Source organism: Macaca mulatta, chromosome 11 (assembly GCF_049350105.2).
Source record: "Macaca mulatta isolate MMU2019108-1 chromosome 11, T2T-MMU8v2.0, whole genome shotgun sequence".
Taxonomy (NCBI): domain Eukaryota; kingdom Metazoa; phylum Chordata; class Mammalia; order Primates; family Cercopithecidae; genus Macaca; species Macaca mulatta.
The window spans coordinates 85,488,546-85,560,634 of record NC_133416.1 but is presented as its reverse complement, the minus strand read 5'-3'; the positions used below and the strand labels follow the sequence as shown (position 1 = coordinate 85,560,634).

Sequence of the window (72,089 nt, the reverse complement as noted above, 5' to 3'; positions counted from 1 at the left end):
TTCCCAAGAAGGTAAAGAATAATTCCAAAGTCACAGAGAAACAGATGGAAAATATGAAAAAGATTAAGAGTCATGAGGGATACAATGAGATATGTCTTCCAGTACAAAGAGGGGAATTTTAAAGGAGAGAAGCAAAATTTTTAAAGAAATAATATCTGAGAACTTCTAGAACTAATAAGAGATCTGATTCTTCAGGTTCTGGGATGCTCAACAAATCCAAAGCTGGATAAATAAAAACTAACCCCAACCTAAACTCTTAACAATAAAAATTCAGAAACAAGAACGTGGGGGAAGATTTTCAAAGCAATTATGGGAAAAACTGTAATATGCACATAGAAATAAAGATGGGACCGATGAGACTTTCCACAGCAACAAAGGAAGCCAAAAGACAGTAGAACAGTATCTTCGAACTTCTGAAAATAAGTAACTGTCAACCTAGAATTGGGTACACAGATAAACTATCATTCAAGAACTAGGGCAAAGTAATGACATTTTAAGATAAAGGTGGATAGTTTATCACAAATAGAACCTCACTAAAAGAACTTGTTTTGAGAAGTAATCAAATCCAAAAAGAAATATTTCAGAATCTAACATTTTATTTTATGATAAATACGGGTAAAGTAAAACATCGAGAATAAAAACATGTAATTGTTACAATAATAATGTCTAACTTTGGGAGTATTATAAGTTGAACTGTGTCTCCCCTGATTTGTATGTGGAAGTCCCAATCCTTCTGTGCACCTTATTTGGAGATAGGATCATTACAGAAATAATCAAGTTAAAATGAGGTCAGCAGGGTGGGCCCCGATCCAATATGACTGGAATCTTTATAAAAAAGGGAAATTTAGACCTAGAGATACACACAAAGGGAAGAGGATGCAAAGAAACACAGTCATCTACAAGCCAAGGAGAGAGGACTGGAACAGAGGGTCTCCTTGGAAGAAACCAATTGTGCTGATACCTTGATTCTGGACTCCAAAACTCTAAAAAGACAATACATTTCTGTTATTTAAGCCACCTAGATGGGGTTTAAAAAAAAAAAAAACCATTAGAATGACAATTTTGAAATTAATGACACGTAGGACTGGGAGGTTCTAAAATTTTCTAAGGTCCTTTTGTTGTTCCAGAATACATAAATTGATTAATATAGTATTTTAACGTAAGCAGGCATGTAAAAATTCTGACCAAAGAATGATGAGAATAAGGAGTGTACTTTTAAATCAATTGAGGGGAAAAAGAAAATTTATACCTAAAACATAAATTGAAAAAAATGCAAAAAGAAAATGAGGAGGAAACACCAAAGAAAAACAGAAAAAGTACACAGTGAAGTGGTAAACATAAATGCAAATAATAACATACTATTTATTTAAAAAAGTAAATGAACTAAATTCAACTGTTGAAAGGAAAAGATACATTGAATAATAAAATACAATCTGGCAGTACCATTTACAAAAAAGAAAAGATACATCTAAAATTTAACGGCATATTCACAAGAAAACAGAGATCTACAATGCCTGATAAGCAGTTTGGAAAAAGAATTATGAGAAAATTAAAGAAGTAGGGCCAAGTGCGCTGGCTCATCTGTGTAATCCCAGCACTTTGGGAGGCCAAGATGGGAGGATTGCTTGAGGCCGAAGCTTCAAGACCAGCCTGGGCAACATAGTGACAACCCTGTTCCCACACAAAAAAATTAATAAGTTAGCCAAGCATGGCTGCCCCTATGTGTAGTGCCTGCTACTCCAGAGGCTGAGGCAGGAGGATCACAGGAGCCCAGGGGTTCAAGGTAACAATAAGCCATGTCCTGTCACTTGCACTGCAGCCTGGGCAACAGAGTCTCTTTAAAAAATTATAAGAGAAGGTATGAGTAAAATATCTTTTGGGTATGTCTTTCAAATGCATTGCATATTTTTACAAATTACTTTGTAACTCTTTTAAGATTTTAAGAGATTCCACACTCCCTGTGCCAGTAAATGGTATTTTTATAACAGGGAGAATATATTTATTCTGATACTTATAATTAGGGAAAAAATATTATTTTTTTCTTTTAATATCTGAAAACCTATTGGATTTTTAAGTAAGACATTTACTTTTCTTAATAAAAACTGATGGTTCATAGAGACAAAAATCTACTTTCTTTCTTTTTTTTTTTTTTTTTTTTTTGAGACAGAGTCTCGCTCTGTCGTCCGGGCTGGAGTGCAGTGGCTGGATCTCAGCTCACTGCAAGCTCCGCCTCCCAGGTTTACACCATTCTCCTGCCTCAGCCTCCGGAGTAGCTGGGACTACAGGCGCCCGCCACCTCGCCCGGCTAGTTTTTTTTGTTTTTTTTGTTTTTTTTTTTTTTTTTGCATTTTTTAGTAAAGACGGGGTTTCACCGTGTTAGCCAGGATGGTCTCGATCTCCTGACATCATGATCCGCCCGTCTCAGCCTCCCAAAGTGCTGGGATTACAGGCTTGAGCCACCGCACCCGGCCAAAAATCTACTTTCTTAATAGCTCATTTTCTGCTGTAAGAATAAGTGAATATTATACTGTTGTTACAATAGGAGATCACTTTTTAGGCGACTTGGATATTAATCAAATTATTATTATGGTACTTGCCTAGAGACTTAAAAATAAAAAAAAATCCACTAGGAATATCTAATATACATATTTTCACATTTTTTGATAACCCATGTTCTAGTTCAGCTGAAAATTAATATAGTAAATACCTATAACTTTGACAGATAGAAAAATTACTATTTATAACTCGTTTCACTAGCAAAGAATCAGTCACTTCAAATGAGTGAAAAGATAATTTTTAAAACAGAAAATAATATTTTTAGATTTGCTAGAAAAGCATTCACTATTGACTGATTTTTTTTTTTTTTTTTTTTTTTTTTTTTTTGAGACAGAGTCTTGCTCCGTCGCCCGGGCTGGAGTGCAGTGGCCGGATCTCAGCTCACTGCAAGCTCCGTCTCCCGGGTTCACGCCATTCTCCTGCCTCAGCCTCCAGAGTAGCTGGGACTACAGGCGCCCGCCACCTCGCCCGGCTAGTTTTTTGTATTTTTTAGTAGAGACGGGGTTTCACTGTGTTAGCCAGGATGGTCTCAATCTCCTGACCTCGTGATCCGCCCGTCTCGGCCTCCCAAAGTGCTGGGATTACAGGCTTGAGCCACCACGACCGGCCTTGACTGATATTTTTAGGGATATAGTGTATCTCAAAAATTTAATTAAAACTAGAAAAACATATTTTTTCTATATTTTTATATATAATGTATACAAATGTAAATAGAAGTGCTACAATAAATGAAGAAATTGTGGGAATGTCTGTCTCATATTTTTTCAAATTAGACTTCACTATTATGTTATACTAAAAATAAAATATTAAGGTAAAGATTAATAATATCTCAACAGAACATCAATTTTTCTTACTTGTGTGATTTAATTCAGGATTTGGCAAGATAGACACTTTAAACCTCATAATTTTAGGTTGTGTTTGGGAAAGGAGGAAGTGAGGCTATTCTGTTCATTTTAAGATGTTTAGCAGTATCTCTGACCTTTATCTATGATGAGGTTTGGCTGTGCCCCCACCCAAGCCTCAGCTTGAATTAGAGCTTTCATAACTCCCCCATATTGTGGCAGGGATCCACTGGAAGATAATTGAATCATGGGGGCAGTTTCCTTGATACTGTTCTTGTGTTAGTGAATAAACCTCATGAAGTCTGATGGTTTTATAAGAGGAAACACCTTTCACTTGGCTCTCATTCTCTCTTCCATGCCCCCATGTAAGATTAATCGTTCACCTTCTGTCATGATTGTGAGGCCTCCCTAGTCACATGGAACTGTGAGTTCACTAAACCTCTTTTTCTTTATAAATTACCCAGCCTCAGGTATGTCTTTATCAGCAGCATGAAAATGGACAAATACAGTAAATTCTTACCGGTAGAGTGGGGTGATGCTGTGAGATACCCGAAAATGTGGAATCAACTTTGGAACTGGGTAACAGGCACTGAGGTTGGAACGGTTTGGAGGGGTCAGAAAAAGACAGGAAAATGTGGGAAAGTTTGGAACTTCCTAGAGACTTGAATGGCTTTGACCAAAATGCTGATATTGATATGAACAATGAAATCCAGGCTGAAGTAGTCTCAGATGGAGATGAGGAACTTACTGGGAAGTGGAGTAAATGTGACTCTTGCTATGTTTTAGCAAAGAGACTGGCAGCATTTTGCCCCTGCCCTAGAGATTTGTAGAACTTTGAACTTGAGGGAACTGATTTAGGGTTTCTGGTAGAATAAATCTCTAAGCAGCAAAGCTTTCAAAAGGTGACTTGGGTGCTGTTAAAAGCATTCAGTTTTAATAGGGAAACAGAGTCATAAAACTTTGGAAAATTTGCAGCCAGACTACGTGATAGAAAAGAAAAACCCACTTCTTAATTTTTCTGAGGAGAAATTCAAGCTCGCTGTAGAAATTTGCATAAGTAACGAGCAGCCAAATGTTAATCACCAAGACAATCGGATAAATGTCTCCAGGGCATGTCAGAGACCTTTATGGCAGCCCCTCCCATCACAGGCCTGGAGGCCTAGGAGGAAAAAATGGTTTTGTGGGCTGGGCCCTGGGCCTCCCTGCTGTGCACAGCCTAGGGATTTGGTGCCCTGCATCCCCGATTCTCTAGCCATGGCTAACAGTGGCCAAGGTATAGCCAAGTCTGTGGCCAAGGTATAGCTAAGTCAGAGGGTGCAAGTCTTAAGCCTTGGCAGTTTCCACATGGTGTTGAGCCTATGAGTGCATAGAAGAATTGAGGTTTGGGAACCTCCACCTAGATTTCAGAAGATTTGTGGAAATGTCTGAAAGGCAGAAGATCGCTGCAGAGATTGTGCCCTGTTAGAACCTCAGTTAGAACCTGCCTTAACAGAACCTCTGTTAGGGCAGTGCTAAAGGGAAATGTGGGGTTGAAGTTCCCACACAAAGTCCCCATTGGGGCACTGCCTAGTGGAGCTGTGAGAAGGTCACTGTCCTTGAGATCCCAGAATGGTAGATCCACTGATAGCTTGCACCATGCACCTGAAAAAGCCACAGACATTCAATAACAGCCCACGAAAGCAGCCAGGAAAGGGGCTATACCTTGCAAAGCGACAGGGGAAGAGCTGTCATCATGGAAACCCGCCTCTTGCATCAGTGTGACCTGGAGGTGAGACATGAAGTCAAAGGAGATCATTTTGGAGTTTTAAGATTTGACTGCCCCACTGGATTTTGGACTTGCATGGTGCCTTTAGCCCCTTTGTTTTGGCCAATTTTTCCATTTGGAATGGGGGTATTTATCCAATGCCTGTACCCCCATTGTATCGAGGAAGTAACTAACTTGCTTTTGATTTTACAGGCTCCTAGTGGGAAGGGGCTTGCCTTGCCTTAAAGGAGACTTCGGACTGTGGACTTTTGAGATAATGCTGAAATGAGTTAAGACTTTAGGGGACTGCTGAGAAGGCATGATTGGTTTTGAAATGTGAGAACATGAGATTTGGGAGGGCCCAGAGCACAGTGATATGGTTTGGCTCTGTCCCAACCCAAATACCATCTTGAATTGTAGCTTCCATAATTCCCACATGTTGCGGGAGGGACCAGGTGGGAGACAATTGAACCATGGGGGCAGATTCCTCCATACTGTTCTCCTGATAGTGAATAAGTCTCATGAGTCTGATGGTTTTATAAGGGGAAACCTCTTTCACTTGGCTCTCATTTTCTCTTCCTTGCCACCATATAAAATGTGACTTTCACCTTCCACCATGACTGTGAGGCCTCCCCAGCCACATGGAACTGTGAATCTATTAAACCTCTTTTTCTTTACAAATTACCCAGTCTTGGGTATGTCTTTATCAGCAGCATGAAAATGAAGTAATATAATCTACTAGATGCCAAAAACACCTCCTCTTCCAACCCCACATACTTCAAATTGTGATAATCAGAAATATCTATAGACATTGCCAAATGTCCCTTCTGGGGCAAAATCACCCTTGGTTGAGAATCACTGACATAATTTTAGTGTTTCTTGCTAATTTTTTTTTCTTAGTGACACTTCTCCAATAGTCTCAGTTTTATTTATTTTAGATTATACATATGTCCAGCATATAGCACAGAAAACTTAGTCTAAGACAATCATTGACACTTGAATGGAAGCAGTGATGCCTATATAAAGCATGTCTTTTACAAGGTATTTTTAAAGTAGATTAAAACATTTTCAGTTCTTTAATATTTCTTCTTAAAAAGATCATTGGCATTCTTTTTGGCTGGTTATATGTATTAATTAGAGATTTTGGTTGCAAAGACAATCTTCATGCAAGTTTAATTTAAAGAAAAAGCAGTTTGAGGATATCTCATGTAACCTAAGGGCAAGATAGCAGCTGGGCTATGTTGATAAGCTAGGATATTGTGAGGACCAGAAATAGTCTCTTATTTCTGTTTACATGTTTGCCTTATTTTCTTATTTTAAACTTTTTATTATGAAAAATTTCAATTATACACAAAATTGAAAGCAATAGTATAATTAGCACTAATTTACAGATAACTTAGTCTCATCAATTACAATATTCTGCCATTCTTGCTTCACCTCTTACTTCTTTCCATATCATACTCTACTTCATGTTGTGGAGGCAATAAAAGCAAAATCCAGATTGTAACTTTTTTTTTTTTTTAAATAACAGAGTTTTGCTCTTGTTGCCCAGGCTAGAGTGCAGTGGTGCCATCTCAGCTCACTGTAACCTCTGCCTCCTGGGTTCAAGGGATTCTCCTGCTCAACCTCCCAAGGAGCTGGGACTACAGGTCCACGCCACCATGCCCAGCTAATTTTTTTGTGTCGGTCAGGCTGGTCTCGAACTCCTGACCTCAGGTGATCCACCTGTCTTGGCCTCCCAAAATGCTGGGATTATAGGCATGAGCTACCATGCCCAGCCTATAACATTTTATTAGTAAATATTTCTGTATGTACTGCTAAAAGATACATGCCCTTTTGTAACATAATCACAAAACCATCATTAAATGTAAATTCAAAATAAAAATAATTTATTAAGATTATCAACTACTCCATCAGTGTTCAACTATCCTTGACTGTCTCATAAGTTTCTTTTAATAGTTTTAGAGTACAAACAAGTTCAACACTTAATGTTTTGTTGATGTGTCACTTAAATCTGTTTTAATCTATTAAAATTATCTCATTTTTTTCTAGTCCCTTTGTTTGTTAAAATAAGGTTATTCTCTAAATATTTCTAAATTATAGATTTGACTGACTGTATTATCTTACCATTTGATGTTCCTCTCTCCTTCGTGTATCTTTTACTTTGGGATTTAGATCTAGATGCTAATACATGTTCAAGTTTTTGGCGAGAATATGTCATCTGTTGCACTGTATAGTTCTTATTGCATCACATCAGAAGGTTTAAAAAATGCCAGACATTCCCTTTTTTGTGAAGTTAAACTAAGTGTCCCCAACTACTCTATTCTTTATTAAATATCCAATTGTCCCAAATTATGTATTTAGCACTGTGTAGGTTTTACGTGTGTGAGTGTACCATATTGACAACTAGTTTTAATTAAAATCACAGTATATTTAGTGAACCCTTTGTCAATGTTTCTCTTTTTTGAAAAAACATACTTTTATTTGTATTTTTAATTTGTGTGGGTGCAGAATAGGTGGATATATTTATGGAGTACATAAGCTGTTTTTATATAGGCAATGTAATGTAAAATAAGCACATTGTGGAGAAGGAGGTATCCATCTCCTCATGCATTTAACCCATTGAGTTACAAACAATACAATTATACTATTTTAAAATATATAATTAAGTTATCATTGACTATCATCTGTTGTGCTATCAAATAGATCTTATTCGTTCTATTGTTTTCTTTCTCTATTTTTGAATGGATTTGAAACCATGTTAGAGCAAAAGCAGCATCACTGGACTTAGTGGATAACTTCCCAAATATTATTTGAAGAAGCAAAAATGCATTCAGATGTTTAATTGCTAGTAAATTTGTTTAAAACAAAAATGTCATGGCCTTATAATCACACTGTCAATCCAGTGACAAAACTAATAATAACTAACCTCTGGATGTGACTAGAGCTTTAGACCTTACTAAGCAGTTTTACATCCATAATTTCATTCAGTTCTCAACACAGATGAGAAGTGATGTTGGCAACGTATCTTTTACATCCAGGATGGATGTGGAATAGTGCTCCTACCTGAGAGAGTCCATCTGTTGTTGTCCAGAGAAAAAGAGATTATGGTTAATAACGTGATTATTTATTTCATGAATGCAGTGTTACTATCACAGATTGCTTACTCAATTTTAATACTCACTTTAAAATATAAGAATAAAAGTGGCAAAATTAGACTGAGTCTTCACGGATGATATTAATATAGGCAAAAATATATCAGAAGGCACAGGTTGGAAATGACTACAGGAATCATCCACATCATATTATGGAGGAGGAAACTCAGACCAAAAGTAAGAAATATAACAAAGAGACCACCATCTGTGGGTGTTATTTTGATTTGTATTGATTTATAAATAAAATTCTAATTTTCTAAAATAACTCTAATTCCAATTCATAATTCTAATTTATAAATAAGATTCTTATTTGTGCACAAAAATTTAGCTTTATTCAATATACTGCACTAAACTGAGAAATTAAAAATTCAAAATTAGATCTCTGTGAGAAAATGTTGACAGAAGGCCTGTCACTGAGATGTATGCACTAATTCCTTGCCAGGCTGTTTCAAAGACAGGAAAGAAGTAAAAAAAAAAAAAAAAAAAAAAATCAAACATATGGATGCCATGAACAGAGGAAAGATTACTTAACTTCATCATATTAACTATATCAACACTGGTTTGATAAATATTTAAGGGTTTTGCACATTCAAGGGTCTAAACTTGTACTGCAGAAGGGATAGCTATGAATTAGAAAAAATCATTGGTTAAGCATGTTGGTTAACAAGAAATGTGATAAACAGTTGTTAAAAACATTAGTTGAGCGGCAACTAGGCTGAGGCAGCCCCAGTGCCCTGGGTTCCTTGTAAGCAAACAGAAATACAACTCAGTGTAACAAAAGAAGACATGCATACAGCCAACAGACACATGAAAAAATGCTCGTCATCACTGGCCATCAGAGAAATGCAAATCAAAACCACAGTGAGATACCATCTCACACCAGTTAGAATGGCAATCATTAAAAAGTCAGGAAACAACAGGTGCTGGAGAGGATGTGGAGAAATAGGAACACTTTTACACTGTTGGTGGGATTGTAAACTAGTTCAACCATATGGAAAACCGTATGGCGATTCCTCAAGGATCTAGAACTAGAAATACCATATGACTCAGCCATCCCATTACTGGGTATATACCCAAAGGATTATAAATCATGCTGCTATAAAGACACATGCACACGTATGTTCACTGTAGCACTATTCACAATAGCAAAGACTTGAAATCAACCCAAATGTCCATCAGTGACAGACTCGATTAAGAAAATGTGGCACATATACACCATGGAATACTATGCAGCCATAAAAAAAGGATGATTTTGTGTCCTTTGTAGGGACATGGATGCAGCTGGAAACCATCATTCTTAGCAAACTATCACAAGAACAGAAAACCAAACACCGCATGTTCTCACTCATAGGTAGGAACTGAACAATGAGATCACTTGGACTCAGGAAGGGGAACATCACACACCGGGGCCTATTATGGGGAGCAGTGAGGCGGGAGGGATTGCATTGGGAGTTATACCTGATGTAAATGATGAGTTGATGGGTGCAGCACACCAACATGGCACAAGTATACATATGTAACAAACTTGCACGTTGTGCACATGTACCCTAAAACTTAAAGTATAAAAATAAAAAAAATTAAAAATTAAAAAAAAAAAGGAATGATAAAGCAAATTGGCAAAATGTTAACAACTGGTAAATCTAAGTCAAGAGCATACCAGAGTTCTCTGTATTATACTTGCAATTTCTCTATAGGTTTAAAATTATTTCCCAATAAGAAAAATTTTATGTGCTTAAAAAAAAAAAAGAAAGGCACAACAAAACTTAACATTAACAATCTGGACCAGTCAACTCACTTCTAACTAAGGACTTTCTACTGGAATGATCTAAATAAGGCTATTTGCAACACTTTCATTAATCAAAAAAAAAAATTTTTTTTTTTTACCTTGCTTCAGTGTTCGTCTTATAAAAACCTTCCAACCCATTCCGTACCCTGCCTCCTTGCTGGAACCCCAAACCACCTGTAGTCTTGAGGCTGCCCCATTTACAAATCAACGTCTGCTCAGATCTACTCTTTACAACTTTATGGTATCTAAATTTATCTTTCAACACAATGAAAATAAACAATGGGGATAAAAGGATAAATGTTGGAAGTGCTGTTAAAATGTTACAGAAAATTAATTCCAACCCCAGGTAGTTAGAAAAACTTCATGAAAGAGGTAGCAATTTTAAAGGAAGAACAGGACTCAGACATTCTAGGCAGAGAAAACAGCAGGGACATAGCACAGAGATTTTTGAAAAAACTTTAGGTCATCGAGAGAGAAAAATGCATATCCTGGTTTGAGGAAAGAGTAACACAGAGGGATAATAGTACCAAAAGATAAAAGCTCAGTGGGGTGAAGTCAGGAAAGCTTTGAATTTCATGCTAGGAAATGGGGCTTTATTTGATTGACAATGGTGCATTATCAAAGAATTTTTAGCAGAGACATGCATGTTTACTACAATGATGTAGAATGATTTTTCTAGGAGCTGTATTAAAGATACACTGAAAGGGAAAGACAATGGAGATGTTTGTGGAGAGAACCAGCCAACCTCCAAATTAGGAAACAAAAGTAGGGACATACAGACCTACAAGAGAGTTGAGGAAATGAATTAACTAGGCCCTGGCTCCATAGCGGCTGATACTGCTTGTTACATCAATTTGTTGTTTCCTCTTTTCAGCTAATCAATGTTTTGTGTTTACATTTCAATTTAGATTTCTAAATAATGTAATTTTAAAATGCCAAAAATTATATCAATTGAATAATAACATAGATGTATACTTTTTTTTTTTTTTTTTTTTTGCTTCCTGCCATAAAGTAGTGCCAAACGATGCCTGGCAAACATAAGTATTTTTAATTTGTTTTGAAGGTCAAGTGTAGACTGCAAACATCATATAAACAAAGGAGATAGTGGCACTTACTTGCCTTTGTTTTAGGTTTTAGTGAGGAACTGAGAAACAATGGAAGACTGCAACCATCAAAAAGCCTATCTGCATATTCATCTATAGAAACACTCAGTGTTCATATGTAAAATATGTGGTTAGAGATAACCTATAAAAATATGTATCTTTTGAGGCCAGTATAAATTATCAAGACCAGAAAATATTTCTTACATGAGAAAGGGGAGGAGAATAATCCAAATATTAAATTTTATATCTCAGTGAAACATTGACAAAATGTGCTAACATCTATAAAGAATACCAGTACAACTACATATAAATCAATGTATAAATATTTGAAAGGAATGATCAGCATAGTTTATGTGTCTCCATATGACGGAGAGGCAGGCACTCTTACTGAGAGAAAAGTGAAGCCCTCAATAGGTCATGTAGTCTCAGAACTTCAGTCAGGCTTTTGTTTTCACTATACGTGATATTTCTGTACACAATAAGAATGCTTGTTAACTGATATTGTCCCCATGTCATCTGGGTCCCATGGGGTCCTACTGGACACTCCTGCCGCTCTATCAGGCAGTGCAGGGTAGTCCCAGAGTGACTGTGTCTCCTTTGTAGTATTCTTTTTTTTTTTTTTTTTTTTTGAGACGGAGTCTCGCTCTATCACCCAGGCTGGAGTGCAGTGGCCGGATCTCTGCTCACTGCAAGCTCCGCCTCCAGGGTTTATGCCATTCTCCTGGCTCAGCCTCCCGAGTAGCTGGGACTACAGGCGCTCGCCACCTCGCCTGGCTAGTTTTTTGTATTTCTTTTTTAATAGGGACAGAGTTTCACCGTGTTAGCCAGGATGGTCTGGATCTCCTGACCTCGTGATCTGACCGTCTCGGCCTCCCAAAGTGCTGGGATTACAGGCTGGAGCCACCGCGCCCGGCCTGTATTATTCTTTTTTGCTATCAATTATTCCTTTATAAGGGGAATCATAAGAATCATATACTTTTTATGTAAATGGGATTCTTTCTTTCACATTTAGATATATTGAAATCCCTCCCAAATCAGACTGAAGCATGTGTCTCTACCGGCAATGGGGCAGCGGCAAGGCGGGACTGTTACAACAAATACAAAGTGACAAACATTAACCTTAAATTTCTGATCACCTTGTACACCGCCCCTGGACCAACCTGGCAGTGGTCAAATTAATTCATTTCCTTCATTCATTCACTCGATCATAAATGTTTCTTAGATGCTGATTTTCTTTCAAATACTCTCCTAGACGCTGCAGATATATGCTGAATTATTATTTTATCTTTGTAGAGCTTATGTCTTAGTTATTATTCTGGAAAACCAAATAGATAGTATTTCAGGTGGTGGTAGATTCTTTTTTTCTTTTTTTCTTTTTTTTTGAGACAGAGTCTCACGCTCTGTCACCCAGGCTGGGATGCAATGGCGTGATCACGGCTCACTGCAAACTCCACCTCCCAGGTTTGAGGGATTCTCCTGCCTCAGCCTCCCGAGTAGCTGGGATTACAGGCGCCTGCCACCACACTCAGTTTTGTTTTTTTGTTTTTTGTTTTTTTGAGACGGAGTCTCGCTCTGTGGCCCAGGCTGGAGTGCAGGCGCCTGGCACCACACTCGGCTAATTTTTTGTATTTTTAGTAGAGACGGGGTTTCACCGCGTTAGCCAGGATGGTCTCCATCTTCTGACCTTGTGATCCGCCTGCCTCGGCCTCCCAAAGTGTTGGGATTACAGGCGTGAGCCACCACGCCCAGTCCTATTTTTGTATTTTTACTAGAGACGGGGTTTCACCATGCTGGCCAGCTGGTCTCGAACTCCTGACCTCAGACAATCCGCCCGCCTCGGCCTCCCAAAGTGCTGGGATTATAGGTGTGAGCCACTCCACCTAGCCCAGGTGGTGGTAAATTCTATGGGAAAACAAAGCAAACAAAGGAGACCAGAGTGTCAACACAGGGTGAGAGGAGCTGAAGGGAAAGTGCTTTTATTAAACTGGCCCATGCAGTGGCTCATGCCTGTAACCCCAACACTTTAGGAGGTGTAGGCGAGAAGATTGCTAGAGACCAGGAGTCCAAGACCAGCCTGGGCCACACCGTGAGACCTCATCTCTACAAAACTAGCTGTGGTGGCACGTGCTTGCAGTTCCATGACTCAAGAAGCAGAGGCAGGAAGATGGCTTGAGCCCAGGAGTTGAGGCTGCAGTGAGCTATGATGGCACCACTGCATTCCAGCCTGGGTAATAGAGTGAGAGCTGTTTAATAAATAATAAATACATAAATAAATAAAAATAAATGGTAGTCAGTGAATACCTTGATCAGATGGCATTTGAGCAAGTCCTGAAGGCTTGAATCATGCGAATAACTGTAGGAAAAGAATTCCAGGCAAAGAAAAAAGCTAGACAAATGTTCTGAGAGAACGTGCTTGGTTCATTTGAGAAACCGTAAAGAGATCAACCAGTGAGGCTGGACAGGAAAGAGAGAGAGGAACAGGGATATTTGTGCTTGGATCTTAATTTTTCTAGGTTACCAAGTGAGAAAACAGAAAGGCTAATATTTAAATATACAATATGTATTACATAAAATATAAATTATATATTTAATATATATTATATATTATATATATTTAATACATATTTATATATATTTTATATAATATATATTATATATTTTATATATTATATAAAAATATACATTATATATTATATAATATACATTATATATTATATAGAAAATATACATATTATATAATATGATTATATATTTTATATTATATATAATATATACTATATAATATATATAATATATACTATAATATATATTATATATATATTACTTACAGTTCCAGAGAGAAGGGAGCATAACTTGCCAGATAGGGCCACAAAGGGAAGCACCAGGTTTGTTCAGGAGGCAGAAGAAGGAACAAGGGGAAGGCACTGGCCAGAGTTTTATTGGGATTTCCATGATAAAGGCAAGGCAGGGTGGGGTAAAAAGCTTAGGACCTGCTAGTTTGAATAGTTGTAGTGGGATTTTGGGCATAGCGTTGCCCTTAGTTGTCTGGTATCTGATTCTGGGTTGATTTAGTGCAGAAGAAATACTGGCTTGATGTGTGACAGATAAGGAGGTGTTGGGGGTACAGACCTGGGATTGGTTATAAGGTTGGTGATATGATTTTCATGCACTGTGAAAGCTAGATCACAGGACAGATATAAACAACTTTGAGTGTTAATTTGGCCTTGTGATGAATGACCACAAAATAGACAAGACAGAATTGAAAAAAACAGTTAAAACACAGTGATAGGACACAAAGCCAGAAAAGGAAAAGGGAGCAGATGATTGATGTGAATATCTGTAAGTCACTGTAAATATTTTAAATTTTACTATAGGTGAAACAGGAAAGCAGTTGGAGAGTTTTGAGCAGAGGAATAGCATAAACTGACATATTTTAAAGGGATCTCAGCCGGGCATGGGGGCTTACGCCTGTAATCCCAGCACTTTGGGTGGCCAAGGCAGGTGGATCACCTGATATCAGGAGTTCAAGACCACCCTGGCCAACATGGTGAAACCCTGTCTTTACTAAAAATACAAAAATTAGCCAGGTGTAGTTGCAGGCGCCTATAATCCTAGCTACCCTAAAAGCTGAGGCAGGAGAATCACTTGAACCCAGGAGGCAGAGGCTGCAGTGAGCCTAGATCATGCCACTGCGCTCCAGCCTGGGTGACAAAGCGAGACTACATCTCAATAAATAAATAAATAAATAAATAAATAAATAAACAAACAAACAAACAAACAAATCTCTATAGGTCCCAGGCTGCTGTGGTGGAAATAGTTTGGAGAAATAAGTATTTCAGTAGTTTGATTTTTGACTTCTTAAGTTTGAACTGTCTAAAAAAGAAACAGGTGGAGATGTCAAAAAGTAGGTTAATATATAACTGCTCCTGAGTATAAATTTGGAAATCCGTGATGTATTTTAGATAGTGTTTAAAGCTGTGAGATTAGATGAGATCCCCCTAGTGTAGGCTGAAGAACTCCAACGACCAAGCTCTGTGGAACTGCAGAATTGAGAGATTAGGGTAAGGAAAAGAAACCAATAACTGACTCAGGATTAGTCAGTGTGGAAAGAATGAAACACTAAATAGTGCTATGGAAGCTATGTGAAAAACATATTTTGTGAAGAAGGGATTAAGCGTAAAACTTTTTTTTTTTGAGATGGAGTTTCGTTCTCGTTGCCCAGGCTGGAGTGCAATGGCCCGATCTCAGCTCACCACAACCTCTGCCTCCCAGGGTCAAGGGCTTCTCTTGCCTCAGCCTCCCGAGTAGCTGGGATTACAGATATGCACCACCACGCCCAGCTAATTTTTTGTATTTTTAGTAGAGACAGGGTTTCTCCATGTTGGTCAGGCTGTTCTTGAACTCCTGACCTCACGTGATTTGCCTGCCTCTGCCTCCCAGAGTGTTGGGATGACAGACATGAGCCAGGTGATGGTCTTAATAAGATTAGATCTGCTAATTGAATGGATTTATCATTATTTGAAAGTCTTTGGTGACATTGATAAGACCTGTTTTAGTGGAGTAGCATTGGTGAAAGACTATTTGGAGAGGGTTCGAGAGAAAATGGGAGGAGAGAAATCTGAGACAAGCGTATAGCCAGCCTTTGTGAAGAATTTTGTTGTACAAGTGAGCAGAGAATTTTAGAGCATATGGAGATAAATATTGGGTCAAGAAAGTTGTTTTGCTTTGTTTTTAACATGGTTGATATTACAATGTGTTTTTATGCCTGTGGGGTTGAGCCAGCATACTGGAAAATAATAAAGATACTGAAATTAAGAGGGGGAAATAAATGGAGGAATGTTGTTAAGTAAAAGGGAGTAAAATCAAGTGACCAAATAGGAGGGTTAGTCTTAGATAGAAGCAAAGAATTTTATCCATAAGAACAGCAAGGACTACAGAGTATAGGAATATAAATACAAATATATGATGATGGGATAGAAGTTATTTCCTGATTGTTTTCTGTTTTCTCTAGTGTAATAGGAAGCTGAGACTGAAGAATGGAACAGGTACGATTTTTTCCCTTCCCACACCTGAGGCATAAACCATCCTTCCATCATTGGCAGACAATAACACACCTAGAATAGTGTCTACATCCGCTGGAACACTTCTCTCTGGAGGAAGGTACATTAGAATATGCAACCGCAGGGGGTAGCTCCACTCCATGTAACTCAGATATGCCTCTTTGGAGAAGGGTTGCCCATCCAAACTCCACTGGGAATCTATCATCTATATGAGTTCTCTCCAAAGATACTCTCTACTACTTGCAAATATATTTTTACTGGACTTGTCTTTATTGTTTACCAGACATGCCTGGGCTTTTATGATTTTTAGAGACAGACTCAACACTGGTTCCAACTAGCATTAATGAATAAGTCACAAATATGGAATCACAATTCTGATAAGTGCTATGAAAAGAGAGATGAAATCTGAGCAGAGATCTGAAGGAGACATGAGATAAGCTAAAACAAAGAGAAGAACTAACATGTACAAAGACATCGAAGTAGGTATTGAAGACAATGAACCCAGCAAGGCAGGAGCACAGAAAATGAAGGAGAAATAGATGATAGAGATGGCGAGTGGTAAAGCTGGGGAGATAGAACAGAGCCAGATAGTGCAGAGCCTTGTAAGTAACTTTCTGAATTCTTGTTTTTATCATAAAACCAATGGAAATCTATTGAGGTCATTTAAACAACGTGCGACATGGTCAGATTTGCAATGAAAAAGGAGTTCAGAACTAAGCAGCTGGAAGTTCTCACCTTGAAGCTCACTGCATAAAGAGAGGAAGGAAATTCCTCTTTGTGCAGTGAGCTTCAAGTGTACGTATGGTAGTTTAAAGGAGCCATGAAGAATCAGACATGCAGGATCAAAGTGCTATCGATATTTAAAGACCAAAAGAGTGAATATATAAAAGGAAGCTGGAGAGGTAATATATAAATAATCCATTATTTAATTCTTCTACCTTGCAGTTCTGTATTCCAGACTCGATACCTCAATATTTGTCTCACCAATAGTTTTCATTTCTGATTTTCCATTTATCTTTCCTGAGCCTAGCAGTGGTTTCTTCTACTTTCTCACTGAATCATAAATACTATCTTTTCTTCAGTGGTCCCAAAGGTTTTAGAAGGTCAGAACTTAAAGTCCTTTTGCATAGCACAACCTTCCCTCCACTATACTTGCTTCTGAATTTCTACCACCATACCTACATTTAAGGTAGTTAAACATTCTCACCTCCAGTAAGTCATTATATATAGCCTATTAACTAGAGTTTTCTCTCCTTTTATTTCCCTGTAGAAATTGATCAAATGAGGGCAGGATTCAGGTATCAACTTAAAGCATTACCCCAAGGCCAAGCAATTATTTACTTAAAGAAAATCAGGCAGAATTATTTTGGCTGATAATTTGATCAACGTAGTATTTTTTATTAAAATAACAATTTGTTGAATGATTACTATTACACTAGGTAATGGTTTTCAGCTGTGTATCCTTGGCAACTATTTAGCTTGAACCAAAATTTTACTGTATAGCTGAAAACCTGAGCTTTAGAGGAGGGAGAGTTAGATAGTTTTCCTTTTAATACGAGCAAAAGTTACGATAATGAGCTTTAATCAAGTTGTTAGGATGCCATAAACATTAATGAGAAGGAAAGAAAGTGTTAAAATTTTCTTTTTAAAATAATTGAATAATTTTTCTAAATGTCCTGCTTAGGTTAAAATGCATGTGTTACTATTCTAAAGCATAACAACTTTGTGAGTTTAAAGTATTTTTGGTTTAATTTGCTCAATAATGAAAATAATGCTACCTCGACTTTACTTTTCACATTTGAATAGGGTTACATACACTATGTCATTGTTAAATTATAGACCTTCTCATAGTGATGGTGAATACTTATGAGAACCATAGAACAGCACCATCCCAAAAATTTCTCCAAACCATCTTTGGGACTTGCTTTTCAGCTCAGCTGAAAGATTAATTTGATTTAGGGATACTCTGAGTTAACTCAATGAATGATTTCTCATGTGTAACTCTCAATATTCTCCAGACAATGGCATTTTATCAATGTAATTTTGTCAAGCATCAGTATAGGAGATTAGGTCTGGGCTAAGAAGAACTTGTGCAGAGTCGTAGGAAAGCAATGGTCTTGCTCTTTATATCTGCATTAGAAATAAAATGTATAAGGTGCGGAGAATACTTTTCATTACTTAAACAATAGCTGCTCCATCCTTTGCCCTATTATTCTTTCCTGGTAGATTCTACTTTCCACACTACAGAGGTAGAAAATGCCAGATAGTCTTTCCCAAGGAGACCGTGGGCATGTGACAACCTATGTCAATGAGACTCAAGGTTAAGTTTGCTGATAAACTTCTGGGAAAGGTTTTCATTTTCCATAAAAAGTGGATGTGATACCTGGAGCTGCAGTAAGCTTCTGTTGACCATGAGAAAATAAACCTAAGGATTAAAGCCAGCACATTGAAATTGTAGAGCGGAAGAAAAGAAAGTGCTTGGGTCCATGGTGTTACAATAGGGACTCTAAACCAACCTTAGAACTAGCTTACCTCTAAGCTCTATGTTATATGGTCTATCATATTTTCTCCTAGTATAATCCATCTTTACTTGAGAAAAATGACCTAATTAATTCTCTAAGTAAACATGTTAATTAAACATAACAGTAGTCATAAGTGGAAAAATAATGGACAGTTCTCATCTCTGGATGCTTTTAAAATAATTTATCTTGATTATGAAGGTTGTTAATGGTAAACAAACCTGGAATTCACAGATTTATGAAGCATGGCTTGCTACAAAATGCCATGTCCACTTCATAATTAACAGAGTATAAATTCAGTTTGATGACCGTAACAGCTGTCTTTGTGTCAGTAATGCCACATGGGTATCACTCAGATTTCACAAATTAAGTCTGGGGCAGGATGGATGCTAATGTGCAGGGTGTCATTAGTCCCAGACTTTGCCATGTTTCACCTTTGTTTCTTTTGAATTCTTAGTCAAGTGTAATATTGGCCTAGTTCTCTAGATTTTGTGAATATGATTTGATAATTCAACCCTTAATGATATCTCATTGGCAGTCCTTTTAACTTTCATTTTCTAATGTGAAATACAAAATGACAACTCAAGCAGGACAATATTTTCAGAAGATGCCTAAAGGATAAATGTATTAGAAAGAAATTTTGCTGTAAAGAAATACCTGAGACTGGGTAATTTGTAAAGAAAAGAAGTTGAATTGACTCACAGTTCTGTAGGCTTTACAGGAAACATGATGCTGGCATCTGCTTGGCATCTGCTTGGCTTCTGGTGTAGCCTTAGGGAGCTTTCAGTAATGGAAGAAGAGGAAGCAGGAGCAAGCAAGCAAGCAAGCAAGCGTGTTTGGGGGTGAGGTGCCAAACTTTTAAATGAGCAGATCTTGGTAGAACTCACTATCATGAAGACAGCACCCAAGCCATGAGGGATCCGCCCCCATGATCCAAACACTTTTCACCAGGCCCCACCTCCAGCACTGCAGATTACAATTCAACATGAGATTTTTGGGCAGAAACTAATATCCACACTATATCAGGACAACTTGATGTCTTCTAATTTGCTCTGTATGAGTTACTTCTAACAAAAAGCCAGACTTTGAGGCTGGCCACAAATAATTTTTCTAAAACTGTAGTTTGAGTTCTGAAGAAGACCATACATTTTCCACAAATCTTGAATTTTTAGCTGGTTATGGTAAATAGTCACCTGATTTGAGGAGGAGGAGAGCATGCTTAAAGTAGATGTAAGAGTATGTGCCTGGATATTTGAGTGTTTTATTGTAGAGACTAGTATTTTCCATCTCAAAGGCATATTTTCTGTCTTACATAGTAGTAAGATTTTTGGATACACACAGAGATGCTCAACTTACGACAACAATTCTCAACTTCTCTTCAAACTAGGTAAGAGTGTGACGAAGTTCTAGCCAATGAATGTGAATGGGCCTACCATGTGCAATTTCCAAATCATGGCTATAAAGAAATGTGTCCTCTATTTTCTGTTTTTATTCTCTTTTCCTCTGACTGGCAAAACTCGTATTGTGTCATTAGATGGATGCTGTTATTAAAGATAAAAGGCAACAAAATAGAGGGAATCTAGATATTTGATCATTACAGATTGAGCATGCTAGCCTCAACCAAACTCTTACGCTCTCACATGAAAGGGCAAAAGGTCCTTTTGATCAAGCCACTATAATCTCTGCTCTCTACTACTGGGCTAAACCGGTATTCCAACTAATGTATTCGCCCATCTCCATAATGATTTGGTTTGTATACGTTATATTTGGTCCTATCAAATATTAAGTTTGCATGTATTTTCTTCCCATTTCATCTTTAAAACTCAGTATGTTCAACTAAAAGTTCGACTTATTACTTTGCAAAAAAGAGAGAGTAGGTATTGGGGAACATCTAGCAGTCTCTGTCATATTGAATTATTTTGATAAATGAACAAAACAAAATGTTGGTAGATACAGTAGTTTAAAACGTTCTTTTTTAATGTTTATTTATTTTGAGATGGAGCCTTGCTCTGTTGCCCAGGTTAGAGTATGATCTCGCTCACTGCAACCTCCACCTCCAGCGTTTCATCAATTCTCATGCCCTCAGTCTCCGAGTAGCTGGAATTACAGGTGTCCACCACCATTCCCAGCTAATCTTTATTTTAGTAGAGATGGGGTTTTGCCTTGTTGGCCAGGCTGATCTCGAACTCCTGGTCTCAAATAATCTGCTTGCCTAGGCCTTCCAAAGGGCTAGGATTACAGGCGTGAGCTACAGCATCAGCCTTAAAATGTTATTTAACAAATTGTATTTCTCAATTACCACCATCCACAGATTTTCCTTACCTGTTATTTTAAGAAAATGTTATAATAGCATTTGCCTGAAATTCCTAATATAAGCTCTTTTTTGGACCATGAGCCTTCTTCAAATCATCAGGTAGTTTTAAAATTTTTCCTAAAAAATCATTTTTGTTGGAAGGATGCCAATACAAAAGTTCCCACATTTATACACTTTTAAGTGAGGAATTATTATGCATGTGATAAAACGTGTGCTCTAGGGCAAAAGCACCTTAACTCTCATCTTTTTATAAGCATTTGGAAGAAGGGTAGTAAAGGGTCACTTTATTTTACTCCACATCATTTTGTATCATTTTTTTCTATTGTTGCCGATTTCGATGTATTATATTAACTTTTGTTCACCATCACCTGAAAAGCACAAAAGCAGTGAGAATGAGAAAAGTGCCTAGAAAACAAAATTTCTGATTTGAAATAAAAATAACAATAAAAATTAAGCAATATGTCAGAAAATAATGTTGCATGAGAAATAATTACAGGAAGCATTATCTTAAAAGAAAACAGTAAATCATGCAATGTGTGGTAACAGCTATGTGCCTTTGCAATATAAAATAACAAAGTGATGAGAAAAAATTAGTGACAAATGTGAAAATCAGATCTGTGTGACTGGATCCAGAGTTCACAAGCTTTGCCAGATGTTGGAATTACTGAGAAGATAAAAAAAAAAAAAAAAAAAATTACTGATGACTGCTTGCCAGTCCTTAAAGATCCTACTCTAGTTGGTCTTTAATATAGCATATAGCATGTGGCCTAGATATCTAGATTTTTTTTTTTTTGAGACGGAGTCTCGCTCTGTCACCCAGGCTGGAGTGCAGTGGCCGCATCTCAGCTCACTGCAAGCTCCACCTCCCGGGTTTAGGCCATTCTCCTGCCTCAGCCTCCCGAGTAGCTGGGACTACAGGCGCCCGCCACCTCGCCCGGCTAGTTTTTTGTATTTTTTAGTAGAGACGGGGTTTCACTGGGTTAGCCAGGATGGTCTCGATCTCCTGACCTCATGATTCGCCCGTCTCGGCCTCCCAAAGTGCTGGGATTACAGGCTTGAGCCACCGCGGCCTGATATCTAGATATTTAAAAATCTTTCCGCTGATTCTATTGTGCAGTCAAGGTTGAGAATCACTGGACTAAGATAACGGCATTAATGTCAGATGTCAATTAGTTTAATATTAATGCAGAAGAAGCTTGGGAATTCATCTAAAATCTTATATTTAAAATGAGGGAGGGGTCTCATTGTAAAAATATCTTAAGCCATACAGGGTCAGTACCTGTTACCCCACCAGCAATAGAGTAGTTTCTAAGATTCTGTAAGATAAAACTAGCCAACAGAATTTTCTTCAATGATAGAAATGTTCTAATCCGTGCTGTCCAATATAATAGCCACTTGCCACATGTGACTGACTATTGAGGATTTGAAATATGGCTAGTGCAACAGAGGCACTAAATTGCTAATAGTATTTATTTAATGAAAAATATTTTAAATTAAAAATATGATCAAATTTTATTAATTTATATTTAAATGTAAATAAACATCAGTGGCAAGTGGCTATCTTATTGAATGTTGCAGTTCCAAAATAAACTCAGAAGACATTAAGTTGGAGCATTACCTGATTCTATAGATTTTCAGTGTTGAAAAGTGGGTAGCCTATTTTAGATAAAAATTCCAGATACAACATGTATTTGCAAAATAAACATATATGAATTTTTTAAACCTCCAAAGAATATATACTCATACTCTTTTATTTACAGAAAGGACTAAAGCTTTAATTACCCTTTGCAAGTCTTGGAGCACTGAAAAAATAGGTATATAAACACATTTTCAGAAAAAAAAAATATGGTTGTAAATATGAGTTTATATTCGGTTTTTATTTTGATTTTAATTAAATCAACTTAATTTCTAAATATAAAAGTATGGCAGTAAGCTTCATGTCTAAAATAAATTCATATGAAGAGACAATATAGAGGTATAAATTAGGACTCTGTGCCAATAAAATAAGCACGTGTTTCTTTTTCTATCTTTATACTAATAAATTGGACTTGTGTGCTTACATACTAGACAACAGGTTAAAAGTTTTTTTATGCATATTCTTATTTGATCTTCACAACCGTCTTTTGAGGTAGGTACTGTTACATACATTAAACACATGCAGAAACTAAAGCTCACAGCAGTTAATTTCTTCAAATTCACCTAGCTTATGAATGTTAACGCTGAATGCTGCATTCTATCTTTATTAGTAGTAATAACTGGCACACCTCCTTGTAACTATGTAGGAATAGTTAGTAGTGTTATTTTTATTGCTAGCCAACATTTCAATACCACGGCTAAGATAAATGCTCTATCAACAGAAAACAATTGGCCACTGTCTGAACAGGTGTTACTTATTTGTGTATTTGTGAATGTATATTTGCTTCATTAATACCACTCACATTTCTGTACCTATAGCTCTCCAACAGTAGTTTGAACTAAGCCAAATTCTAAAAGCCACACTAACAAAGTATTTATTACTATTCAGAGATTAGAACAATTCATTGCTTTTCATTGTCTCCTGTAGTTTTGGCAAGGTAGCATAAACAAAAATAGGAATGTGATTATTACGCATGCCTTTTGTTTAAGAGCTATTAAATATGTTAAGATAATTTAGCCAAAATGCACTTTAAAAAGAACATGCTGATTTGCACATTTCTTCACCAAATAACAATGGCATTTAAAATCTAAATTTATAGTAAAGAGGTATCACAGGATTTTCAAGCAACAAAGCCATTTCTAGCTGCTAAAGTGCAAGAATGAAGAGACAGAATAATAAAACCTTGGGGACATGTCTAAAAATGTGACACTATACATCAAACATCCATCTCGAGGTGTCTCCAGAAAAGCCTGATGTATACTTTAAACGCAGGATACTGCCACAGCAGGGCCTTTTTCAAAATGTATCACTTGATTTGTATATTTCACCTTAGACTCCACTAGAAAGATGTAGGACTAGCAAAATTATGGTCATCAGCCAGCGAGTTCTTTCAAGGTTATTTTCTGGATACTTTAGAGATAAGCATCTCCAAGGCCTCATCTCATAGACCAGAGTTGCTATTTTCTTTTTTTTTGGGGGGGGGTGGGGGGGAAGGAGTCTTGCTCTGTCGCCCGGGCTGGAGTGCAGTGGCCGGATCTCTCAGCTCACTGCAAGCTCCGCCTCCCGGGTTCACGCCATTCTCCTGCCTCAGCCTCCCGAGTAGCTGGGACTACAGGCGCCCGCCACCGCGTGCAGCTAGTTTTTTGTATTTTTTAGTAGAGACGGGGTTTCACCGTGTCAGCCAGGATGGTCTCGATCTCCTGACCTCGTGATCCGCCCGTCTCGGCCTCCCAAAGTGCTGGGATTACAGGCTTGAGCCACCGCGCCCGGCCACTATTTTCAATCAGTGTAATGAGACAACACATTTGAAAATTCATATTAGCTTATGCTTCAGTGTTTCCTTTATTTCTGCTTAACATAAATGGTTATATTACTAATCATATTTCAATCTTCAAAAAATTATGAAATGACATGAAATAAAATTCAACTTCAATAACTGAAAATATTTATTAATTGAATTTCACCATATGCCAGCCACTTTGCTTAGCACTTTATGTAATGCAACCCTCTACACTTTATGAAGAAAAAATTGTTTTCCATAGTCTACCTATAAAGAAACTGAGGCTGAAAGTTAAATGACTTCCCAAGAGTAACATAGCCAGTAGGGAGAAGTGCCTGGTAGCAAAGTCCATGTTCTCAATTTTTCTCCTCTATGCTAAAGTGAGAAAATACCTGGATGTGGTTAAATATTTTCTAGTCTTTTCTTGTCTGAAAGTAGATTATCATGCCTTTCACAAAAAAAAGCGCTACTTTGAAGAAACCAAGGACGCTAGTCATATAATCTACTCTTCCAATAATATTTGTGCTTTCTCACAAACTATCCAAAAATTCAACAAGAAATTATCCTTCATTTTCATAACATGTTGAAGCCTTATTTTACCAAAGAAAAAATTGAAAATAATAAATGAACTCATATGTTTATTATTTTTATTCCATACTATGTATTTACTCTTTTCTCACTGAGACCCCAAATTTAGTCAATGGAGGACTGCCACACGTTACAGACAACAGGACAGGTGGTAATTAAGTTTAAAAGAGAAAACAAGACCACATAAATACTAGAAGAGAATATAGGGTCATATCTTTGTAGTTTTGGAGGAGAGAAGGCCTTTCAAATTATGACCTCAAATCCAGAATTCATTAAAAGTTTTATAAATTCAACTTCATCGATAGATATAGACAAGACATAGATATGCACAACTTTTTGATGATTAAAACACTATAACCCAAAGCAAATTAAAAACTCTCAAATCATGTACATCACAGAGAGAATATATGGAAGCTCCTTAAAACTAAGTAGTAGAAAACCAGCACCCAACAGAAAAATGGACAAATATGAACCTGATGTTTACAGGTTAAAAGAAAAGAAAAAAAACAGATGTCCCTTAAATATATGAAAGCCTAGTCAATCTCAGAGTAAATCTGATTTTGGGATCAGAACAAAGGAATAACAAACCCAAAACTATACCAAGAGATAATTTTTAACCTATAATAGACATGACAAGAACCTAAAATGTACAACTCTATTGGCAGGTTTGTGAAAAAAGTAACTTCTCTAATATGTTGCTATCGGGTGTAAAATAGTGAGACCCTGTGGAGACAACTTGAGAACGACCATTAAAATAAAAATGCCTTCACTGTTGATTTATCAGCCTCTACTCCTAAGAATTGATTCTGCTAATTTCTATGCATGTATACAGCATGATATATGTAAGTGGTAATTCATTACAATACTTTTTTATGATAGCAATAGACTTGAGAAAACAACAACAAACATCTAGCAGTAGGGGCATATTACATAATTGACTATCTTCCTATTGATAAATATTTTCTTTTCTGTGGTCACTTTTTTCTCCACATAATATGCCCCAGCCTTGTTCTAGAAGGCAAATGACATAAACTGGCCTGTGAACACATGGAATTCTGGGAGTAAGACCCAGATAGAGTCACAAATGGTTGCCCGGAAACTGTCAGAACAGCACTCGCACAACCTCCCTGCTCTCAGGAGAACCTGGCACAGCACGATCACCAACTCAGAGGGAGGCAAGCAACCTTGAGTCAGTTCCCAGGCAGTAATGAGTGTTCAAGGGAGATATAACTCTAAGGAAAAGGATTGAGGTCATGGAATGAGAAGAAACAGATGGAAGAATCATTTGAACCATATCCAGGTCTTTTGAAAATGATGAGACAGAAGAGAAAGAGACAATTGCTTCAGACAATTTTGCTGAGAAATTTGCCTCAGATAAATTTCTAAGATAAGAAAACCCCTAGGCAGGGAGCGGTGGGGGGGCGAGGGGGAGGGGGCAGGCAGAGAAAGAAAAGAAAAGGAAAGAAAGAAAAAAAAAAAGAGCAAATACATTCTTCCTTCTTATCTTCGACTTGCCAGAGTAGCTTTACTAAGATGCTGCCCAATCATTTCTCTCCAGACACTTTTGCCAATTATCTTAACACTATATAGGAACATTTCTGGACTTGATTCATTAATGATTAGAAAGCTCTTAACTAGATGACCAGGCTACAGTCTCACCTGCCAGGCAGTGCAGCTGCAGATCTTGGCTGACCATCCTGTCAGGTGATAGAGAGACTAATACAAAATAAATGCTTTTATAAATTGCAAGTTAATCTTCTGCTGATTGATATTCCTGAGTAGAATTACTAACATAGATTTGGGGAAGAAAAAAAGAGGGAAAGACAAAGATAGGCATTAATTATATTTTTCTATGTGTCAGGCAAAATATCAGCATGTTACTTGTGCTTTCTGTTAATAGTCTCATAAATATTAAAAGTTAGGCATTATTATCCTCCATTTTGCAGGTGAGAAAATTGGGACTTAGAAAAGTTTTTAGACTTACCTATGATCACATAGAGGCAGAGATCAAATTTGAATGTGAAATAGTCTGATTCTGAAGTTCCTGTTCTTTCTAAACACATTCTATTGTCTGTATTTCAAATGTGAAAAACTTGGGTTTTACCCTATTTGCAACCTAACACGTTAGTCTGCCATGGATGCTGGCAGAACACATGAGACTCCTGGGTCAGGGACAAATGACAGTTTATTACTTAAAAATAGCAATAGCTAGGACATATCATTTTTCTTATATCAGTTCCTCAGATCCCAAATATCATAGGTGACATGAAAAGGGGCAGATGACACCTGCACATGCCGTGGGCTCTGTTACAGGAGAACAACACTGAATTTAAGAAATCTAATTGTTTTATAATGTGCAATGGGCATAACTGCCTTTTGCCCTGGAGAAAAACACCTTTTTCCCTATAAGCAGTAAAAAAGACCATCTCTATCTTCCAAGACTGTTTGTTAGAAAAATATCCTTGCAAATATTATCTGGAACAAAGACTATCACTGTTTCTGTTCACAAGGTGCACAGAAGTAAAACAGACCTGTGGAGAATTGTCTCCTAATACTAATCCAATAATCGTATTATAGTATTGCTTAGCATAGACCTTATAACAATTTCTCATACTTTCTAAAGAATATCTGTGCTCTTCCTTTCCAAAATGGTGGTGGAGAAGCAAGCTTGCTTCACTCCCCAGAACAGAAAATCAAAAACAAATATCTATCACCAAGATTATTACCAGTAATATCCCACAACTCAAATGTAAGAATGAGTAAGTTCCTGGGGACGTAGAGAGGTGAATAAATTCAAAAATGTAGAAATCATACCCAGTGTCTTTACAGACCATAGAAAATAAAACTACTAATAATTAATAAGAGGAACCTTATAAACTAGAAAAACACATGGGAATTAAACAACGTGCTCCTGAATAACCTATAGGTCAATGAAGAAATTAAGAATGAAATGTTAAAATATTGAAACAAATCAAAATCAAAACACAACATACTAAAATCTGTAAGATAAAGTAAAATTGGCACTAAGAGTGAAGTCTACAGCAATAAATGCCTACGTTACAAAGTTGAAATATTTCAAATAAACAACCTAATGATGTAACTCGAGGAACCAGAAAAGCAAAAACAAACCAAAACCAAATTAGTACAAGGCAAGAAATAAAGATGACAGCAATAATAAATGAAATCGAGATCATAAAATACAGAAGAGATGTGACACAACAAAAGCACTTTTGCATTTTTTGTTTTTTTTTTGGAGGGTAAAGATAAACAAAACTGAAACTTTTTGCCATATTAAAAACAAACAAACAAACAAACAAACTCAGAAGACCCAAATAAAAGCACAAACAAAAAAGCAAACAACCACAGAAATACAAAGAATCATTAGATATTATTATGGACTTTATGACAAGACATTGTAATTGCTTTATTCTATGTCTTAGGATTTTAGAACATGTATAGTTTGAGCTCTCTATGTAACATTAACTACTTGCACATGGTGTATTTTCCCATTTTATGTGTTATGTTTATTTATGTATCTTTAAAGAGCATAGAATATTTTGAAACATAGAACACTATCAACAGTTTTTCATGATTTCTTCTACTACTTCAGAATAAGCAAGTTATCACATAGCTTGATAAATATTGTAATTTCAGCTGTTTTCTCATAAAATTTACATTTCTGTTAAATGGCTTCTATATCAATCTGGAGTTTCTCATTCTTGTGAGAATAAAGGAATCATCCTTTTCAGGTTCCTCCTCAAATCTTCTCTCCTGTAGCATTAACATGCCTCGTGCCTTGAATCTTTCCTTGTGTAAGTCAGTTTACCATGTAATTTGCTGTAAGCTTCAACATTTGTAATAAAAACTTCAGTCATAAACTCCCAATGAAAGTAGAGTGTGATCATGCTTCATCTCGGTTTGAGATATTGTACTTCTATTCATTTAGAAAATGTCCATTTACATTTTAAAGTCTTTTATTGTCAATTGTTGGTTCTGAACAATACCTAAATTGGACTGATGTTGGGGAAAAGTTGAAGTCTTAGCAACTGATTTATTGGATTCAGCGTAAGGACTCATCTCTGATATTTTTTTTCGTTTTGCCCAAATTCCTATCTAAGGGGTCTGGTGAGTCACAAATTCTCACAAACCATAAATTCTCATCAGAATGAGTTTTATTTAACCCTGTATATCATGACTTACTTTCCAATCTGACTCTGGCATAACAAAGAAAAAAATCAAAATATTTTACCACAAACACGTTTCCCTGCCATATCTTGAAATGGCCCTGCAAAGCTAAGCTTTGTGGGGGAAAATCTGCGTCTGTAAAGAATCTCCATTGACATAGCTAGATCTTTTCCTTCCAGGCCCTCCCAATCCTGAAGAGATTAAGATATTAAGTCTAGTACCTTTTAAAGATCTAAATAGGAGGCCAGGCGTGGTGGCTCATGCCTGTAATCCTAGCACTTTGGGAGCCTGAGGTGGGTGGGGCTTATAAGGTCAGAAGTTTGAGACCAGCCTGGCCAACATGGTGAAACCCTGTCTCTACTGAAAATAGAAAAATTAGCTGGGTTTAGTGATGCACTCCTGTAATCCCAGCTACTCAGGAGGCTGAGGCAGGAGAATTGTTGACAGAGCAAGACTCTGTCTCCAAACAAACAAACAAATATCTAAATAGGAAATATTTGTCATCTACTGTCTCTAAGGGCAGCCACTATAAGACTTCAAAAGGACCTTGGTCTCTCGGTCTCCACAATCTTTTATCCTAACTTGAATATTTCCTTGAGATAGAGTCTCATTCTGTCACCCAGGCTGGAGTGCAGTGCCATGATCTTGGCTTACTACAGCCTCCACTTCCCTAGTTCAGGCAATTCTCATCTCACTCTATCACCTAGGCTGGAGTGCAGTGTCACGATCTTGGCTCACTACAACCTCCACATCCCGAGTTCAAGCAATTCTCCTGTCTCAGTCTCCCAAGTAGCTGGGACTACAGGTGCACACCACCATGCCAGGCTAATTTTTGTATTTTTAGTAGAGATGAGGTTTCACCATGTTGGTCAGGCTGGTCTCAAACTCCTGACCTGAGGTGACCTGCCTCTTCGGCCTCCCAAAGTGCTGGGATTATAGGCATGAGCCATCGTGCCCGACCTGAACATTTCCTTTCTATCGATCCCAGGTCTTCAGACAAACCCAACCAATTGTCAACCAGAAAATGCTTAAGTTTACCTACAGCCTGGAAGCCCCTGCTGTGCGTTGCCCCACCTTTCTGAACCAAACCAATGTATTTCTTAAATGTATTTGATTGATGTCTCATGCCTCCTTAAAATATATAAAACCAACCTGTACCCAACCACCTTGGGCACAAGATCTCAGAACCTCCTGAGGGCTTTGTCATGGGCCATGGTCACTCATATTTGGCTCAAAATAAATCTCTAAAAATATTTTAGAGTTTGACTCTTTTTGTCAACAAGCACAAAAGACATTGAAGGTATTTTGACATCTTCATATGAAAATATAGTGCATTTTAAAATTCGCATCCCTTATCAAGAATTTTGTTAGTATGCCTATAAAGTCTCCATAGGTAGAAACAATATTGAATAGGGTAGACCTCTCTAGTTCATGACTAAACACTTTCTTTCTTACTAGCAATGGTTATAATTATTTTTAATCATTTATAAACTTACCTTAATTTTGCTGATATTCAAAGCTTAAACTTGAGGTTTTTATGGTAAATCATCTTAAATGTCTTGCTATGTTTCAGATGTACTGTTTTCCATATTTCCATTTGTTACAGTATCAGAAATGTAAAAATGCAGTTACTTATAGAGTTGGCATTGAAACCTAGAATTAATCCAATCATATTGGCATTAGTCTAGGCAACTGTCAATCAAAAAGATGGGGAAAATGAGTGGCAGTCACATATTCTGGATATTGTACAGACAGACCTGAGTCAATTATTTGAAAATTTGTTATAGTTATATTAAAAATAACCAAATAAATTTGCAAAGAATCACTTAAGTTTTGCATAAAGAGGCAAATTTTTTTAATGTATGGTTTTAGTTATATATCCATAATATTACATTTTATTTTCTGTGATTATTTAAAATAGTCTTACAAGTGTTAAGGCTATAATTTCCGAATATGTAAAGTTTCAGGATACCATATTTTAGCCACAGATATCTGATTGACTAAATTATTTTGTACTACATAATTTGAGTCTCAGTATATTAAGACTGTGTAAGTAATGATTTTATTAGACGGACGTTAGTAGAACTCGGACTCTAGGAGACACAGGCTTTAACTAAACATGAAATCAATATGAATACCTTGGCTCAAATGACTAATCGATCAATCAGGACAAAAAGCAGTCAAATTAATTTTGTTTGAACTTACTAGAATATTTTTATTAAAAAAATTATTTAGTCAAATTAATTGACCATTTGATGCGAAAGAGTATTTTGTGAATAAAATTGTTTTTGAAAATTTGTTTTACAGGTAGATAAAATGAAATTTAATCACTCAATAGATCTAATAAATATTTGTTCATTTATTTAATCTAATAACAAATATTTGTGATGTTTCAAAGAATTTCTATCTCCAATTGTTATAGAGTAAGTTAAAGGACATGTATATTAATGTGCAAAATATAACAACACTTACAGGATGATGCAGGATGTGATCTATTATTTCAAATTATGTCTACTCACGAATAAATTACAATTTGATTAGAAGGACTCTTGAGAGCCTGGATTTTGGACTGATTATTATTATTATTATTGAGACGGAGTTTTGCTCTTGTTGCCCAGGCTGGAGTACAATGGTGCGATCTTGACTCACCGCAACCTCTGCTTCCCAGGTTCAAGCGGTTTGCCTGCCTCAGCCTTCCCGAGTAGCTGGGATCATAGGCATGCGCCACCATGCCCAGCTAATTTTGTGTTTTTAGTAGAGACAGGGTTTTCTCCATGTTGGTCAGGCTGGTCCCCAGCTCCCAGCCTCAGGTGATCCGCCCGCCTCAGCCTCCCAAAATGCTGGGATTACAGGCATGAACCACCACGCTGACTGATTATTTTAACAGTCTTGCGATATACTATCAAGTTGTTACAATGCTTTATGGAACTTGAACTGTAAGAACTGAACTAAATTCATCCTGAGCCAAGCAATGTTATTAAATCATGTAAGACCTTGCCAGCGCACTGCCTACAATGTCAGGATCAGACAGGATGTTGTAGAGAAGATTAATTTAAACTAAATACAAAACATGTGTAGATGAAAAATAATTATTACAGAGAGATTTCAATAAAATTTTATGGTAGAGCTTAATTAGATGATAAAAATATGGTGACTGAAGTGCTTTGTGCATGAGAAGAGATGAATAGAATCACAACTTGAACTCTTCAATGGTTTAGGGAAAAGATTTCCCCAGGACCAGAAACTTCATAGCAAATGGGTGAAGATAGAGGCCCAAGACCAACTTCCTTCTTTGATTTTATGCTGCACTTACAAAATTTCAAAAATTTCAGATTGTCTATACATCTGCACAGATAGAAATACTCAGGGACTAAAAGATTTTAAAAACGAGTAGTCAGAAATGACTAAAAAACAACTCCAACGCTTATACATACCATAGTGTATGCAAGAACTAGAGAGTTGGCTCTTCTCGCCCTTCTGATTTTAGAAAATGTATAACTTAATTATCCAGCAGCATTGTTGGTTGCTCTCCAGATAATTTTTAAGAATGAAAATACTGAGATGCCAATATTTCATATGTGTAGAAAACTGTTAGTTGTTTCCCAACATTTTTCTGTCTTCCATAATAGAATGATTGTATCTGAACATATGACTGCCCAGCTAGAGGCAATATTTCCCAACCCTCCTTGCACCTGGGCATGCTAATATGACTAAATTCAGAACAATGGAATGTTGAGTTTAATGGTAACTTACTCCTCACTTACTTAAGATGAAATCGATGCCATCCATTTGGTGTCTTCTTCTTTCGTGGGTGAACAGACACGCACACGACCTTTCAAGGGTGGAGAATTGTGGAGGGAGGACTGGGTCTTCACACCTTCTACAGCAGGTCTACTTCACCAGCTCTTGACTGGCTGGACTATCAAATGAAAAAAAAAAATCCAGTTTTATAATACTAAGTTGTAAAAGCAACTTAGCCTTTATTCTAAGGAATACAACCATCCTCATCCTGTATAAGTCTGTGAAATTCTTAATGGAAAGAACCATGATTTATTTACCTGGTCCGGGGCCTGGCTCATAGTAGCTTTCAAAAACTACACATTTGTATTGAATAGGTGAGAGCCTTCTGAAAGGTTACTCCGTTGTTTTTCGTTTTTGTTTTCTCAGTCTACCTCAGTATCACATCAAGAAAAAAAAGGACTTAACATACAATTTGAGGGTAGTAATCATTTTGCTGCTTTCCAGGCTAAATGCCAATTATTTTAACCTTTTCTTGTAAGACTTACTTTTCAGCCCTTTAGTCATTATGTCACTGTCACTTCCTCTGGATGCTGCCTAATTTCTCAGCATTTCTTTAAAATGGAATGATCAAATATGCACATATACTGTATAAGAGTTGTTTAAGTAATGCAAATTAGGATGGAAGAATTATGTTCCAACCCCTACATGTAATACTAAGGCATATTTAACTTAATAGCCTGGTTAATATGGTTAGCTGTTAACTCCAGAACCACAGTAATAATCACATTTACCTAATGATTTACAAAAATGTTCTACTCTAGTTATTTCTTTGCTACTGTATAGCTGTTAACTCCAGAACCACAGTAATAATCACATTTACCTAATGATTTACAAAAATGTTCTACTCTAGTTATTTCTTTGCTACTGTATAGCTGTTAACTCCAGAACCACAGTAATAATCACATTTACCTAATGATTTACAAAAATGTTCTATTCTAGTTATTTCTTTGCTCCTGTAAATTACCAACTTTATTATTAAGACTTATTTGTTGATATTTCTACTCCTTTTGAATCCATTATGTTTTTATGGGACTGTATCATTTTTGTTTACAAATAAAATTATCGAATTTTGATTCATTTAATTAGGTAATCAATAAAAATATCAAATAAAATAGAAATGAGTTCTGCAAACTATCACCTGAATTGCCACTCAGGTTGGTCTAGAATCACTGATAATGACTGATACCTGATCTTGCTGAGTATCATGTAAATCACTTTAGGGATCAAATGTAACTTCATATAGTAAAACTTTATCAAATTGGGCTTTTTTCACCCAATAAAATGTCTAGGAAGGGAATAAGGAAATAAATCAAGATTGGAGTATCCCCTTCACAAGGCCAGACTCCTGTTTTTGTTTTCCTCTGTCATCTTTAGCATGGGTCTATCATCCTAATGGTTTTTAGATAGCTGCCATAAACACAGAAAAGGGTAAAAGGGACATATCAGTATGACTACCATTTTTTTTTGTTGGGGGGGAAGGAGTCTCGCTCTGTCGCCCAGGCTGGAGTTGAGTGGCGCGATCTCGGCTCACTGCAAGCTCCGCCTCTTGGGTTTACGCCATTCTCCTACCTCAGCCTTCCAAGTAGCTGGGACTACAGGCGCCCGCCACCACGCCCGGCTAATTTTTTGTATTTTTTTAGTAGAGACGGGGTTTCACCCTGTTAGCCAGGATGGTCTTGATCTCCTGACCTCATGATCCGCCCGTCTCGGCCTCCCAAAGTGCTGGGATTACAGGCTTGAACCACTGCACCTGGCCATGACTACCATTTTTCATCAGGATAATGGAGATTTTTCCCATAAGCCCCCCATCACCAGTAGATGTCTGCTACCCATGTTACATGGCTACTCATCACTAAAAAGGAGTCCCAGAAGGCAAATACTTGAACTGGGCACAGGGCCACCTAGAACAAATTCGGAATATGTTAGTAAAAAAGAGGGAGACGTTAACTGTCAGTGGACAAGTTTACCATATCTGCTATGTCTTATGCTGGCAGAATCCAGATTATAATTCCTACATTATAGACAAGTATTTGCTAATGGGTAGAAAAAAATGAAATCGATAATTATCTCTTCTCATTATTTGGCATATGTTTTCACTAAACACACTATAACAGTGTTCTAGATTGTAGTGTGATAAGTGTTTGCTGATATATTTAATATTTACATAGAGCCATAAACTCTGAAATTCCTGGTTTTATTCTTTATGAAAAAAGACAGTATTTTCCTTTAATCAGCCCTCTGGGGATACGAGGAGCTTGATGCCAAGAGACATTGAGAAACACAAATGTTTTTAAACTGTCAAGGCCTCCACTCCAAAAAAATATTTTTTTCAAGGTTCCCATCCCTCTCTCCTCAGTGAGAAATTGTTGAGGAGAGGATGGATGTAGATTTGTTGAGTTTTCAATCAGTTGTGTCTATTTAGATAGGCTAGAAATGCCGATTTTGATGCCGAGCACTTTCAGTATGAGACTATTAGAGATTATCTATATATGAATGAGAGAGAGAGAAAGGGAGGGAGAGAAAGGGAGGCAGGGACAGAGAGAGAACGAATAGATAGGTACCACACAGGAATTCTTGAAGAGAGAACAATACAATTTGATGGTGAATATTTTCTATCTTTTGGTGTGGCTATTCAAACTGTTCTGTAATCTAGTGGTTTAAGAGGCAATTTCAATATCTCCTGCACAGTTTTGATTCAGGAGTCCTTTGACAATTTAATAACACGTAAGAAGTGTAAGAACATTCTGGCCGTGTGGCAGGTATAGTGGGAAAAAGTCCTTGCTTTGAGATTAGACATGCCTGGGATTGAATTCTGTATTTCCTATTATTAGATGACACTCACTAAGTCATTAAATCACTCAGTCCCTGCTTCCTTTTCTGGGAATTGGAGTTTTGATATTCTTTTACAGGTTAGGAATTACAATGGTCCTTCTCCATTATTTTCAAACCTCACACTCTACCACAATGATTTATCGGAACTAGGATTTAACAGCAATTATTTCCAACTTTAGCAAAACTTTACCGCAAAGAATTTAGTAAAAGACATCCTTGACATGATTTGCACCCCGGAAAATTGACAATCTTTAGGAATGGTACATAAAAGCTATTATTTTCCATGGTGCTCATCCCTAGAATTATAGATCTGTAGGTACACAGTGGCTTTTGTCATTTTTGAAAGTGTATTGAATGTTTTGCTAAATTTGGTGTACTAAATGTTGAAATGCTGACAGTTAAAAAGATACAAATTGTAATTTCACCTACTCATTGTACTTTCATTGTAAACTCTTTGCCTCACTGATTTGTTTCTGTCTTCTATTTTGCCCCTTTATTTACCATGTACTTTCAGCTCTTAACTGCCTCTGGTTTTATGATATAAGCTTGTACACTACAGTATTTGCAAAGCTTAATGATTAAGTTATTTCAAAATTCTGCAAAGTTTCTATTATAAGGATGGCATCCTTTATTCACATTATCTGGTGGATAATTTTTAAGGTTTTCAGTTCATATTTCACCACAAAAACATTGATGTCATTGTTAAAAATACAACTGCCCAATAGTGTTCCTCAGTTTGTATGGATCATAGTTTTGCACTCAGTTATTTAATATACACCTGTACTGAAACCCTAGGATGTACTTGATATACCTATTTCTTTCATTTTTTATTAATATATATTGATGTATGTGTTTTGGGGTGCATGTGGTAACTTGATACATTCAAATATGTGCAAAGATCAAATAAGAGTGATTGGGATATTCATCACCTTAAATATTTATCTTTTCTTTATGCTAGGAGCATTCAAATTGTTCTCTCCTATTTTTTAAGTGTAGAATAGATATTAACTAGAGTCACCCTACTCATCTCTCAAATACTAGGTCTTGTTTTTTTCCATAACCTCGTTAATTGACCTTTATTTATACCCTCACTTACCCTTCCTGTTCTCTGGTAACAAAAATCCACTATCTTCATGAGATCCACTCTTTTAGCCAACATATTAAATGAGAGCATGCTGTGTTTGGCTATGATCATTTAGCATAAATAACCTCTAGTTCCATCCATGTTGCTGAAAATGACAGAATTTTATTCTTTTTTAGTGGCTGAGTAATATTCTATTCTCATTCTCTGTGTGTATATGTCTGTCTCTCTCTCTCCCTGTGTGTGTGTGTGTGTGTGTTTGTGTATCACATTTGCTTTGTCCATTTATCCACTGGTGAGCATCTAGGTTGATTCCCTAGCGTGGCTATTGTGAATAGGGCTGTCATAAACATAGGAATTCAGATATTTCTTTGATGTATTGATTTCCCTTCTTTTGGTTGCATACTTGTAGTGGAATTGCTGGATCATGTGGCAGTCCTATTTTTAGTTTTGTAAGGAAATTCCTTACTGTTTTTCATGGTGGCTGTACTTACTTACATTCCCACTAACAACGTAATGAGGGTTCTCCTTTCTCAACAACCTTGCCAGCATCTGCTATTCCCTTTTTGATAAAAGCTGTTCTAACTGGAGTGAGCTATCTCACATTGTGATTTTAATTTGTATTTCTCTGATAATTAGTAATGTCGAGCATCTTATTATATATCTATTAGCCATTTGTATGTCTTTTTTAAATGTCTTTTTAAATCTTTTGCTCATTTAAAAATCAGATTGTTTCTTGGCTATTTAGTTGTTTGTGTTCTTATACATTCTCATAAATTTCTTGCCAGATGGATATATATACAAACTTTTTTTTTCTCCCATTCTGTGGGTTGTCTCTTCATTCTGTTAATTGTTTCCTTTTCCATGCAGAGGGTTTTTCACTTGATTCAATTCCATTTTGTTTTTTATTGTTGCATTTGTTGCCTATGCTTTTAAGGTCTTACACAAAAAACATCTTTGCCCAGACCTATGTCTTGGAACATTTCCCCAAAGTTTTCTTCAAGTAGTTATATAGGTTCAGGTGTCAAATTTAAGCCTGTAATCAATTTTGAGTTTTGCATTTGATGAGAGGTAAGTGTCTATTTTCATTTGTTCTGCAGATGATTAGACAGGTTTCTCAGCATCATTTATTGAAGAGACTTTCTCCATTGTTTGTCTTTGGTGCCTTTGTAAAAAAAAAAATGAATTGGCTGTAAATGTGTGGATTTATATTTGGGTTCTCTATTTTGTTCCATCGATCTGTGTTGTCTGTTTTAATGCCAATACCATGCTGATTTAGTTACTATAGCTTTGTAAGGTGCTTTGAAGTCAGGTAATGTGGTACTTTGTTCTTTTTGCTCAGGGTTGCTTTGACTGTTTGGGATCTTTTGTGGTTCCTATAAATTTTTTTAAAGATTTCTATTTCTGTAAAGAATGTCATTGGTATTTTGACAGGAATTGCATTGCATCTGTAACTTGCTTTGGATGGTACTGTAATTTTAACAATATTAATTATTCCAATCCATGAGCATGGAATACTTTCCATTTTCCTGTGTTCTCTTCAGTTTTTTTCATTATCTTTTATAGTTTTTCTTGTATAGATCTTTCACATCTTTGGTCAAACTGATTTTTTTTTTGAGGTGGAGTTTCGCTCTGTAGCCCAGGCTGGAGTGCAGTGGCACGATCTCGGCTCACTGCAAGCTCTGCCTCCCGGGTTCACACCATTCTCCTGTCTCAGCCTCAGAGTAGCTGGGACTACAGGCACCTGCCGCCATGCCAGGCTAATTTTTTTGGTATTTTTAGTAGAGACAGGGTTTCACCATGTTAGCCAGGATGGTCTCAATCTCTTGACCTCATGATCCGCCCGCCTCAGCCTCCCAAAGTGCTGGGATTACAGATGTGAGCCACCATGTCCAGCCTGGTCAAACTGATTTTAAGTATTTTATACTCCTTTTAGCTACTGTAAATGAGATTGCTTTCTTGATTTCTTTTCCAGATTATAAATCTTAAAAAAATGTAAAAATGCTACTAATTTTTATATATTAACTCTGTATCCTGCAGTTTTACTGAATTTGTTCATCAGTTTTACCGGTTTTTGATGGAGTATTTACATTTTTTAAAATATAGTATCATTTCATCCGCATACAAGCCTATTTTGACTTCTTCCTTTCTAATTTGTATACCTTTTCTTTCTCTTGCCTAATTGCTCTAGCCAGGACTTTCAGTATTACATCGAATAAAAGTGATGAAAATGGCACCCTTGTTTTACAGGAAAGGTGTTCAATTTTACTCACTCAGTAGGATGTTTACTGTTTCTTTTATACCAGATTCTTCAAGGTTTTTATCATAAAGAGTTGTTTAATTTTATCAGATGCCTTTTCCACATCTATTGAAATGATGCTTATTTCTTTGTTCTGTTAATGTGATGTATCATATTCAATGAGTTGCACGTTTCCAACCATCCTTGCCTCCCTGAGATCAATTTCATTTGATTATGGTGAATTGTCTTTTTAGTGTATTGAATTCACTTTGCTAGTATTTTTGTTGAGGATTTTTGCATCTATGTTCATTGGTAACATTGGCCTTTAGTTTTCATTTATTGTTGTGTCCTTGTCTGGTTTTGATATCAGGGTGATGTTGGCCTCATAGAGTAAGTTTGAAAGTATTGCCTCCTCTTCAATTTTTGTGAAGAGTTTGATTAATATTGGTATTAGTTCTTCAAATGTTTGATAGAATTCAACAGCAAAGCTATCAGGTCCTGGGCTCATCTTTGATGGGAGACTTTTTATTTTTATTTATTTTTTTAATTATTTTTTTAAATTTATTTATTATTATACTTTAAGTTGTAGGGTACATGTGCATAACGTGCAGGTTTGTTACATATGTATACTTGTGCCATGTTGGTGTGCTGCACCCATCAACTCGTCATTTACATCAGGTAGAACTCCCAATGCAATCCCTCCCCCCTCCCCCCTCCCCCCTCCCCATGATAGGCCCCTGTGTGTGATGTTCCCCTTCCTGAGTCCAAGTGATCTCATTGTTCAGTTCCTACCTATGAGTGAGAACATGCGGTGTTTGGTTTTCTGTTCTTGTGATAGTTTGCTGAGAATGATGGTTTCCAGCTGCATCCATGTCCCTACAAAGGATGCAAACTCATCCTTTTTGATGGCTGCATAGTATTCCATGGTGTATATGTGCCACATTTTCTTAATCCAGTCTGTCACTGATGGACATTTGGGTTGATTCCAAGTCTTTGCTATTGTGAATAGTGCTGCAATAAACATACGTGTGCATGTGTCTTTATAGCAGCATAATTTATAATCCTTTGGGTATATACCCAGTAATGGGATGGCTGGGTCATATGGTACATCTAGTTCTAGATCCTTGAGGAATCGCCATACTGTTTTCCATAATGGTTGAACTAGTTTACAATCCCACCAACAGTGTAAAAGTGTTCCTATTTCTCCACATCCTCTCCAGCACCTGTTGTTTCCTGACTTTTTAATGATCACCATTCTAACTGGTGTGAGATGGTATCTCATTGTGGTTTTGATTTGCATTTCTCTGATGGCCAGTGATGATGAGCATTTTTTCATGTGTCTGTTGGCTGTATGAATGTCTTCTTTTGAGAAATGTCTGTTCATATCCTTTGCCCACTTTTTGATGGGGTTGTTTGTTTTTTTCTTGTAAATTTGTTTGAGTTCTTTGTAGGTTCTGGATATTAGTCCTTTGTCAGATGAGTAGATTGCAAAAATTTTCTCCCATTCTGTAGGTTGCCTGTTCACTCTGATGGTAGTTTCTTTTGCTGTGCAGAAGCTCTTTAATTTAATGAGATCCCATTTGTCAATTTTGGCTTTTGCTGCTGTTGCTTTTGGTGTTTTAGACATGAAGTCTTTGCCCATGCCTATGTCCTGAATGGTACTACCTAGGTTTTCCTCTAGGGTTTTTATGGTATTAGGTCTAACATTTAAGTCTCTAATCCATCTTGAATTAATTTTCGTATAAGGAGTAAGGAAAGGATCCAGTTTCAGCTTTCTACTTATGGCTAGCCAATTTTCCCAGCACCATTTATTAAATAGGGAATCCTTTCCCCATTTCTTGTTTCTCTCAGGTTTGTCAAAGATCAGATGGCTGTAGATGTGTGGTGGTATTTCTGAGGACTCTGTTCTGTTCCATTGGTCTATATCTCTGTTTTGGTACCAGTACCATGCTGTTTTGGTTACTGTAGCCTTGTAGTATAGTTTGAAGTCAGGTAGCGTGATGCCTCTAGCTTTGTTCTTTTGACTTAGGATTGTCTTGGAGATGCGGGCTCTTTTTTGGTTCCATATGAACTTTAAAGCAGTTTTTTCCAATTCTGTGAAGAAACTCATTGGTAGCTTGATGGGGATGGCATTGAATCTATAAATTACCTTGGGCAGTATGGCCATTTTCACGATATTGATTCTTCCTATCCATGAGCATGGTATGTTCTTCCATTTGTTTGTGTCCTCTTTGATTTCACTGAGCAGTGGTTTGTAGTTCTCCTTGAAGAGGTCCTTTACATCCCTTGTCAGTTGGATTCCTAGGTATTTTATTCTCTTTGAAGCAATTGTGAATGGAAGTTCATTCCTGATTTGGCTCTCTGTTTGTCTGTTACTGGTGTATAAGAATGCTTGTGATTTTTGCACATTAATGTTGTATCCTGAGACTCTGCTGAAGTTGCTTATCAGCTTAAGGAGATTTTGGGCTGAGACAATGGGGTTTTCTAAATATACAATCATGTCATCTGCAAACAGGGACAGTTTGACTTCTTTTCCTAACTGAATACCCTTGATTTCTTTCTCTTGCCTAATGATAGAATTCAACAGCAAAGCTATCAGGTCCTGGGCTCATCTTTGATGGGAGACTTTTTATTAAGGCTTAAATGTCATTACTAATTATTGGTTTGTTGAGGTTTTCTATTTCTGCATGATTCAATCTTGATAGGCTGTATGTGTCCAGGAATTAATCCATTTCTTCTAGTTTTTCCAATGTGCTGATATATCCTTGTTCATAATAGTCTGTAATAATTTATGTCTTTTTGTCTGATTTTGAGTCTTCTGTTAGTCTAAGTAAAGGTTTGTCAATTTTATCTTTACCAAAAAAAACCCAACTTTTTGTCATGTTGATCTTCTGTATTTTTTGTAGTCTCAATTTTATTTTTGCTTAACTCTTTATTATTTCTTGATTTCTACTAATTTTAAACAGTTTTTTGTTTTTGTAGTTTCTTGAGGTGTATGACTCAGTTGTTTATCTGAAGCATTTTAACTTTTGTAATATAGGCATTTATTGTTTTAGACTTCCTTCTAATATTACTTTTGCTTTATCCCATAGATTTTGGTATGCTGTATTTCAATTTTCATTTGTTTCAGTAAGTGTTTAATATTCTTATTTTCTTCATTGATATATTGGTAATTTGGCAGTATATTGTTTAATTTTTATGTGTTTGTATAGTTTGTGAGGTTCAACTCGTTATTACTTGTTTTATTCCATTGAGGTTACAAAAATACTTGATATGATTTCTACTTTTAAAAAAATTGAGACTCATTTTATGGCCTAATATTCGGTCTGCTCTTAAGAATATTCCATATGGTGATACCAAAAAATGTGTTTTCTGCAGAAATTGGGTGAAATGTTCTGTAAATGTCAGGTAGGCCTATTTGGCCTAGTATACTGTTTAACTCTGATGTTTCTTTGCTGATTTTTCTGATTGAATGACCTATCCATTACTGAGAGTAGAGTGTTGAAGTTCCCGATTACTATAGTACAGCCTATCCCTTAGATCTATTAATGTTTACTTTATATACATGGGAACTCTAGTATTATGTGCATAGATAATTGCTGTATCCTCTTGCTGAATTAACCCCTTTATCATTATATAACGATCTTTCTATTTTTTTAATAGTCTTTGATTTGTAGTCAATTTTATCTTATATAAGTATAGCAACTCCCACTCTTTTCTGGTTTCTACTCACATCAGATACCTTTTTACGTCCTTTGACTTTCAGTCTATGTGTGTCTTTAAAGTGAGATAGGTTTCTTATAGGCAGCATGTAGCTGAGACTTTTTTATCCATTCAGCCACTCTATTGCTTAGTTGGATATTTGAGCCTGTTTACATTCAGTTTTACTACTGCCATTTTGTTGCTTGTTTTCTGATCATTTTGTAAATTTTTTTCCTTTCTTACCATCTTCCTTTGTGGTTAGGTGATTTTTCTGGTAGTATGTTTTATTTTGTTGCTTTTTACATTTTTAGTCTATCAATTATTAGTTTTCTCATTGTTTTAACAAAAAAGCTTACAAAAGTCATTTTACAGTTATAAAAAGTTATTTTAAAGAGATGACAACTTACCTTAGATCACAAAAAAATGGAACCAAAGAAAAAAACTAAAAATAAAACAGTACATTTTAGTAGTTTTATACCCTTTCCATTTTTTGTTTCATCAATTTCCATATTTTTATATTACCTATTTTTAATAGGCTGCTGTAACTAATATTTTTATAGATTCATCTTTTAGGCTTTATATTAGAGTCATGAGTGCCTTGCCTACCACAATTACAGTATTAGATTATTCTCAACATTATCTTTTACTTAATTTTACCAGTTTTATACCTTCAAAGGTATTCTTTTTGTGTATTAATTTTTGTTCTCTCTCAGATTGAAAAAATACCTTTATCATTTCTTGTAAGACACGTCTGGTGGTGGTGAATTCACTCAGCATTTCTTTGTCTGGAAAAGACTTTATCTGTCCTTTTTATTTTAAATAGCTTTGCTGGATACAGAATTCTTGAATGGTAGTTTTTTTTTCTTTCAGTACTTTGAAAATATCATCCTACTTTCTCCTGGACTGTATGGTTTCCCTTGAGATGTCTATTGCCAGATGAATTGGAGCTCATTTTTATGTTATGTAGTTCTTTTCTCTTGCTGCGTTCTTAGAATCTTCTCTTTGTTTGACCTTCGAGAGTTTGATTATTATATGCTTTGTGGTAGTCTTATTTGGATCAGATGTTTGGTATTCTCTGACTTTCCTGTACCTGGGTATTCATATCATACTCACGTTTTGAAAGGTTTTTATTATTTCTTTTAATAAGTTTTCTACCCCTTTTCTTCCTCATCTGTCTCTTAAATGCCAATAATTTTTAGATTTTGTCTTTTGAGGTAATTTTCTGTTTTTTAGGTGGTCTTTGTTCTTTTTCATTTTTTTCTTTTTTCTCTTTGATGGTATTTTCGAATAATCTGTTTTCAAGCTCACTTTTTTTCCTCTGTTTGATTCAACTAGCTGATGAGAGACACCAATAAATTTTTCAGTTCAGCAAATATATTTATCAGTCTCAAAATTTCTTTTTCATGATTTCAATTTATTTGTTAAATATCTTTGGTAAATTTTTGAATTGCTTTTCTGTGTTATCATGGATATCACTTTGTTCCTTAAAACTGTTATTTTGAATTCTTGTACAGGAGCTCACATATCATTGTCTCATTAGAGTCAGTCACTGGTTCCTAGTTTTGTCCATTTGGGGAGGCCATGGTTCCCTACTGTTGTTTCTTGTGGATATACATCTACGTATATGTATGAAATAATTAGTTATTTACTCCAGTCTTCTCTCTGTGGCTTGGTTTTTTACTGATTATGTTTGCTTAGAGATTCTTTGTAATTTACCTGTTGAATTTTTTTCTCCCCTACTAGGGAACTGCTTTTTTTTTTTTGGCACCAGACGGCATCTAAGCCCAGGTTTGCCTCTGTTGCTGCCTGTCCTGAATGAAGGTGGTTACAAAGAGAACAGTCCATCAGTGTGGGAAGGCCGGCTAGGGGACTGTACTCATAGGACCCGTAGGATATACGTCTTACATTGTTCTGCTGAACCAACACTCTGATCTGGTGTCTCTTTCAGCCAAGTTACATAGTAATTTCTAGATCTTGGAATGATAGTCCCACCTTTCCTCTTGGCCTCTGATTGTCTTCAGGAATATGTCTCCCTTTGTGATGCTTCCTATGGAACTGAGGCAGAGACAGGTCTTCTGCCGCCTTGTAACCCAAGATAGTGAGCAAGCTCATTCTCCATCTCAATCTCACATTTTCCAGTGTAGAAATCATGAGTCAGGTGTCAGTTCTCTATTTGCTTGGTGCTGGACAGATTAGAAGGAGATACATCCTAGATATGAAGTCTGATTCTCTTACCATTTGTTCAGAATATTTTCACTTCTCTGCAGCTCCAGGAACTGACTAATCCTCATATGTGAGTTCTAGAATATCCCTGGTGATAATCTTGGCATTGTGTATTTCTTTTCTGTTTTCCATGTGGGGGAGTGAGGCCAGCTTGCTTCTACACTGCCATTTTGGAATCAGAAATTCTCTATAGCTATTTCATAATTAAAAGCATAGTTTAAAGAATTAACAACCCTTGCAATATTCTTCTTAACTCCTGTAAAATAACAGAGCCTCAGAGATGAAAACCTATGATCTTTCCAGTGAGAAACAGAAGGATTAACTCAAATTTTATCTGAAGGCTAAGGAATGAGGTTGCACCCTGAATATTTCTAGCCATATTGGAAGCCATAATGGCTCACATAGTTTGGGAAATGTGGCTCTCTATAATGTCTCTGAAGACAGCAACAATGCTATATTCCTCTGATATGCCCTCAGGTTGCCTGTATTAGTTTGCTCAGGCTGCTGTAACTGAATATGACAGACTTTGTGGCCTAAATAACATACTTTTCCCCACAGTGAAAAAATTCCAAAATCAAGTTGTTGGCAGTTATGTAATTTATCTGTTGAATTTCTTTTTTTCTTTCTTTTTTCTTTGAAGTTTCTCTTTTTGGCTTGCATGTCACTGTCTGCTGGCCTATGACCTCTCATGGCTTTTATTCTATGTACTCACATCTTTCGTGTCTCTTCTTCTTATAGGGACAACAGCTAAATTGAATTAGGACCCTACCCTTATAACTACACTTAACCTTAATTATCTCTTTAAAGGTCATATCTCCAAAAGCAGTCACATTGAGGGGTAGGGATTCAACATATGAATTAGGAGTGACACAATGTAGTTCATGAGAATGTCTGTGCTAGCCATAGTACAGGGAAATACGTCTCCTTTGTAGTTCCCAACTCCAACACCTCAACATACTTCATTCATGAAGGATCAAAAATTTATATCTCTACGGTAGCTATTAATGCATATTGCATGGAAGGGGATGTACAGTAATGGTACAACTCGTCCTCTGTACGTACTTAACTAGAAAAACCTCTTTTCCAATTAGGGTTTCAACAGATACTTTCATTCTGAATTATAAATAATTCTATTATTATGCTACTTATATTATTATTCTGTTTTATTACTTTATTTTTAGCCATAGTAAGAAAGATCAGTCAGGCACAGGACACATATTTGCATGCAGCAAATGTGTTTTGAATGACATTGCTATGTGCTAACTACAGCAAACAGTCATAATTAAATGACATTCAACCCATGTATTCAAGATACTTACATTTTAATAGCTCTTAAATATCTATTAATATTTTTAAAGAGAAGAGAAAATGTATTTTTTTTTGTTATTTGAAAAAAGGGACTAAGGGGATAGAGGAGAATGGGGGTTGGTAACTAATTGGTTCAAAGTTTCTTTGGAGAAGGATGAAAGTTCTGTAGTTAAATAGTGGTAATGGTTTCACACTTCTGTGAAATAAAACGTTGAATTGTATACTTAGAAAGAGTTAATCTTACCGCATCTATATTATATTTCAACAACTGTTATTGAAACAGAGAGTGACTAAAGAGATCCCCTATCTTGGTCTTCTCTTCATGGATGGTTTAAGCACTTCCAAACCACAACTAGAGGAATTTCTGTTTCCTCTGAATTTCACTACACTGAGTTGAAGTTTATGAAAATACAATTGAAAGAGTGATGGTGCACTAGGGATTTATTCTATAGCTATTAGGGGGCAATACTGTATAACAGTTAACTTAAATTTAAGAATTAGGATGCCTTATGTTAAAATTCTGGCTCTACCATTTGCTGGTTGTATAAAACATGGCACGCTATTTAACCTCACACATTTATGCACAAAAAATTTAGGCTAAGTATACTTATTAGCCTCATTTCACATATGAAGAATCAGGCTTGATCAAGGTCACATGGCAACTGCCAGAAATGTTGACAGTGGAAAGAAATAAAATATAGTCAGTAAGAGAATAATCTGCAATGCAATAAAATATGACTTAAAATCTTCAAATTTGGGTTCTATGACTTACTCTATGACTTTTGGCAGATTATTTAATGTCTTTAGTCTTCTGCTTTCTTACATATAAGATGGTGTTTCAGGTACCTGTTGCTACATAACAATCCATCCCAAAACTTGAAGGCTTAAAATGTGTTATTATTGTCTTTCCTGCCTCTGCAGGATGAGTGGGCACAGCTGGGCAGTTTTCTTTTGGGGTCTCTTATGCTACTGCAGTTAGGTGCTGGCTGGAGCTGCAGTCATCTGAAGACTCACTTAGGCTGGATTTCCAAGATGGCTGGCAGCTGCTGGCTGTAGGCAGGAGAGTCAGCTAGAACTGTCAACTATGGCCACTTTGTGTGGCTTAGGTTCTTGAAGCATTATGACTGGGTTCCAAGAGGGAGCTTCTCAAACAGGAGTGTTCCCAGAGGTCCGAATGGAAGCAATAATGTTTCTTATAAACTAACTTTGGAAGTCCCTGAATGTTACTTCTGCTGTATTTTATTACCCAAGCAGGTTACTCAGGATAATCTAGATTTAATGGAAGGGGAATTATAAGCTACCTGGATGTGCTTTGGTCAAGGAAGAGACTGAGGCGGATATTCAGGTCTGCATGACTCAGTGAGTTTGACACGCAGATGCACACCTTCATTTGTTATATAACCTGTTTGTGTAAGTTCATACTTGGCTCTGAGCCACTATGGTCTGTAAAAGGTATAATTGCCCTGTTGACACTGTGCACAAGAGACATGGCTCTTGGGGCTCAGCTCGGCTCAACGTGGCTCTTCCGGCAGGTGCTGGTACCCAGAGAGAGAGAGTCAAAGAGAGCTAAAGAGGAGGGACCCAGGACACAGCTTGGCTTCCTAGTGCCCAGAGAAAGAGTTAAGCTGCTGACCCTGAAGGCAGGGGAGAGCCAGCCATGCAACTTCAGGCATGTGGGCAGCAGGAGCCTCAGAGCCAGAACAAATAGCCAAGATAAAGCTGGACAGTGTAAGAGAAGTTGCTCATAAGAGAGCTATCTTTCACCTGCCTACAACACCCGCCACCCTGCTCTGCTCTCAAGTGTTCTTTCCGATCATCCACCCACTCCACTCCCCTCAGACTTCAGCATGGGCTGGACCCGGAGCCCGGGATCTGACAGGAATTAGATCCCATTTCTTCAGGTAATGATCTGTATGCACATACCAATAGAGAAGGACTTGGTAGTTACCATTTTGCAAATTAATAACCATAGTCTGCCCTTCCACTGGCCGCTGTAATCACATTCTCCCCATGTGCAAAATATACTCACCCTCTTTCCAAGAGCCTCAAAATCTCATCATGTTATGGCATTGGCTTGAAGTCCACAATCTCTCTGGTGAATCAGCCCCTCATACAGATGGGGCTCCTCGGGTGAAATTCCACAATGCAGTTCCACAAACGCAGTTTGACTGAATCTGAAGACATACAAACCAAAAAGTTTTCTTGTTATCTGTCCCCTACACACCCAATATACAAAGGTGAGGTAAGCGTAGGGTAATGGCAAAATAACTCACATCCAAAAAGAGAAAGGATGAAAAAAAAGCCCTGGATCATCACTGATCCACAATAGCTAACACCCTCCAAGGTTGACTTTGGTGACCCACCCACATGCTTACATAGCACCATAGGCTTTTTTTTTTTTTATCTTAAAAATAATCAAATTACATACAATTGCTTCTTTTCTTATCTAACCTGTCCGACATGTGGCAAGAGTTTGAAGAGCAAAGACTATTTTCTTGATCATTGTTCACCTAGTGTCTAGCACTTAACAGATGCTTAATCAATATTAACTGAGTTAATTAAGGCCTGAAATATGAACTGTATTCTGTTAGTGTATGATCTCGTTTCTGTCTTTTAATTTCTTCATTGTTACATTTCCTCATCTGAAAAGTAAAAAGTTGAGATTAGACTCAAGAACTCTGCCTGCTCTTGAGTCTTCTGTCACTTTTGCCTTGACATCCTGTGAACTCCAGCTCCAAAACTACATTCTTCTCAGATGCCCCAACTAGTCAGTATTTATTCCAAGGAGCTCCACTCCCTGATGGGTGCCAACCGAAGGAAATAGAAATGTGAACATTTTCACAAGGTGATGGAAAATGAGGCTCAGGTGCACGCCGGACTGGGCCTAGTAGCCAAGGGCCAGCAGAGGACAATGGCACCCAAATAATGTTTGCCTTGCTCCTCAAGCATCTTACAAATTCATCCTAGGGCTAGAGGAAGGGTCTGAAGAACATAATCCAGATACACCGCAGTGAAAATCAGCAGATGGCAGAGCTGTATGCTTACACTCACCATTGTCAGAATTCTCTGAAGTACCAGAGATTTCTGTACCTGGTTATCCTGTATTAGGATGGAAAACGTGGGCACAGTGTATCCTTTGAATTTCTCTGAGTTTTGATTTCTGATTTATTTATTTTATTATTATCATTTTTTGTGAGCCTTGCCTCTGAGTTCCTCTGCAATGGGTTGCTAAGAAGACAAGTGCCTACCTTTGGAGCCCTGGTTGTATTTATAATTCATTTCCTTTTTTTTTTTTTTTTTTTTTTTTTTTTGAGACAGAGTCTCACTCTGGTGTGCAGTGGCACAATCTCGGTTCACTGCAACCTCTGTCTCCCAGGTTCAAGCAATTCTCCTGCCTCAGCCTGTGAGTAGCTAGGACTACAGGCATACCACCATGCCAAGCTAATTTTTATACTTTTAGTGGAAATACAAATACGTTGGACAGGCTGTTCTCAAACTCCTGACTTCCAGTGATCTGCCTGCTTAGGCCACCCAAAGTGCTGGGATTACAGGTGTGAGCCACTGCACCTGGCCTCCTAACTATACATATATTTTAATGATCTTTCTCTATGTTTTATATCATTGTTTCACTTTCTTTCTTGGAACTATTAACTCACACAATAGAATCTGTAGGCTGTTCCCTCTTTCATTCCTTTCATTTGTTCTTTGTCTATAAACTCCGGGGACATAGTTCTCAAATTTCAACTTACATCAGAATCACCTGGAAGGTTTATTAAAGTACAGCTTGCTGGGTCCCATCACCAGAGTTTCCAATTCTAGAGGTGGGTCTGAGAATTTGCATTTCTAAATATTCCCAAGTGATGCTGTTGCTGCTTGCACAGGGACCACACTTTAAGAACCCAGTGCTTTAGGGTATGCACCAAAACCCAAGTTTAAAAGTGTTATTTTTTACTTGTGGAACGGAGTTTTCTTTTTCTTTTGTTGAGACAGAGTCTTGCTTTGTCGCCCATGCTAGAGTGCAGTGGCACGATCTTGGCTCACTACAACCTCCGCGTACCAAGTTCACGCCATTCTTCTGCCTCAGTCTCCTGAGTAGCTGGTACGACAGGTGCCCACCACCATGCCCAGCTAATTTTTTTTTTTTAATAGTAGAGATGGGGTTTCACCTTGTTAGCCGGGATGGTCTTGATCTCCTGACCTTGTGGGTCTGCCCATCTTGGCCTCCCAAAGTGCTGGGATTACAGGCGTGAGCGACTGCACCAAGACAGAACTGAGTTCTTAACCTGTGGGGTCTGTACTAACCCCAGGTAGCTAATGCCCAACTTTTGAAAACAACTTACTTTTAACTATTAGGGATATATAATAATTGCACATATTTGTGAGGTGCATGTGGTATTTTGATACAAACATACAATGTGCACTAATAAAATTAGAATAATTGAGATATCTCTCACTTTAAGCATTTAGATTTCTTTGTGCTAAGAACATTCTAATTTCACTCTTACTTATTTTGAAATAGGCAATCAATTTTTTGTTAGCTATATTCCCTCCACTGTGCTTCCTAACACTAGATCTTATGCTATATAATTGTATTTTTGTACCCATTTAACCCTTCTCCTCTTTATTTCTCCACCCCTACTACCCTTCCCAGACTTGGATAACCATCATTCTACTCTCTATCTGCATTAGTTCAATTTTTGGGGGGGTCCCACATATTAGTGAGAACAGGTAATATTTATCTTAATGAGCATGGCTTATTTTACTTAACATTATATATTCTCCATTTTTATCTATCTCTTTGTAAATGACAGGATTATGTTCTTTTTTATGGCTGAATACTATTCCATTGTGTATACGTACCACATTTTCTTTATCCATTCATCCATTGGGGAGCGCTTAGGTTGATTACATATTTTGGCTATTACGAATAGTGCTGCAAAAAACAATAAAAATGGGAGTGCAGATGTATCAATATACTGATTTCCTTTCTTTTGGGTATATACCCAGAAGTGGGATTGCTAGATCCTATGTAGTTCCATTTTCAGCTTTTTGAAGAACCTCCATAGCGTCCTCCATTGTGTCTGTACTAATTTACATTCCCACCAACAGTGTACAGAGGTTTGCTTTTCTCCATAAACTTGCCAGCATTTGCTATTGCCTGTTTTCTGGATGAAAGCCATTGTAACTGGGATGAGATGGTACCTCATTGTACTTTAATTTACACTTTTCTGATGATTACTGATGTTGAGCATTTTTTTTCATATACCTGTTAACCATTTCTATGTCTTTTGAGAAAAGGCTATTCAGATCTTTGACCCATTTTTTAAATGGGATTATTTTGTTTTGTTTAGTTGTTTTCTGTTGAGCTGTATGATTTCAGTTATTAACTGCTTGTCTGGCGGCTGGTTTGCGAGTATTTTCTCTTTCTTTTTGACTTTTCTTTTCACTCCGTTTGCTGCTGTTTCCTTTGCTGCACAGAAGCTGTGAGCGCTGTGTGATCCGGTGTGTCCATTTTTGCTTTGATTGTCTGTGCTTTTGAGATCTTAAGAAACCCTTGCCCAGACCAGTGTCCTGGAGTATTTCCTCAATGCTTTCCTTCCAGTAGTTTTACACTTTTGGCCCATAGATTTAAGCTTTTAATCCATTTTTAAGAGATTTTTGTATATGATGATATATATCTTTTTAATGGCAAACTATTTTATTGCTTCTCAAATATGATAATTTTTGCTAAGAGCACAGATTTTTTAAGGCCTCTTTTGATTTCTCATTTTGTGTGAAAAGTCAACCTGGTAGCCTAATTGCCGATATTCCTGAATTATACAAAGTAACAGGATATCTGAACTAACATCTGAGATTAGCCGTGGTGAAGGAAAGTTCCATCCACTTTGAGTTGTTTCCTAGGAACTTTAATCCAAGGGTGGGAAAATCATTCTTTCTCATTTTTTTTTCTCTCCCCGTATAAGCATATACTCTGTTTTTCTCTCCCATAACACCATCTAAAAGATTTATAAACACACTAAGGTAACTAAATTTAGGGCATGAAAAAGAAATGTTTGTTCTACCAGGTAAAACTATTTCCCAGCGTTTCCATTCATCGATTGTCATCACTTCAATCTTAGACTTTGGTTAAGTAAACAAGCATTTTTTTTTAACCACTTAAAATGTAAGGATCTTCGACACTTTATTCAACCTCATTGAGCCTCAATTTATTCATTCATTAAGTGAGAGTATTGGTACTTACCTTCTAATAGTTTATGAGGACTTAATCTATAAATACTATCTTCATTCCCCCATTGAGTCCTGAAATTCTGTTGACTGACATTTTTCTCTTTCTTCCTCCTTTGATCTGTTTTTAATATTTTATAAAAATAAAAACAAAAAAATGTGGAAAAAGGTGGTCATGCTTTACTATATTTAATGTTTTATATTGGAGTGGGGAACAATTTTTATAAATTCAGGGCCTCTGTTGATTCAACACTTTTTCATGCTATTAGTTTCTTGAGTTGACTTTAACTCATTCTCTAATTTTATGTATTAGCATTCAAATTAGGTGTGACTCCATGAAAAAAAAATTCCTATTTTCCTTTGTGTATCAATCAATTCCTTTTTCATTGTGTGTAGCTTTTCTCAATTGTTAACAAGACCTTGAGAGCAGGGCAGATTATGCTTAACTGATACCAATTTACATGTTCCATTTTATCTTCCCTTGATTTGTGCTAAAAAGTATAGTTCAGGATTTCTAGGGCTTTGATGTAGAGAAACAGCAATAAAACACATTTATTGAGCACTGTTAAGACAATGATACTCTGCTATGCATGACCTCCTTCTGTTTTTCACAACTGTTTGAGATAGGTATCTATTACCATTCTAGTGATGATGTAGAAAGTGAGGCACAAATACATTCCAGAGCCAGAATTTTTAATCCTGTCTGATCCCAAAGATCATAAGCTTAGTTATTACAAAGATTGGTATTTAAACTTAGAAAAGCTTGAGACTATTAATACAATTTCCAACTATTATGTAAGAGAGCAGTTCCAGAAGAATTGCATCATAGGTAAGTGGGATTTTTACCAACTGCTTCAAAAAATAGTATTGAAATATCTTTTTAATATTTGATATTTTAACTATTTTTATTCTTTCCTCAATTTTTGTCCATTCTCAGCCAATAGGCTCCATGCTCTATACACACAGTCAAAACTATCGTTAGAACAACTCCATATTATCAGCTACCACATATGAAAGTCTAACTTCTGCCACTACATTTCTACATATAAGGAGACCAAGAAAGAAGCCATGAGAATTTATATCCTTATATACCTTCTTAAAGCATTGCAATTAGATAGATCTATATCCCCTGATGTGAAAGCAAACATGAGTAAGCAATCTATTTATTTCATATGCTTGAGAAATTGTATTTGTTGCTATTAAGACAAACCACAATCTCTCTCCTCTTTCCCATGTCCAGAATTTCTCTTGCCTTTAATCTAAATATTCTAGAAAGAAAACAAACCCACCAGTTACTATTCAATCAGACTGCTACGATTTTTAGGAGGATGGCAGGGGCTAGCCATCAAAGGCATTGACAATTACCAGGGGAAAATTACACAGATCACTAAAAACAGAAGCAACAGAAGCTATTACACTGGCTAGCCACCTCTTTCCTATATATTCTATTTGACTAGCATTCTCTTATGATTAGTAAAATCTAATTATTTTTTGAGAAAAGGACAAAAGTTGCAAGCAGTTTGATTTTAAAGACTCAGATTTTAGGAAACACAAATAACATTTCATTGGAAAAAACCTACATTTTATTGACATAAAACCCTGGGATTGATAGTGAGATCAAAGGTAGGGAGGGAGAAAGTGAATGCAAAGTGGATGTCACTGATGCTGAAATTTGTGTATTTGGAGCAGGATGATGCATATGAGCCAAAGACGAGGGTCTTCAAAAGCAAACAGAAATAACTCAAAGCCCCCCTGATGGCTTCCCTCAATGTCCAACCAATTGCTTCTCTGGGGGAGTTATGCTGGTAAAGCAGCAACCACACATTCATTTCAGTAAGGTACTGTGACTGCTTTAACAAATTATCAAACTTGGTTGTACCCTAAGGCCCACTTCAAACAACAGAAATTTGCTATCTCAGTGGTGGAGGCCAGAAGTCTGAAATCAATGTATGGACAGCACTGTGCTCCCTTCAGAGGCTCTAGATGAGATTCTCTTCCTTGCCTTTTCCAACTTCTGGTGGCAGTGGGCATTCCTGGACTTGTGGTTGCTTCACCCCAGTGTCTGCATATATGATCATATGACCTTCTATTTTTTGTTTGTCTCAAAGCTCCCTCTTTCTCTCTCTTATATAGATACTTGTAATTGGATTTAGAGCTCACCTAGATAATCCAGGGTGATCTCATAACTCATAACACTCACATCTGCAGAGACCCTTTTTCCAAATAAGATAACATTAATAGGTTCTAGAGATTTGACATGGACGTATGTTTTAGGAAGCAACAATTCAACCAATGATAACATGCTTGCATATTCCTTACAAACAGTCTTGGAAGAAGTGAAACTCTCTTTTTCTGGTGATGATTGTATGTCCCTCAAATGAGTCTGAGTTTGGTCTTCCCTTAGTGCAAGCATGGGGAAGAAAGGGGAGGAATAGAAAGGAATGCAGCTGTATTTTTAAAAGACTGGACCCTTACTGCGCCCCGTCCCAAATAAAATACTGGCTCTTTGAAAACAATGGTTTAAGGATACATACTTAATACAATGACAATATCAACCGAAATATATGAAAAAAATTCTATCACCAAAAGCTATTTCCTTACAAGAAGGTGGATATTTAGAGAAACAGTACCCTCTCTTTCAGGTTATCAGGGATCTACTGAGTGTTTATAATAAATAGTCCCAAGTTTGAGCAACCTAGAAGAAAAATGTGTAGTCCAGGATCTTGAGGAAATCACATCCTTGAAGAGCTGGCTTGATGTGCTATTGAAATGTTATTGTCTATCTTTCTGCAATGGGCATACTATATCACCAATAGGAATATTAGAAGCTTAGTCAATTTCCCAACAATAGAAGTGAAGAACTAATTTTTGGTGACCAAAGATTTGCTTCTCTATTCTTATCTAACACAATACGTCTCATTTGCTTTCTTAAAGCATATGACTAACGACTTTAGGAGTTACAAATACTAATTACAATTAGACTCACAAATTGAGTTTTTAAAAATCTAATTATAAATTATGAAACAGACTTTATAAAAGTTATGTTTCTTGGCAAACTGAGAGTAGATAAATGGGCATAAGATTTTAACTCTTGTAATCTACATTACACCTACGAGGAAGTAGAAAAAGATCACATAAAAATAGTAACAAGACAAAAACACCTCAGGCCGCTTCAAAACCTTACTGAATATCTTGAACCTTATTTTTTTTCATCACCCATGTATGTATACACTGAGACAAGTAATCAGCAATAAAAAAGGCACATGGTAAAGCTTTGTTCCAGTGTAGTTATTTATTTAGTTTTTTTTTTTTTAAATCTACAGTTGTCTTTCCTTTTAATTCAGGATTAATATAATCACAGAGTACCTTCTTTATTTTGTATTCATTCCGTAACCTTCATCTGTATGCCTCTTTAAAGACAAAACTAACTTTCAAAAACAATTTGCTTCACTGGAGGGAATAATATAGTGCATATTGATGTGTAAGATTTCCATCTTTAACTCTAAGGAGTTAACAAATCAAAGACAACAACAAATACTCATCTCTTTCCTCCTTCCTCCTCTCTCCCTTCTCTCATCTCCTCTGCTCCCTCTTATCCATCCTCTTTTTTTCCTCACCCTTTGTGGTTCCTACTTCCCTGGCTCTCTGTTCCCTGCTTCCAAATGAGAACCCAGCTGTCAGCACTGTGCTGCAATGCGAGGGATGTCAAGGACGTTCTGCTAGGCAATGCACAGGACCATTGATCATTGTTTTTCTTCACTGTTTACAGGGAATTTCTTGGCAAGAGAAGTGTCTTTGCCATGCAGAAAGAATTCAGAGTGCTGCAAGGTTTTGGCTTTTTGGAACAACACATTAAGGTTATTACGTTCTGAATATTCAGCAGGTTAAAATTCCTGTTTTTCATTATTGCCTCCATAAAATAATATCTGTATTTACATCCAAAACAAAATTCCAGAGTCTCACTATAACAAATGTAGGGAAGAAACTTTTTCCCTTCACAGTTGTATATATCAAAGCGACACAGTGACAAAACAAAACATTCAGGCATAACAATCTTAGTTTGATAACTGTGTACTTTGGAAACCAAAAAAAAAAAAAAAAAAAAAAAAAAAAAAAAAGGAAAGAACACGCATATTACCATTCATGAAATAGCCATGAATTTTTAGCATATGGCATGAACCACAGAAGCAATACAATTTGTTCTTTAAAAGCTCTGGATAAGCTTTTAAAGTTATGGATCTGCAACACAAACAAATTTAAACCTAGGAAGACATCCTGTTGCCATGACAATATGGTACACTAGCTCCCTGCCATCATGAGTCCCAGGCTTCAGGAATATGATCACACCCTTGCAATTCAGCGTTCTTTGATAACAATGTGCTGCTTTTAAATCTTATTAACATGTTACTTATTCATTTTTAGCTTTAATAGATATAGTAAATCACCTGACAAAAAATAAGTATTAAATACATTTATTTCAAAATATATTATCTGATGCTAGTAATAACTGTGAACTTACAACCAAGATGTTTAGATTAGAGAGATAAAGGCTATTGTTCAAAATGAAAAAAGTATCCTTTGTAGGAATCACTCATTTTCAGTGCTTCCATGGAAAGTAAAACGGACACTAATTCAAAACCTTGGAAAAACTCATCGTGATATATTATTCATTCCACGATGATGTCTGCAAACGTGCTTTAAAAACAAAATAGAGAAACAGAGAACAGGCCTTAACTTGTCACAAACAACATGAGCCAAAAACAATCTCTTCTGAGGCACAAAACAAACAGGGTGAGAGGTTTCTTTTTGTCAAGGCAGATGGCAGCTTATTATCCCCAGCATCTCACTTTCTTCCCATTTCCCAAGATTGTTCTTGCTTTCTCCTTTCCTTATTATATTGCAGCTGATAAGTAATGAAAGGTTTCACTGGGTTACCCTTAACTCATTCTCTCAGTAAACATGTAACAGGCCTTCTCTTAAAAAGACAAGAGAAGAATAAGCTCAGCCTAGCAAGGAGGGCAAATATGAGAAAAATAGACATAATAAAATTCTAAAGGCTGTAGTCCTGGAATATAAAGGATTCCTTAAAATCATAGATGAGTATAGGCCTCAAACAGTCCCGAGGCACAATTTATGTTTGAGCTGAGCATTTTCCTAAGTAACAAGGGGTGAAAAGGAGAGGACATATTTCAAGAAAAGGACATGTACAAAAGCACAGCATTTTGGAGTTCACTATCTATTTTGGGAAATTCCATCAGGCCTGTAAGCCTAGAGTGAGGTGCATATGGGAAAGCAGCATGAAATCAGCTTGCCATAACAAGAGGTTTGTACTTTGTCCTGCAAAGTACAGGAACCCATAAAAAATTACAGGCCATGGGAAAAGAAAGTCCAAAAATTGTTGTAGAAAGATCACTAACAAAATGGGAGAGGATACACTGGATTGAGGTGAGCTTGAACACAGGAAAGTTAAGAAGCTACCATAATAGTTCAATTGAGAGAGATCTGAACAAGGACTGTTTATGGAGTGATCTGGAGAATATTAGAGTGGTCCATTTAACAAACCTTGGTAATTTATTCAATGCAGAAATTAAAGGGAATATTTCTGGCATGAGCGATTAGGTGAAAACTGTTATAATTTTCCACAGTGAGGAATATGATTTAGGAGACAGGCATGGTGAGATAGATTAGTGTATTACAGGAAAATTCCAACAAGTAAAACTAAGAGGGAAAAAGAAGATTGAAAATCAAATGATAGTAACAGTTACATTGAAAAGATATACAGAGAAAGAGGATACAACAAAGGAGAAACAAAATAGTTAGAAATTGGAAGGCTTTCTTTCAACAAAAGCATTTCAAGAGAGCCCTCCATATTGAAATGCATTTGAATAATGTTTCTAGTGTGATAAAGGCATCCATGAATACGAAAAAAAACTGTGTATATTATTTAACAGTTCATCCTCGCACCATGTAGAAGCATCGTTTGATATTTACCACAAATCTGTGTGCCTAAATTAGGTATTATTATCCCACTTTTTATAAGAAGAGATTCTCATATCAGAGATCTCATGTCTCTTATAAATAAGAAGCATAATATTTCCCACAAATCTGTGTGCCTAGACTAGGAATTATTACCCCTCCTATTTGTGGAAGAGAAGGCTGAAGGTCAGAAAGGTTGGCTAACTCCCTCAAGGTTACACAGCTGGTAATCTAGGACTGCTGACTCTATTTTCTCAAGATATTTAAATATATTATCTAGTTATTCCTGAACCATATACAGGGATTTATTTTGTAGAAATACAAAATCATTCAGTCAACTAAAGCTATTTCACATCTTCTGTAGCTTGGGGATGATTTAAATATCTAAAGAAATATTTTGGAATAACTGTCCTAGATATGACTACAAGCTCATTTTTACCCTGAATTTGTGAAACTGAGATAAGACAGTCATAAACGGCAAAAGGAAGAGTAGAAAAAGGTTTTATAAACATATTGTGAACAAGATATTCTTACTCAAGTCAGAGAATCAACGTAATTTTTCCTCTGGAGTACTGCCAGACTCAAGGTGATAATTATTACCCATTACCTGTTTCAGATATATAAACAGGATACTCAATTTTAGACTCACCAAGTAATATAGCAATCTCCTAAATGAGTCAAAGAATATAATCAAAAGAAAGGGTAAAATTATTCAAAATATTTCCTTAAAACAATAAAAATAGCACGCATAAATCTCTTGTGTAGATCCATAAAGGGTAAATGGTAAAACGCTTGGGAAACCTATCTGTTGCCAAAAAGGTGATATAAAAAATGATAAAAACATCAGATTAAGAACTGAAACCAAAGCCATATTTGCACAAACATTTCTTAGAATTGTGATAAATCCATCCAGAGCCACAGAGAAATCAGCAGGTGTCATAAGAATCACTTCTGTTTCAGTGTGGTCACGGAGAATATCTCACTAATACTTTGTAATAACAAAAATTATTATTTTAGAGCATAACTTGCATTCCATTAATACGTTCTTTACAATTTAAAATTTTTTATTTTAGTCTAGAAACTTCTTTGCGATAGGTATTGTTTCCACCATTTAAAGATGAAAAATGGTGGCTCAGAAAAAATCAGTATTTGCTGAGTTTTATCAGAAGGAGAAGGCAGAAAGCCAGAATGTGAATTTATGTGTTTTTACTCTAAATCTTTTACGTAAGATCACTATACCACTCTATACTCCATTTCATAACTTTCAACTTTAATATTCTCATAAGGTCCAGGAAATAATCTTTTACAGGATAGCAAAAATCAAATCATATTGAGATGTTAGTTGTCTCACAGCAGTTATGCTTTATTATGTGATTACTCATCTGATACATAAAAAGCTAAATTCTTTTTACTCTCTAAACATAAAGTATGTTCATAAATAGCCAAGAGTGTATCTGAGGTTGCTTTAAGCTCACTAGTGCGTTACTACAGGACTCAGAGACTCCGCATTTTAATTACATGCCATGATTTCATAACTCAGTCCCATGGCAAATCATTATAATAAACACATCAAAAGAAGCCTCATCTCTCTATGCATAATGCAAGCATCAAATACAATGACCCTTCTCATATTTGCACATAAGTAATTTTATTTTTGCAAGGATAATGAATTCCTTTGCTTCTCAATTTATTCTTTGTTTTTGTAAAATATTAATCATCTGGTATTCAAGAGTCCTTCTTTAGAAGTCAAATTTTGAAGTTTCTTTACTATAACCAAAAATATAAACATAGAATTCTCAGATAATAATTATGGATTGCCTAAGCTTCTTAACAGTATCTCGAGTAGTCCAGCTAGAACATGCCTGCAAACAGCAAAGAATATTCACTAAACCTCTATCCCTAGGACATTCTTTTTTTTTTTTTTTTTTTTTTTTTTTTTTTTTTTTGAGACAGAGTTTCACTCTTTTTGCCCAGGCTGGAGTGCAATGGCGCGATCTCAGCTCACCACAACCTCCGCCTCCCGGGTTCAAGCAATTCTCCTGCCTCAGCCTCCTGAGTAGCTGGGATTACAGGCATGTGCCACCACCCCGGCTAATTTTGTATTTTTAGTAGAGACGGGGTTTCTCCATGTTGGTCAGGCTGGTCTTGAACTCCCGACCTCAGGTGATCCACCTGCCTCGGCCTCCCAAAGTGCTGGGATTACAAGCGTGAGCCACTGCGCCCGGCCCTTAGGACATTCTTAAGTAATGAAGCAGTTTTGAAAAGTGTTGGGACTTTTTGGAAAGTCAAAATGAATTTGTGCATAGGGTCTTCCATATCAGACTTGCAGAATGAGGTAAATATTTAAATTATTGTTTAAATTAGATTTGGAATCTGTTTGTGAGGTGTGTATGTGTATGTGCTTCTGCCTTTTGTGAGATATGTATGTGAATACGTTTCTGACAGTAAGTCTCCCAGAATTGATGAGACCTTAGTTTAAACACCATTAACAGGTATATTGCCCCAAAATGGGTACTGATCTACATACCATGTCTATAATTATACTTATATAATTATAATTACCGTTATTTTTTCTTTCAACAAATTTTAAGCACCTACTATGTATCAGTCACTGTGCTAGGAGTTGGAAATATGAGGAAGACCATAACTCTCACAATAGAATACAAGGAAGACCATCTCTCAAGAAAGGAACATCATAAAACATGTTTACTCTCAAGTCCTCGTCCTTATCAAAAATATCTTCAGATTGATGTCATTCTGAGAAAAGTGATTTCATACTGAAAAAAAAAAAAAATCTACAAAAAGAGTAAAACTTTTCTTCTCCATTTTCAGAACTTGGGGGCGGGGGCAGGTGTTCTCATCTACTTTCATCTTTGTCCTGGTAGAAATGATATGCTTAACATTTTGGTGAGGAAGGTCGGTCTCTAAGGCTACAGATGAGAAGATCGGTTACTGGATGTGTTCCTAACTTCAAAGTCAAATCCAAGAGCCTGAAAATAAAGGATAGAAGGAAAGGGAAACAAAGAAAAATTACCAGACAATGTGAAGACATTTTATGGAGAGGAAGAAAGAGTGAGCACAGGAAAAATCACAAAGGAGTATACGAAGAAAAGAAAGATAACAGTTATTAGTAAGTAAAGAGATAATCAAGTGATAATCTTTTCAGTGGCATGAACACCATAGTTTGTCACATCACTGGTCATTAGTGATTTGTGAGAAGCAGTGTCTCAACTATGTTTCTGTTACATTAATTATACCTGAAATAAAATCTTCGCATACTTATTGTTCCACATATAGTTATTCCTATACTGTTTCATGAAAAAGTTAATAATGAATACCTATCGACTACTTAGTAGGTCCAATCAACATGCTAAATGCTTTATGTATATTGACTATTTTTAATATACAAACTCCATAAGATATATACTACTATTAGGCCAACTTATAGATACCAAAATTGTATACCACAGGACTTAATTCATCACATTTCTATTCATATATCCCCCTTCTCCTCCCTCAATAAAAGCTTGACATTAGTCCCAAGTTAGGTACAGACAGTTTGCTGTGTAATTTTGGATAATTCTCTAAGCCTTCATTTTTCATCCACAAAATAGATACGATAAAATGGAGTATATGACAGCATCGTTGTGAGGATTAAATAATTCACATAAAATCATTTTACTTATAGCTAAAACAAAACAGTAAGTGAATTAAAAGAATTATTATAATCATTATTTTAGATGGCTGATTAAATAACAATATTAAGCATTGTAATTTTTTTTTTCTTTTGAGACAGAGTCTCACTTTGTTGCCCAGGCTAGAGTGCAGTGGTGCAATCTTAGCTCACTGCAACCTCCTCCTCCAGGGGTTCAAGAAATTCTCCTGCCTCAGCCTCCTGAGTAGCTGGGATTACAGTTGCACACCACTATGCCCAGCTAATTTTTTTTGTATTTTTAGTAGAGATGGGGTTTCATCATATGGGTCAGGCTGGTCTCGAACTCCTAGCCTCATGATCCGCCCGCCTCAGCCTCCCAAAGTGCTGGGATTACAGGTGTGAACTACCATACCCAGCCTAAACATCAGAATCTTAATAGTGCCACTCATGGTTAACTGGCAAATATTTTATAATACATCAGAGTAGATGCTGGCTTAAAAACGAAATGCTCGAATTCCAGATCAGATTATGGGTTTCTGAAAAAGCTTCTTTAAAAGCATCTAAAATATTAGCTCAGAGCAAATAGCACAGGATTTAATATAATTAAATAGACATCCATAAATACTGCAATGTTTGGCATCACTATAAATGCCCGTGGGCCTCTCTGCACTGCTGCCTATGCTGCTCATGCCTGTGGGTTCTGAGAAGAGTTAAGTGACACAGCAGCATCATACCTTCTGCTATAGTGTAAGAGACCAATATAATATTACATATATTAGATATATACAATGATTTTCACATATTTATAAGTGATGAAATATTATTTTTGAAATATTAAACAATTTTCCCCTTGTAAATTCCCTCTTTTCCCTCTGCTTAGCTTCTGCACTTCCTTCGCAAACTTCCTCCCCCACTTCATGTCATTGTGGCGTTCAGTACTCACTGAGACAGTGGAAAGGAAAGAAAAAAGGAAGCCATTGAGCCTTTGATTTGTAAAAGCATAGAAGCCATTTATAGAAAGGGGGAGAATTTTAAGCATAAAGCAAACATTTGAGAGAGGTAGGTTGAAGAGACTCAGGATGTCCCAGGATTAGGAATCACAAACAAAAAATAGAGGACTGCTGGATCAGGGCTGACGTGGCCAGGTAGATGGGAATGAGGCATTTTTTTTTTTTTTTTTTAACAGAAATCTGTGTCGACAAGACAAGTAGTCAACTTAGTGATCGCCAGCACACAGGCAACACGGAAGACCACATGCCTTCCCTCTACAGAGGTAGTATATAAGCTCCCAGAATTTACCCAACAATCTAGTGAAGTCCAAATTGTTAGTACATTTCTAGCATGTGAATAGAACGCTCAGATTACAAATTAAATTTGCATATAAAATACAATGTGATTTTCTCACACACCCATGTCAGGTTCATATCCACACATCCTAACTGACTGTATTATGCATGTGCATATTTATGTGTGTGTGTGTGTGTAAAACACATATAAAGACACATCAATGTGGCCATAAAGTTATGCATTTAATTTCTAGGAAATTCTACAGAGTAGATACTGCATAAAAATTTCCCCTAGGAACATATAAATGTCTCAAAGGCAGGAATTCTGTTTTATTCATCTTTATATTAGCAGAACCTGGCACAGCTCCTGAACTAAGTTCTTACAAAATCTGTTAAACTAGTAGTCAATGTGCATGTGTAAGAAAGTGGCACGATGAGAAAATGTACTTTGAAGGACATTAATTTGGCAACCATGAGTAAGATAGACTAGGTGGTTGAACTAGGAGGCTATTTAAACGTCAAGGAATGGGTATGATCTTCTGAACTAGGCTGGTCGCCTTGGGAACAGGAAGGAGGGCATGAATGAGATCACTAAGTGGGAATTGATGGATTGTGGCAACAATTTTCTATTATAGAACTAGAGCTCCTGTGGGGTTGAACCTAGAATGGTTTCTATCCCTTGGCCAAATGCTTCAAGAGTGTAAAGTAAATATTAGCTATCAGTGACAATAGGAACTAGTAGAAACAGCTTTTTAGAAAGAATAGTATTCAAGAAGTTCATCCATTTAAATTGATTACATTTAAATAGTCTATCTAGTTAAAACACAAAATACAACCATTAAAACTTTGAAAATACCTTTTTTATGTTCAAAATAAAGTCATTAATATTGTTCTAAGTACTCATCTTTAAAACAGCAATAATAGTAAAGTCAGTTATCTATGTTCAGTGAATAATCATATGAGCAAATACATACATGATACAGCTTGCATTTTAAGAAAGATTTTATATATATATAAAATATATATATATATATATATATATATATATATATATATATTCATTTCAAGCTGGAATTGGAAAGGTTGTCAATTCCACACTTAAAGAAATAGGTTAGTAAGTACAGACACGCTGAAATGCCTGGGGTCCTTATTATCTTTGAGCTTCAGTGAAACAGAATCTGAAAGGAGAAATAAATTCATGTCTCTATAGGCAGATCAAGATGAAAAATAAACATTTATCATTAGCTCCCCTTTGCCTTCTGCCATGAGTAGAAGTTTCCCAAGGCACTCAACAGAAGCAGATGCAGGTGCCATACTTCTGGTACAACCTGAAGAACTGTGAGCTAAATAAACCTCTTTTCTTCACAAATAACCCAGTCTCAGGTATTGCTTCATGGCAACACAAACAGACTAAGACAAGACATAATGTCACCATCCCTATAAAAATAATTTTGGCAATGCCATTCTAAAAAGGTGAGTATATGTATATACAAGATTAAACAGTCCTGATGAAGGCAAAACATAATTTCTGATTCCCATTTAAAGCATATGTAATGAGTAGAGGAGTCACCCTCAGAATAAAGGTCATTTAAACTAATTCAAAATATAAAATGGGTATAAGTCCCCATATTAGAAGTTGATAATGTAGACCATGAAACTATTTTCCCCTTCACTGTTATCATGACTCAACACAAAAATTAAAGAGCTTTACTGATCAAGGTCCTGAACTTGGTAGGTCAAAGCCATTACTTTCTCCAATTTATGCCAGCCTTTTCAAATCCTAGTATTGATATAGTAGACAATATTTGGTGATACCACATCAGTAAACTAATTTGTTCACTTATCAAGAATGGTACAGCTTTCACCTTTAACAATCTAAATTTCATACATGAGAATTTGCAGAAGTTTCTACTGAATAGAATCTTAGCACTTTTCCCTCAAAAGGTTTCCAAAAGGAGAAAAAAAAAATTCAGGAAATATGAATTATATGAACAAAAGTATTAAATAAATAAATTATCTTCCTTTCTGAATTAATCTCAAAGCAAAATGGCATTTGTGTTGTTTAAAGTAAGATCAGACTTCATAAAATGGAAGACCTGAGATAGAGTTTAGGGAGAATAATTGATTGTATATGGAAACAAAAATTCTACCTGCAAAGAAATATAAACTGTTTGAACTCTAAATCAAAAGACTTCAAGAGATTTTAGTGTGGTTCTGAGAGCAGTTAAAAAGAGAAACTGCCTTTTTATTCCTTTTAGATTTTAGTAATCAGAAACTAACTGCAAGAAGAGATTATTTCACGTGGTCCATGAAATAATCAAGTTCAAAGAAAAGAATACCACTATAGGCTTCTAACGCGTAAAAATATACTTGATAATCTAGCCAACTCAGATTAGTTTAAATATAATCTGAAAAGTTAAACAAAGCATTACAAGCTAAAGGTCCTACATATTCAAATGATAAAAATATGTTCCAAAATTTTACTAACATACTTCAATAAAAGACAATTATGAGTACTCTTTATCTTTAATGTATTTTTAAATAAATTGTATTGTTTCTAGTCATACAACATAACATGCTCCTTACAAAAAAATGAAAGAGCACAAAAACTTAAAGCAAGCAAAAATGAGAATAAATCTAACCTTTCAGTGATAACAGTTAACACTTGGCCCAAAACAGATGATTCTCCATGCTTACATACTATTATAATATTACATAAATTTGATAAAACAATAGACATATTCTCTAATGCATTTGCTAAAAGTAATACATTATGAGCAGCTTTAATATCCATAACTATCAAAATATTTATAAATAATATTTCCCTGTACGATTGTATCATAATACATTTAATCTTATACTGATAAAAATATATTTCTATTTTTTTACTATGAAATTCTGAGAATATCCAATGTATAATTTTTGTGTGTCTATCTGATTATTTTATGGTAAATTTTTCAAAGTAGAATTGTGTTTTAAATTTATTAATTTTAAACTTGAACATGCAAGCTGAATAAATAATAAAATTAAGACCAAACTATATTCTGGCTACAGGAGAGTCACTTTGCCTATAAGGACTCACATAGACTGAAAGTAAAGAGATAGAAAATAACATCTCATGCAAATGGAAACCAAAAGAGAGCAGGAGTAAGCAATATTTGTCTAAAATAAAACAGACTAACTCAAAAAATGTAAAAAGAGACAAAGACAGTCATTATACAATGATGAAGGGGTCAATTCAGCAAGAAGATGTATCAATTTTAAATACATATTCACTCAATGCTAGAGCACCCAAATACATAAAGTGAATTTTATTATATCTAAAGGAAGAGACAGATTGCAATACAAAATAGTGGGGGACTTCAGCATCCCACTTTTAGCAATGGACAGATCATCCAAACAGAAAATAAAAAAAGGAACATTGGATTTAAACCTGCCCTGTGGATCAAGTGGACATATCAAACATTTACAGAACATTGTTTCTATACAGCTGCACATAAAACTTTCTCCAGGATAGATAGCATGTCAGGTCCCAAAAGAAGTCTCAACAAATTTTAAAAATTCAAAATCACATCAAGTGTCTTTTTTGACCATAATGGCATGAAACTGGAAATCAACCGAAAGAACTTTGGAAACAGCACAACTACCTGGAAACTAAACAACACACTCCTGACTAACAAAGGAATCAATGAATGTATTAAAAAGGAAATTAAACGTTTCTTGAGACAAGTGGAAAAAGAAATATAATAGACCAAAACCTACGGGATACAATAAAAACAGTTCTTAGAGGGATGTTTACAGCTATATCAAATAATTTTTAAAATCTCTAACAACCTAATGTTATACCTAAAGAAATTAAAATATAAATTCAAAAATCGTAAAAAAAAAAATTAGAGCAGAAATAGACAAAATAGACACTAAAAGTACAAAAGATTAACAAAGCAAAGGGCTATTTTCTCGACAAGTTAAATAAAATCAACAAACCTTAAGCTAGACTGAAAAAAAAAAAAGCTAAAAGATTTGTATTACTTTGTTTTCATACTGCTGATAAAGTCACACCTGAAACTGGGCAATTTAAAAAAGAAAGAGGTTTAATTGGACTTACAGTTCCACATGACTGGGGAAGCCTCACAATCACGGCTGAAGGCGAGGAGGAGCAAGTTCCATCTTACATGCATGGCAGCAGACAAAGAGAAAATGAGGAATATGCAAAAGCACAAACCCTGATAAAATCAGATCTTCTGAGACTTAATCACTACAATGAGAACAGTATAGGAGAAACCACCCCATGATTCAATTATCTCCCACTGGGTCCCTCCCACAACACATGAGAATTATGAGAGTACAATTCGAGTTTTGGCTGGGGACACAGAACCAAATCATATCAGGATTCAAATAAATAAATCCAGAGCTGAAAAAGAAGACATTTCGACTGATATAAATACAAATGATGTTAAGAGATTATTATTATTGTATACACTAATAAATTGAAAAACCTAGAAGGAATTAATAAATTTCTGGACAAATAAACTTACAAAATTTGATTCATAAAGAAGTTGAATATCTGAACAGAGCAATGAGTAACAAGATTGCATTGATCTACTACATATACAGTGCACCCTCTTAAAATACCAAGATTGAATCAGTAACAAAATGTTTCCCATCGAAGAAAAGCCCAGAACCTGATGGCTTTACTGAAAAATTCTACCAAACATTTAAAGGACTAATACCAATTATTTGCAAACTATTCCAAAAAAAAAGTTGATGAACAGTAAATTCTTCCAAAATCATTCTACAAGGCTAGCAGCACCCTGATACACAAATCAAACAAGGACACAACAAAAAAAGGAACGACAGGCCAATATCTCTGATAATCATATATGTAACAATCAGAAACAAAACACCAGCAAACCAAATTCAACAGCACATTCAAAAGGTCATTCACCATGACCAAGTGGGATTCATCCCAAGAATGCTAGGATAGTTCAATATATGCAAATAAATTAATATGATACATCATGTTGACAGAATCAAGTATAAAAATCATATGATCTTTTTAATAGATACGTAGAAAGCATTTGATAAAATTCAATACACCTTTATGATAAAAACTCTCCACAAATTGGGTATAAAAGGAATCTACTATACCTGAACACAATAAAGAACATGTATGACTAGGCCAGGCGCGGTGGCTCAAGCCTGTAATCCCAGCACTTTGGGAGGCCGAGACGGGCGGATCACGAGGTCAGGAGATCGAGACCATCCTGGCTGACACGGTGAAACCCCGTCTCTACTAAAAAATACAAAAAAAAAAACTAGCTGGGCAAGGTGGCAGGCGCCTGTAGTCCCAGCTACTCGGGAGGCTGAGGCAGGAGAATGGCGTGAACCCGGGAGGCGGAGCTTGCAGTGAGCGGAGATCCAGCCACTGCACTCCAGCCTGGGCGACAGAGTGAGACTCCGTCTCAAAAAAAAAAAAAAAAAAAAACAAAAACAAAAACAAAAAAAAAAGAACATGTATGACATACACAAAATTAAGATCATACTGATTGAGAAAAAGTTGAAAGCTTTTCCTGAGACCTGGACAAGACAAATATGCTCACTTTTACCACCTTCATTTAATATAGTACCAGAAGCCCTAACCAAAACAATTAGACAAGAGAAGGAAATAAAAGGGATCCAAATTGGAAAGGACTTCACCAAAAAAAAAAAAAAAAAAAAAAAATAGAGCTAATAAATGAATTAAGTAAAGTTGGAGGATACAAAATCAACAAACCAACTCAAAAATTAGTAGTATTTCTGTATATCAAGAGTACACAATCTGAAAAAGAAATCAAGAAAAAAATGTTATTTATAAGAGCTACAAAAAATTAAGTAATACACCTAGGAATAAATTTAACCTAAAATGATCTCTAACATTAAAGATCTCTAAAATGAAAATGATAAAATATTTATGTAAAAAATTGAAGAGAATGTAAATAAAAAGATATTTTATGTTCATGGATTGGAAGAATATTGCTAAAATGTTTGTAGTATTCAAAGTGATATACAGATGCAAAGCAATCTACAGATTCAATGCAATCTCTCTTAAAATACCAATGACATTTCTCAAAGAAGTAAAAAAAAATCCTAAAATTTGTATGGAACTACAAAAGACTCAAAATAGCCAAAGCAACCCTAAGCAAAAAGAACAAAGCTGGAGGCAATCATACTATCTGCTTTAAATTACACTACAAAACTACAGTAACTGAAACAGTATGGTATTGGCATAAAAATAGACCAATGGAACAGAATAGATAACACAAAATAAATCTGCACACTTACAGGCAATTGATTTTTAATGAAGGCACCAAGAACATACACTGGAGAAAGGACAGATTCTTTAATTAAAAAAAAAAAAAAAAAAAAAAGCACTGGAAAAACTGAATATCCACATGCAAATGAGTGAAAATAGAACACTTATCTCTCATCAGACATAAAAATCAACTCAAAATGAATTAAAGACTTAAAAGTAAAACCAGAAACTATAAAACTGCTGGAAGAAAACATCAAAGAAACACTTCATGACATTTGTCTGGGCCAACATTTTTTGAATAAAGAACTCAATAGAACAAGTAACAAAAATAAAAATAGACAAGTAAGATTATATCAAAACAACTTCTGCACAACAAAGAAAAAAATAAAGAGACAACCCACAGAATGGGAGACAATGTTTGCCAGCTATGTATGTGACAAGGGGTTAATATCCAGAATATATAAGAAACTCAACTCAGTAGCAAAAAATTTAAAAATCAAATTTAAAAATGCACAAAACCCTGAATAGACATTTCTTAAAAGAAGATAAACAAATGACCAAAAGGTACATGAAAAAATGCTCACCATCACTAATAATCAGAGAAATGCAAATCAAAACCACAATGAAATATCACCTCCCTGAAACTAGAATGGTTATTATCAAAAAGACAGTAACAAATGTGGCCATGGATGTGGAGAAGTGAGAATCCTCATACACTAGTGGTGGAAATGTAAATTAGTATAATCATTAAGGAAAATAGTATGGAAATTCCTCAAAAAAATTAAAAATAGAACTATTATATGATCCAGCAATCTCACTACTGAATATTTATCCAAAGAAAATAAAATTATGTTGAAGAGACATCTGCACACCCTTGTTTACTGCAGCAAGGTATGAAATAGCCAACGTATGAAATTGACCTAATGTCCACCAGTGGACGAATGGATAAAGAAAATATGATAAATATATACAATATTTATATACAACATAAACAACACGGAATGCTATTCAGCCAGAGGAAAAAAATGAAATACTGTCATTTGTGGCAACGTGAATGAACCTACAGGACATTATGTTAAGTGAAATAAGCCAGGCACAGAAAGAGAAATAACCCATGATCTCATGCATTTGTGTAACCTAGAAGAGCTGATCTTACAGAAGAATAGAGTAGAATAGTTGTTACCAGAGGTAAGGCAGAATGCAGTGCGGGGGTATGTTGGGAATGGGGAAAAAATTGTTTAATGAGTATAAGTTAAATAGGAGGAATACATCCTGGTGTTTTATTGCACAGGAGGGTGACCACAGTTAATATTGTATAATCCAAAATAACTAGAAGAGAGAATTTGAAATGTTCTCACCACAAGGAAATGATCTATATTTGATGTACTGGATATGCTAAATACCATGACTTGATTATCATACAATGTATACTTATGTTGAAACATCACACTGTACTCCATAAATATGTACAATTATGTGTCTATTAAAAATAAAATACAACAAAAAATATGAATGCATAATACCAAACCACTCAATTGGAAGCCTGGATATAAACATTTAGGGAAAATTCTTAGCCGTAGACTACAAATTTCCCAAACTCAGGGATCACTACTCTCTTGGATTTTATTCTATTCTCAGTGTCAGAAGCATGACTAGCATACAGTAGACACACAATAAATATTAGTTGAATAAATTAATATTGATTAAATTAGACTTAAAGAGTTTAATTTGCATCCAATTAGTTCTTTATTTGAAATGGAGTGCAACCTTTTTTAGAGCCTTCCCTTTAATATAACCATTGAAAAGCTTTTGACTAGGAAATACAGACAGATTCTCTCTCCTCACACTCTACATGAATTATGCACCCATAGTGCTCTGCCACCACTTTGCATGACCTTAGGCTAATTGATTATTTTTGAGTCTCCCATTTTCCATCTGTAGGATGAATATAGTAAAAACCTGTTTGCCTGCCTGTCAGGGTTATTCTGAGATTTAAACAATATAATGGGAGGTAAAAGCACTTTGTACACAGTAATATTGTCTACAAATAAAAGAGATTAACAATTAAAGACAGGTTTAAGGTTTCGGAATGCATTATACACAACTGTTATTAGCCTGAAAAGATTTCTATAAACATCCTAAAGCTCCAGGCTCAGAGGCTACTGTTTCCAATGTCCAACTGTACATGACATATCATAATG

General features: G+C 36.1%; 1 long non-coding RNA gene across 1 annotated transcript; it reads left to right on the top strand.

The window, feature by feature from the left end:
- Positions 1-26,203: 26,203 nt before the first annotated feature.
- On the top strand, positions 26,204-61,934 carry LOC107000945 (uncharacterized). Its single transcript, XR_001448112.3, has 3 exons — positions 26,204-26,496; positions 26,529-26,787; positions 61,247-61,934. It is a non-coding gene; the product is annotated as an uncharacterized LOC107000945 (long non-coding RNA).
- The last annotated feature ends 10,155 nt before the right edge of the window (positions 61,935-72,089 follow it).